This window comes from Vespa mandarinia, chromosome 9, assembly GCF_050613455.1.
Source record: "Vespa mandarinia isolate Hongniang chromosome 9, ASM5061345v1, whole genome shotgun sequence".
Classification (NCBI taxonomy): Eukaryota; Metazoa; Arthropoda; class Insecta; order Hymenoptera; family Vespidae; genus Vespa; species Vespa mandarinia.
The window spans coordinates 6,253,442-6,325,530 of NC_140818.1; the positions used below are offsets into that span (position 1 = coordinate 6,253,442).

General features: G+C 34.5%; 1 long non-coding RNA gene across 2 annotated transcripts; it reads right to left on the reverse strand.

The window, feature by feature from the left end:
• Positions 1-21,137: 21,137 nt before the first annotated feature.
• Positions 21,138-33,183, reverse strand: LOC118443270 (uncharacterized). Of its 2 annotated transcripts, none has more exons than XR_004838627.2 (3): positions 32,875-33,183; positions 32,368-32,502; positions 21,138-22,266 (listed from the first exon to the last, which is right to left on the reverse strand). It is a non-coding gene; the product is annotated as an uncharacterized LOC118443270 (long non-coding RNA). The 2 variants fall into 2 exon arrangements; XR_014982623.1 differs by having other exon boundaries at positions 32,861-33,183.
• Between the last annotated feature and the right edge of the window lie 38,906 nt (positions 33,184-72,089).

The window sequence follows — 72,089 nt, forward strand, 5'->3', positions numbered from 1 at the left end:
TGACTCGAAAAGAGAGAAATAGTGAGAGACAAAGAGTAAGAAAGAGAGAGAGAAAGAGAGAGAGAGAGAGAGAGAGAGAGAAAGAAAGAGAGTAGAAAATCTTTGTCTTCTCGTTGTATTCTTATCGTTTTTTATACTCTTCTCGATGATCCTCAAGAGGTCTATTTCCGAGTTTTTTTTATCTTCTTGATTCTTTTCCTTTCTCTCTCTCTCTCTCTCTCTCTCTCTCTTTTCGTTTCACAGTGTGTTCTCTTAAGGTCCACCAATTCACTGACCGAACGAGAAAGTCGACGATTCGACTGCAGGAAAGGTTTGGAATTATCCGCTTTCCAACGAATAGCCAGTTTTCCAAGGTACGATTATACTCGAGCTATGCCCGGATATCCTGGCGATGTCGGAACACTGCTACTGGCCATTCTCTTTCTTTCTCTTTCCCTCTTTTCTCTCTCTCTCTCTCTCTCTTTCTTTCTCTCTATCTCTCTATCTGTCTCCCTCTCTCTCTCTCTTCCTTTCTCTATTCCTCTTTCCTCGTCTTTTCTCTTTCCTCCTTTTCATGAACATTACTACGCAGTGCATCCTCGGCTTTTCACTGGCTCGAGTCGAGGAAATTGTTTCGTTTCTGGAGGTTGTGAACGCATCTAACCATGGATGATAATCCAAAATTTCGCTCCTTTGCTCTCATAATAAGAGGAAGAAAGGAAGAGACAGAGAGAGAGAGAGAGAGAGAGAGAGAGAGAAAATAACAGAACAGAGGGTGAATGTATAAGCTGTTAACTTTCTGTATATCCTACATATTCTAGTGCATCTACATAATCTACATATATCTTACTTATGTACACATATGTATTACCAAAGCTCAAGAAACATTTGTACATTTGTACTATTGAAAACAGAAACAACATATGCCACGATAGTTTAGTTACGTATATAATGAACTTTGATTGAAAGCTGGAAGAAAGAGAGAGAAATAGAGAGAGAGAGAGAGAGAGAGAGAGAGTGAGAGAGAGAGAGAGAGAGAGAAATCATTCATATTGTTGCAATTTGTTAAATTCCTTATCTCTCGCTTTTCCTTGCCTGTTCAAGCTGAATTAAGTTTCAACTTCAGAAATCCATGGTAAATCAGAATTAATTTCCAATTAAGGATAAACTAGCTGATAAAATTTTTTAGTTTGACAATGAGTAAGAATATGTAATTGTTTGAACGTTTATTATACAATGATTATTATTTTTTACCAAACATTCAATATAGATTTAAATGTATATCGGATAATCGAATTGATCGAAGACTTGAATCGAATGCGGCTATATCAAATATTTATATCAAATATTTATACTTTAAAACAACGAATAATATTACTGATTGCATATTACTTATTTAATACGTATACCGAAATATTTAATGGATTTAAACTTTAACATTTAAGAGTATTATATTACATTGTCGTGACAACGTATCATAAATATTTTACAAAGAAATAGTTTACGAAGAAATAAATATGAAGTGTGAATGTATCCGATTAATAAATGATTTAATTACGTTAAAATATAAAACGAAATCGTTATTATATTAATGGCATTGATTTGTTTATTCAATAATCGTTATTTTATATCAGTGAAATGGTCATTTCGTGTAATATTTCGTATAATATCCTCTTACGTTCGTTCAAGGAAGAGTAACCTTGTAAATCCTTAAGGGTTCGGGCTCTCTTCGCAAGTCCTTTTTACGAGCCTGCGACGACCCAGTTTTTTTTCTCTTTTATTATTGAATAATTCGATTTCCCATAGATCAAACTTACAAGTCCGAAATTTTCGTTGGCGTGCTATTTTTGGAAAAGAATCATCGAGTTTTCATGAATGAAAAAATATAAAGTAAAAAATCTCAAATTTGTTCTCTAATAGAAATATCGTAATATATTACAATACAATCATAATCTTCCTCTATAATAGTAACTTCGGTCATGCATCTGTATTTTTTCAATCTTATTTCATCTTTTGATAACAATATTAATTCTCAGTTTATATCCGAAAGTTAATGTTTCCTAAATATAACTTATACTTAAAGGTATAGTTATTAGTTAGTATAAGTTATAGCGTAAGGTTTATATTATATAGTTTTCTTTTCTTTTCTTTTCTTTTTCTTTTTTTCTTTTTTTTTAAACACGGAAAAAGTTGAGTTACGAAGATAGATTACTCGAAAAGTGTTTATTAATTGTACAAATTTTATATTTTTTATTTCTAGTTAAGTAGTTATTACGAAATAGTACAAAATATACATTGAAAAGTAAAATAATTTATACTGATTTGTCTGTAAGTCAGAAATATTCTATGATTGAAATTAAGATGAAAATAAAGAATAATAATATTACATTGGTGAAAGATTTTTTTTTTTTGAAAAAAATCCATTTGCAAATTATAATAGTTCAGTATGTAATTTTCCAATCTTGTGATATTGTTTAATTACAATGTTGATCTACATGCATGGAATAATATCATTAAATTACAATCTCTTACTCATAAACAATTTTCGTCATCAAAGTGTTACGATGAATTTCTATATGCATGTTACAAAATTGGATATATTAATGAGAAATTAAATAAATTTAAATATCTAGTAGATTTCATTTCTTTTTTTTTTTTTTTTTTTTTTTTTTGAAAAATATATTTTTTACCTTTAAAATGAAATCTTTTTCATAAAAATTGATCGAGAATTACGTCTGGATTCGTTGCCGGTTTAAATCTTAAATAAAATCTTGAGTGATGAACAGCCTTGAAACATTACAAAAGAAATTTAACGCTTCATCGTTAGAAGATTACTATTAAACGAAAAACGATAGTATTCGTTTAATAGTAAAAAAAAAAAAGATAGTATTAAACGAATCACTATTACGAACCAGTGATTCGATCTCACGAAGTGGAATACTGACGTTTCTCTACCCGCTCCCCGTCATCTTTTATTACCTAACTAGCCCACTATCGAACAGATGATGAGAGAAACGAATAGACCGACGAAGCGGTGAAACAAAGGGTACCTTTATTTGACGTGATAGGGGTCGTGAATCCTTTATAACAAGATAAAGCAAATTGTAAGGTGAAAGGACCATAGTTGTTCGTTGACGAGTTCCTAAATGGGATTCCGTGGTGTAAAAAACTTTTACCTTGAAAAGCTTGTTGTTTGTTGTTCTTGTTCTTTTTATTTAATGGTTTATTGAAAACTAATACAAAAAAAAAAAAAAAAAAAAAAAGCATGAAATTTGAAAATCATTCAAACGCACGGATATCTTTGTAAAAATGAATAATCGTGAATATATAGACTGTAAAAAAAAATTGTTTTCATGATTTATCCATTTCTCAATAAAAGTTTGATCGATTTTAAAGATACTTCAAAAATTTATATAAAGTATGAAATGAAATTATAATAATCAATAATCTACAAAATGCACATATTTATTTGTTATTATATGAATGAATTGTTATTATGAAAAGAATGAAAAGAAACAACAGACAACATTATTGTTTCTCATTGTACATTGAATATCAAATTTTCTATATATTCTGTCGCACTTATGCGACAAATCACACGGAAAAGTTTATGATGCTTGTTAGTTTCAGTATAATATTTCCTTAAAAGTGATATAGAGATCCACCAAGCGGTTTTAGTCTGTCTCTTACTTTCTCTCTTTTTTTTTTTCTAGTCCCCTTTACAACGATAGCCTCGTATACTACAGTAGTTGATAATATCTGGTAAGCCATTACTTCCGTTTTCCGGACAGACTTTGTAGCTTATCTTAAACCAGGAAGGCGGACGAGAAACCATTCGTGAGATTTAAAGTAAACTGCATCGAGCTATGAACTAATATTCTTTCTCTAGACCGTTCTCCTTCTTCACCTCTTCCTCCTCCTCCTCCTCCTCCTCCTCCTCCTCCTCCTTCTCTTTCTCCTCCTTCTTCTTTACTTCTCTTTACTTCCAACTAATTCACTTCTGTTCCTTCTTCACCTTCAACCATTTCTATTTCATTATCGAATGTTGTTACGACATCTGTGTTCCTAAATAAATCATCCATCATTCGCAAAGCCAACATTATTATATTTCTCGTTGGTAGACATTTCCAGGCAGAGCAGATGTGGATGGAAGATTAGAAAAGGGTGAAAGCATGGTCGCTTAATAAGCAAGAGTGAAGTACCGTACAGCTTTAATGGTTAGTTAACAGAGATGGAGATATCAGTACGTTTGCCTTTCCTGTGAGTTGAACCTAGAAAGGGAAGTTATAGAAACTCGCGGACGAGTACGAAGAGACGAGAAAGTGTTTGCTTAATGTCTTTCTCCATCTTTATTCCATCTGCAAAGGGACGCGTATTTAACTTCAGATCTCGAATTATGATTCGACGATAGAAAGGAACGCGAATTTAACCGAGGAAAAAAAACGACAGATAAGAAAGTTTCGAATGGTGGTAAAAGGTCGGAGTGTGAAAAAGATCACGAATCTCTGAGCTCTTTCAAAAGCGTATTTGCGAAACCCTTGTCGTGCGAGTCAGCCATGTTAGTTTTTCAAGAACCGGTATCGATTCTAAAACTTATTCCGAGAAAGTCCAATATCGTGCGATCAAACACATTGTCGAGATTTTCTAAAGGCATTCGCTTCGATAAATCTGAATGATCTTAGATTCATGAATGTGTCTTTTTCATACATCACAAACTTTGACATTGTCTTTTAGACAAATGCATCTTATAATTTATTATTTAACATTTATATTTATTCTTTTTAAATTACAAATTTATGAATGTCTTCTTTTGATGATTGGAAAATTTTGGATTTATTGAAAGAACAAGTATAAAGAAATGTCACTCTAAATGTTATGTAACTCGTTAGTTTAGTAGCCAAGCAGAAGTTAATCTTACCATGTTTTACGTAGATTTACAGTGACTCTACTCGGTCAACCGAGTACTTTCCAAACCGCGAAATTCCAAACTTAATCCATTTTCAGTTTGCACAGTGCTTTATGCCATCACCGACAGTCGGCAATTCTCCGACGGTTAGCAACTTCATAACCCTATTCTCAAATAATTAGAATCCATTAAAACAATCGCGTGACATTTAAACTGGCGCTAGCTCCATGTCAATTTAATTAGGTACTTTTGACGTTTTACATAAAAAAAAAAAAGAAAACAAAATAATAAAAAGAAAAAAAAGAAATCTTCGTTACTCAACAACAAATCGAATTTCTACTTTGAATTATCTCAAGTTTCATTGCTTTCAGTCTATTAATGGATTATTTATTTTTGTAGAAATGTAAAAGTAAAGAAAACGAAAGAAATGATATAGGTATCATTAGTCATAAAGTAAATATTAATGTGTAGAAATAATTGATAAGTTACGTTATCATTTTCCTTTCTTTTCTTTTTATTACGAAATTTGATGAAGAACTAAATCATCGTTAGGATATTTCTCGAATATCCTAGAAAATCGTAGAAAATGTTGAATTGCAAGAACTGAAATGTACGAAGTAAGTTAAACCTTGTGGTCCAATTTTCAATAATACCATTTAAATTGGTATAGGTTAGCGCGTACTATATATGTTATATAGGATTTCCGAATAGGACACGTCTCTACGTCGGCGAATGAAACTGCGGCCGATCCAAAACTTCGCTCGGAGTTACACGGTTGGTCGTTAATCATGGATCTTAATTGGTTCGCAGGCACCTACATAGAGCCGAACGAACAATTTAGAATCCGCCCCATTGATTTATCAAATAAATTGTCGCGCGGCTTCCGAGATCACTAAACGGATATCCTTTTCCCTTTATGTGCGTACCACTTTTAAGAACTTTTTACTCTTGGAAAAAGAAATGTTCGATATTTATAAATTTCTCATTCAATTGAAATAAAATCATTTTATTTCATTAGAATAAACCAAGTCCTATTTCACTAAGGGATTATCAATAGGGTCATTGATCAGTGATTCATCTATATAGAAAAACGTTATAAAAGATGCTCCTGCGGATATTTTCCAGGAATGATATCTTGGAAAAAAGGTCGTGCGAGCGACGTAGGTGAATAAAAAGAAGATGTGCGAGCGTTTTGAAAAGGATGATATCAGTGGAGAAACTGTAGGATGAGGAAAAGAAGAAGAGGAGAAGAAGGAGGAGGAGGAGGAAGAGTAAGAGTAAGAGTAAGAGTAGGAAGAAGGCAATGGCGTTGGAGCAGGACAGACGATTCAAGCGAATCGCAACCGCTTATGAAAAACGAGGCATTTGAACGTCGGTGGAGGTCTTTCGGAAAAAGATGGATATCAGTGAATCTATTTGCAGCTCTCGTGAGTCTTGGAGTGTCTCATTAAAATGCTAGCTTCATTTTCTTTCAAACGAGCCCATACAAACGTGGCTCACTCTAGCTTCCTCGCACGGGATTTCCACTTCATTCACATTCTCTTTTCTCTCTTCCTTCTAGTTGGACATCGACATTTTCTCTTTCTATCCCTTTATCTCTTTCTCTTTCTCTCTCCTTGGACTCGAGTTGAATCTCAGAATGACTTTGGTCGCTCGTGGTCGACGCTGCGCTCGACAATCTTCAACAGAAATGGAAAATATAAAACGGAGCAAATGGTAGAAAGAGAGATGGCAAATATGACAAGCTCTTTCCACCGATTAGGTGAACAGGAATAGTGTGGACCGGACAAACCAAGTGACAAAGAAACGTGGCACATTGAATCGTCCGGTTTGCTTGAGATTAGTCATTCCATGAATAACCAGACGAGAACGAAGAGTCTTTCCTAAAGTCCACCATTATGGTCGGAGGAGAAGAGTTTGTGGTACGGTAAGATACGTAGCGAAACGAAAAAAGGAAAGTGGCTTCGAGTCAAACCAAGTACGCTAAAGCAATCGAGTGAGTTTCTACAGGGGAAAAAAAAAACAAAACAAAAACTGGAATAAAAAGAAAAGAAAAGAGAACGAATTTATAACGATGATTTCTATCTCTACATAGTATTACATTTGGTATATAACAAATAAAAAAGAAAGACTTTAGCGGTACGCAAAAGGGAGGATTCGAGTTGGAAGATCGGTTTTAAAAATTATGAATCCCATCTGAAATCTACTTAGCGATCTTTCGCGTCTTGCCCTTTTCATCGTAATTAGTACCAGAAAAGAACGTAGTTGCTTTCGGTCCGTGCTAACTCGGCATTGCCATACACACATAGAAACATTTAAGCAGGCAATATAACGCAGTGCACCGAGTCTGAATAATATTTCGAGCATTTATCTTTGTAAAGTTTATATATTCGTAAATTGCTTATGGTACCTCCCACTTGCGCGCAGAGCACGGCAGGCCTTCCATGCATTATGCATTTATAACTTGCATGCTCAGTATTTCTTTTTTCTTTATTTTAAAACGAAATGGTTCTCTCGTATTTTACACGCCGTCTTCTTTTGCTCTCGCAAAGCGACTACCTTCTCACTCTTTCCCATAATGGCGTTCTCTTTTCATAATGAAATGCAGTGAGAAATAATTTAACCTAGAAAAAAGTTAAATAAAAATAGAAAAATTCTTAACTTTTCAAAGATTTAAGTCAAACAAAACTGTTAAAATGAAAATAAATCCGTTTAGATATTGTGCGTATATGTTATTTTACATTTGGCATGCTTGATGAAAAAGAAAGAAACAAAACAAAAAAAATATAGAAACATTTTGATAGATAAAAACGCATGCTCGTATATTATTATTATTATCATCCCACCTTTCTTTTTTATAGTTTAATAAAGATCAGTGTTATCGCCGGTAAGGTAACAATACGATGTCCTTATATGGCAGTAGCGATAACGCCGAAAAGGTCGCTCACGAAGTACTTTTTAACCTCAACTCCAGATACTCGCCAGGTGAATTTACTTTCCGAGAGACTCAAATCGTCGCTCCCGTGGGCCCGAGATAGTTCTGAAAGCTCCTTCGCAACGAGTAGCTCGATTTTGCCACAGGTGAATGTGTTAGAGCTAGTTTCACATCCGTTGAACTCACTTCGAAAGTGTACAGACTCGATAAAAATATTCCCTTATCGCTTCGACTAACTTGTGCTGTGTCTTATGTATCACATATACTTTCTCATGGTCAATTGTAAAAATCAATTGTAAAAAAAGTAAGTATAAGTAAATTGTCTAGCAATGAATAAATAAAAATCTTTGAACGGTTTATCCTTCGACAAAGGATCTAGTAAAACGTTTCCATCCTTTTTCTGATAATCTCGAAACGGGCTTAATCTTCAAACGGAATAGTATACAAAGGATTCCACACGTTTTTGATCGTCCTGGATGACTATTTGCCAAACCGGAAAGTTGTCGACGATTGAGGAGAAGAAAGTAAGAAAAGAGGAAGGAGAAAGAGGAAGGAGAAAGAGGAAGGAGAAAGAGGAAGGGAAAAAGGAAGAAAGAAAGAAGGAGGAAGAATCTAAGACTCGTGAAGAGGGGCCCGTTATAGGAATACTTACTTCCGGCGTGTTGACACTGCAGCCAGTTGACCCGGTTGGTTCAAAGGGAAACAAGCAACCCTGATCGCCGCTCCTGATAGTGGCAATAGAGTCTAGATTACTTCAGGGGTGCTCACGAGACTTTTATCTTCGCGAAGAATGTTGCCTTCGCAGGAAACGAAGTCCTCAAAGTATCACATAGCTGATTCCTAGTCGGAAGCACCTCTGAGCAAGGTCCACCACCAGCCAACGTCAGAGTTGAGCACATAATTTGAAATGCATGTTCCTAGACGAGTCTAAAATGATATAGTCTCCTTGTTCGTTTGATCTACCTCCCCTTCGCTCGCTTCAACTCGACCTCAGAACTTTTACCCTTCGAATATTCCTTTCCACTATGGCGTAACTTACAACATCTTTGCAATGCGAAGAACATTAAAGAAGGTGAGTTTTCGAAGTTTCCCATCATTCCAAGTATACCGACTGTATTTAAAGCGAAAAACTAGAAAATTACGATGGTTCTCGGAAAACCGCCAGGGTTATTTCAACGAGAAAGGACACTTTGGAGAAAGGATCAGTATCTTTATTTCTTTATAAAAAGTGACGGTTCCGTTTTAATTAGAAAAAGTCCTTATAACTCTACGTAAGCGTGGAACTTTTTTACAATTGGTTCTCTTTACTTTTCCTCAAATATCTCTCTTAAATTCGTCCAGCTAGAAATATATATATATATATATATATATATATATATCGGACAAATGAACAAATTTCAATCTTATTGAAATTTGTAATATTGTCACGTTAATATTTACTTACAACTTCAATATGAAAATAAAAAAATTCACTCAGTTCTATTATCTACCGAATATTTCCATTTCTTCAGACAACGCGTATTTGAATCTCTTTTGAGTGAAAGAGGAACATCGAAGTCCTTCCATTCGTTTTATCTCTATGCTACCATAAGGTCGAATTCGCGAAAGGAACTGTCCATTTACCAAACGATGCCACTCGAGAGACGAATCGTTTCTCAAGTGACATATATAGGGCTTGGTACACAGTTTCTTCGAACAATCGAAAGGTCTGCCTTGTTTGAGAAGTAACTACATACATACATGAGAGAGAATGGTATGTTCTCGATAGCTCGAGGAGAAACTCGGTCGTGCGTCCGAAGAAGAGGGGAGGGGAAGGATAGTGGGGAGGGGAGTGGGGAGAGGGGAGAGGGGAAGGGAATAGAAGGGGAATAAAGATAGGAGAGAAAATCGTTTTGCTTGCCCCTTATTCGGTCTGGCATAAATCTTTGGTTGAGCTTGGACTTTCGTACGGTTATGAGGTTTCGCGAACGATGATGTATCGCGTTCGAATGTTGGTATGGATCGGTCCGATAAAGATGTAATTGGTGCCTTGAGTCCAGTGCCTGTTCGGCACGACGCAGGTATACCAAACGATCCATCATTTTCTTCAGATCGATATATTATATTCCGTCCCTTTTCGTCGTTCGTCCGATTATCTTTCCTTTCCTTCGTCAATGCCTTTTATTTTATAAGGTATACCTATCCCTCTTTACTTAGCTCCTTCTCATTCTCTCTATCTATCGCTTTTTCTACTTCTTTCCCAACGGTAATTGAAAAACTTCAGGGATTACTGCGATTCCCTTAGCTACCATCCCTTCTCCATTGCTTCTCAAATCATCTTTGACCGGGTTCGACTTGACGACTCGCTTCGTTATCCTTCCTATTTCTTTCGTAAAGAAGAAAGATGATCGATCGATTGCAAGAAGGGTAATTCGTTTCTCGTGTTTCCTTTCTTATATATCGTTATTCCTTTTATATTAAACTAAACGTTGCCGTTCTACCTTACCTTTTTAAGTTGTAATCGCGCGTAATTAACTCTTAGCGAATAACAAGAAAGTTTGGAATATACATAGTAGATGTTATCTCGTGTATATATGTTATCAAGAAAGGACTGGAATTTTGAAATTCGGTTGTATCGTTTACGTATCACTCGACTCCGAAAGCTATCTGCTTGGAAAAGCAAAATGAGAGAAATCGTACCTTTCACAATGGCCGTTTATCCAGACAATGAATAGATCAGTATGGAATAGGTACTGTTTAATCGAAACACCGTCACAATGATGCTATGTTTTCGAATTTCGTCTTCGTCCAAAGAGAAAGAGAGAAAGAGAGAGAGAGAGAGAGAGAGAGAGAGAGAGAGAGAGAATCGTTAAGTTGTGGGAACAACTTGCTAGATTTCAACATATTGACCTCGCTCTGTGAAAACATGATACAATGGAACAGACATATTGGTAAGCATGTACGAACGAGAAAGAGAGGAGAGAGAGAGAGAGAGAGTGAGACTAGATAGACGCGAATAAGAGACAAAGACGAGGATTTTAGGAGAGGATTTCAGAGTTTCGAGGTATGTAACAATGGCCTCGTGGCTCTCTTGCCTCTCTTCTACATTGTCACATCTCCGTGGATTAGGTAGAAAATGTCTACTCAACTATTCCTCCTTAATAAATAGTTTCCTCCTTCTTCGTATAATTTCAGCGGATCCTACGCTTACTCTTAGAAGAATCCGTGGCTCTTAGCCGAACGTAAACCGGCTTCGCAAAAGCTTCGCCGAAGTCGTTCTTCGTGGCTTACACGTTTTACTGTTACCAACTCGTTTTCTTTCCAGGTCGCGCCTTTCGAAGAAAGTGTAGCAGTCTCGCTCGAACGAGTTGCCCGAAAAGAGAACTGAATTGCAGCGGGGGTAACACTGGGTGGCTAATAAATTGTGGTTTTATGCACAGAAGCGAATGAAACGTTGAAAGAAAAGGAGAGAAAGAGAATGAAAAAGAGAGAGAGAGAGAGAGAGAACAGCGCGACTCGGGAAATGACGACGGTACTTCCTTATTGCTCGGTGTAATACGACGTAATGCATACGAGAAGGATGTCTGGCTCGGTTGAGAATAAGGAAATTAGGATCTTTTTCTACCGGATATTATTATCATCACCAGCAACAGTACGAGCATTGATGTCGTAACGGTAGATAAGAAATTTTAATTTAATGCTGGTGTTCGTCACGCCGTCAACCTTTTATGCAATTATATAATAATAACAATAAGTCTCTTCTTACTTTTCTTCTCGATTCTTCGTTCTTATTAAATTTACGTTATTATGTTAATGTCGTTGTGAATATTTTTGATCACATTGAAAAAATTAATTCGAGCTTATACCAATTGTAACTATCCTTTGACACTCGATAATTATCAGTTACTTTGAGTTTTGAAAAAAGTAATGTATTATTTAAATATGCTAAGCTTTTTATCTTTTGTCTCGAAATCAGTTATTTCAGTAGTACGAACAAAATTAAATTAGTTCTTTTTTCTTTCGATTTTCTTTCGTTCTCTTTCCTTTCGTTCTCTTTCCTTTCGTTCTCTTTCCTTTCATTCTCATTCCTTTCGTTTTCTTTCCTTTCGATTTCACAATGACATAGGTTATCAAAAATTGAGAGTCTTGCACGTATGCACGGGAGGGAAAGAGAGAAAAAGAGAGAGAGAGAGAGAGAGAGAGAGAGAGAGAGAGGGAAAGAGAGAAAGCTTTGCGTCTTCGAAAAACATTGCTTCTTCTGCAAGAAAATCGTGCCACGTTGGTACTTGCTCGAACTATAAATTTTTAGTAAGGATGCTCGGTACATCATCCAATATCCAGAGCTTGAGGTTGCAAGCTCAGAGATTGCGAAATGCCGTTTGCTAGCTGATTAATGGACCGTGCTTATGTACCATAGACCTTCATCCACTTGAACGTCGAGGATCGTCCACTCGAATCGTTCCTTCTTTCGGATATTTTCGTTATGTGCGTTCTCACCCGTAAACTCTCTCTCTCTCTCTCTCTCTCTCTCTCTCTTTTTCTCTGTCTTTCTCTTTCTATTTTCGTTTGTTTATCTCATTTATTAAAAGTTGCACGTTATACAAGTAAATCATTTAGTTTGTCTATGTGACTATTAAACTTAATATTGGCCATGAATAAGACGAATCTAAATTATGAAACACATTTTCTGATATCTTTCAAACAATTTCTGATATTTATTTTATATAATTATGTAATTGGTAAAGATGAAGTTTCGATTTCTAACAATATCTATCACATTGTAAATTATAATAGCTGATATTACTACTTCAAAAAGATTATTATTATGAGAAAAGAAAAGAATCGATGTGTGTATATGCATATCCAAGATTTAATACTAATAATATTGTAGAAGAAGGCTCCATTGCGGCGTAAATAACGAGGATTACTGCTGCGATTATTAAGTTCGGCCGAAGGAAGAAGAATCGTGGTCTAGGAATGCCATGGTCGAAACCGTACGAGATATTCGCGGTATTACCAGTAGGATTACACGCGTGGCTGAAACGGTGAGAGAGATATTTAATCTCGAGTTAATCCGTCCTCGCCTCACGATTGGCTTAAAACCCGTGGTGTTATCAGTAGCCACGGATTTACCCGAGCATTTGATAGTACCGACCGGGCTCGGATGAAGAGATTGCATACTTGTGCGAACGAATATACCTACCTACACTTGTGCAAATTTAAAAAGCTTTCACGTAGAAAATCATCTCCAGAGAGAAAGAGAGAGAGAGAGAGAGAGAGAGAGAGAGAGAGAGAGAGGGAGAGAGAGTGGGAGGGTGGAAGGGAGGGAAGAAAGGGAGAGAAGTAAACGGTCTGATCAGCATTCTCCTACCTTTTATATGACTCTACATAAACGTTATATGATTTTTTTTTTTTTTTTTTACACTAAATTATAATAGAATTATAATATCGGAATAAAAATTTTGTAACTACTCACTTACATAAAATCATAGGAAATTACAGTACCGAACGTTATCAGTAATAACTTAGAATTTTTCTGTTCGTTAATTTGATAGAGAATAATTTTAGAATTCAAATATCGCTCGTGGACAATTCTTTAACAATAAATATTTCCAACTTCCTTTCAAGATAACGAATCTAACGATATTAATGATACGTTTTCTTATCTTTAGCCTTTTTAACTTCTCGCGTTGAGTGCGCTCATTAGTATTCGGCAATAAAAGAAAGAAAGAAAGAAAGAAAGAATGAGAATAAAAGGAAGAATAAATAGAAATCGAAGCGTATAAGAATTTAAGTAAAGTCGCCGATTTCCACGGCAAACGATGCTAATAAAATTAACGTTAAATTAATGAGGAGAGAAGATTCTTGAGATGATACGCTCTTCGTTACGTATAAGAAGAAAAAAGATAGGGAACAAATCGAACGTAAAAGGAAATAAATGAAAGGAGAGAAAGAGGAGCAAAAAGTTTTCAGAAAGAGAGAGAGAGATAGAGAGAGAGAGAGAGAGAGAGAGAATTCAAAATATTGTACAGTCTTTAACCGTAAATAAACGATGAAGGAAGCCCTTTGTTTCTTCCATGCTTGTTATTAAGCCAAGGACGAATAGGTAGATACTTTCAAGGCTCTAATCGGCATCGTCGTCAACGAATCTTTCGAACACAATGCTTCTTACAAGACCAGCCGGATATTGCGCCGTCCTAAACGTACGAACGAAACAACAACGAATTCGTTTGTTTTCGTTCATTCCTTCCTTCGCTGAAGAAGAGTCTACGTCGATCGTCCTCCGCAATTTTACCGAATAGGATGAATGGAGATGAAATATAAAGGAAATATAGAAGAGGAAATATAAGGAATACTCGATACCAAACTATAATATTCTTCGATGCAGATGCTTCCTCGAAATGTTTCATTAATCGACGCTCTCTCTCTCTCTCTTCCTCTCTCTCTAATAAGTTTTTTATTATATCGAAAACATTATTTCTTCGTTCTCGTCGACATTGAGGTAGTAAGTTAAAGAAATATTGGTTACTACTTTGAAGACTCGTCGGAAAAGTAAACAAAAAAAAAAAGAACAAGATTCATGTCTATGAATAATGTTTGAAAAAAGCGATTGAAAATTTATAAAATTGGAAGATTACTCGAAGAGGATGAGAATAAAATTCGAATTGGGAATATACGACGATGGTAATAAAACAAATGAGATGTCGTAGTTTGCTCGGGAAGAATAGAAGAAAGAGATATTTCGAAAACGGTAAGGTAATTGGAGCGTTTTAAAACTCATCACCATCATTCTGGACTGCTCGTCCATTGCGGTCGTGGCTTGTTCGTTTTAGTCCGAGCGGCCGCACTAATGAACGACTCTGAGCCCTGGTTAAACTCGTTTTAAATACCTGATAGCCATGGCTTTTCCCTGGGGTGTAGTCAAAACAACAATGTTAACGCCCCGAAGGAACATTTTCCTACGAAACGATAAAAAGGTTCTGGTTATTAGGACGCGATCATGCACTTTACTTAACGATTTCTATCGTTTCTCTGAGTAAACTCAGGTTAGACGCAATGGACATAATTTTATTTTTATTTTTCTACCTAATGATATCATTTCTTTCTAAGAGAAAAGAAAAGAAAATGAACCAAGTAGAAGATACTGTAAAAGAAAATTGATAAGAATGTAACAATTCTTTGATTTCTTTAACAGTTTTAACTGTAACTCGAATAAAATTTAATCTTACACTATAATATCTATATTATTTTTTCAACGAACAAATGATAATACAACTTCGGTAGATTTGCGAGATCTGCCTTATATTTTCGTATACGTTTAACCATGGTGTATATAGAATGCGACGGTCCAATGGCCGAGCATGAACCACTACCCCGCCAATTTTAATTCCAATTTTGGGCATAAATCTGTCGGAGCGTTTACAGCCATGGAATCATAAAATTCCGTTGGAAGAGTGCCGTCATAAATTTAATATGAAACTTCCATAAAGCATAAACATAAACCAACTGGATGGGGAGACTGGAGGAGAAAGAAGGGAATAGGTAGTAGGATGAGTAGGTTATAGGGCTGGCTGAGGCGACAAGTGACAACAACAGGCTGGAGAGAGGGTAGATGGTTTGCTAGCTAGCCAGCTAGCTCGGGGGATTCCGGTTGGAGGGTTCAGTGCCGTTGAAAAGTTGCTCTCAAAATTAAAATTCGAGCAATTCTATATTAAATATTGCGCGACTACCTTTCATACAGTTTTTCCAATACGGCAAACGATTTTCTCGATCCGTTCATATAGGCACATCATCGCTCGCTCAGCCTTTGAGCGTTTACCGTTCCTCGATCGACCTTCATTTTATCGATATCCAACGTTACTTTATAAACGGGAACATTAAAATTACTTATTGCCAAATCTTCACTCTCTTTTACTCTTTTTTTTTTTTTTTCTTTTTTTCTTTCTTACCGCATACCACATATCCCAAAAATTAAAATATGTTCATGACAACGTAATAACGCACATTATTTGTCTAAAAAGTTTCATATGAATTTTCGATTTACAACGATATTCATAATTCATATTCATAAACGTAAATCACGATATTAATGCGCAATTAGCTTTAACATATGTTAACGTCCGACATTTTAATGTTAAATTTTGGTTAATCTCATTTGAATCTTCAACAACGAAATATTGCGTTATAACGTAATATTGTAACTGTTCCATATGATGATGTTTAATATCACTTCAGTCAATCTGTAAACTAAATATTCGATACGAGAGAAATTTTTTCAATCATAAATTAATGAGCTTTTGCGATATTAACTATGTATAAAAGTTCATGCATGTGTATACGTGTAGCGTGTCGGTAACGATTTTAATGATTTTTCGATTATATTACAAATTTGTAGAATTTTTAATTGGGAAACAATTTTATTTCATTTGAGTAATATGGAAAAATATTTAGCTCCCTTTATTTTCTTTATTTACAGAGTACCGTAAATTTTACGTCGTCGTTAACAATAATCTGTGATTTATGAAACACGGCTCGTTGAGAAACAGTGCTTGAGAACGATATAATAATTTCTATCCTTGAGATTTACTTTTCCTAGCAAAACCAAGAAAACGAATTGATGAAGGAAAAAGAGAAAGAGAGAGAAAGAGAAAGAGAGTGAGAGAGTGTGTGAGAGAGAGAGAGAGAAATATCGTACGTTGACGTATTTTATCCCTTTTCTGTTACCACAAAGGATTTAACAAGCTTCGAAGATTGTCCTCTCGTTGTAATTTACAGAAAGCAGTGTGCATAGACGTATACATACGTTTCTTCGAGCTTGGTCATTGTTACTGTTCCTTCTTTGTAAACGTAAGACCATCTCTCAAAGTAGTCGTAATTTCGTCTGGCATCCCTTCCTCCGTCCATTTCGCTTCCTTTACCGACCTTAGTGAAAACCTCGTTTTTCTTCATTTGAAAAGAAGAAAAAGAAGAAGAGAACGAAAGAAAAGTGAAAAGAAAATCCAAAATGTTAGTCGAATTCTCGTTGTTACCGAGGAAGATCCGTTTTCTTCTCCTGTGAAAATCCGTGTGTCGATGTCGACTCAAAAGAAGGAAACATGGCGATGAAAGTAAGTACTGGAAAAAGATTTAAAGAAAGAGAGAGAAAGAGAAAAAGAGAGAGAGAGAGAGAGAGAGACAGAGAGAGAGAATATACATACACGCAGACGCGTTTATGCACGTGTCACTGACGGAGACGAGACAAAATGAAATGAAAAGAAATGGATGGATACGAGTGGTCACATGACACTTTTCCACGATATAATTTTTCTATTACGTTGACTATCCTATTACATATATGTACGTTATCTTTTCGGATTTTATCACTGAATCTGCCATCGTCATGACTGTACAAATCTTATATTCTCTTATTCTAAACTCTCTCGTATCTCTCAGATTTTATTATTTCAAATGTTAATGGTAATATTTATAACGCAAAAGAATCTTTAGAATTTAAAGCGAATATATATATTTTCATATGAGATTAATGAAAGTATCAATAGACAGATCAAATCAGTACGAATGTATTTTCTTTCTCTCTCTCTCTCTCTCTCTCTCTCCCCTCTTTCTCTAATTATGAAAATTTTAATCAATCGAAAAAAAATTATATATATATATATATATATATATATATATATATATATATATGATTTTTATATACTTTATATATGCATATATCTATAAAATATTAAATATATATGATATATAACAATATTATATATTAGATGTATATCTATAACGTTAATTAAATTTATTGATCAAACTGATAAAGAATAAATGCAGTCATTTCGCTAATAACTTTTCGTTCGATTTTCTCGAAGTAGATCGACCTCGTGTACTTCGTTAAATCGTCTTTCTCGTTGATCGTTAATTATTTGGTGGAAGTGAGAAAAGAGGAACATAGGAGGGAGAAAGGAGGACAGTTTTACGAGCCCAAGACCGCAGGGGATTTTCACCTTCACGATAACATTAAATTGGAATTAGTAGGACGATATGTAATTTCGATTTTCCTTAAATTGTCACGAGTTCGTTATAAAGTTCGTAAATAAAGTTTTAACCTGTCAACTATCTCATTTCCAGACTTGGGCTTTTCTTTTTTTTTTTTTTCTTTTTTTTCTTCTTATTGTTTACTTCTAATATGAGTTTAATTATAAATGATAACGATAATGGTACCGATAAAAATTTTTTTCCGACGTAGAAATTCAATAAATTATCTTTATTTTAGAGTAAATTTATCTTTCTGAATAAAAAAGTTAAAGATCGTATAAATGCTTGACACAATACTTATTAATTGCAAACGGACGTACGTGTGTACTATTTAACGACAGTATGTGCGTGTGAATATATGCGTAATGAGGTACCAAATGCGACGCTAATTATTACTGGTTAATAATTGCAATTATCCATCGACCGACAGCATTTTCATTGTAACGCTGGCATTATCGTGGCCAATAAAACGGAAGTACATAGGCCATGTTCAGTGTTCGAAAATTGGTATGAATAGATAATATGTACATTTATCGCTCGATTTCGTGCATTTCTTACAAAGGAATTAACTCTCTACTATTCACATTATTTTTTTTTTTCTTTTCTGTTTCCCGACGTTTTTATAACGCAAAGAGAAAGATGAGAGTTTTTTTTAACGAGCTTCTCGGATCAAACGATGGCGCATCTGCACGGAAAATTATCCGGTATAGTGACAACAGTGTGCAGGATCAAGGGAAAAGCCTGTAGTGACACTCTAATTAATTGGCGCCTGTCGGCCATAATTAATGAGACTTGTTGAGGCGAGCAGACAACGACGATGAGGAAATGGATGGAACAAGGAAGAGAAAGGAAAGTAACAAGGAAAGAAGGAGAAGGGAAAGGGTGTTAAAGTTCTCGAACGTGCAGAGTGATTCTGAAGAAAGTTATTTACACGCATGCCTCGAAGGATGGCAAGCATATTGACAAGCATAACTATGAGGGAGATGTTGCTCATCGTTCAACGATAACAAAAAGTTAACAGTGATCGATTAATTGGTTCGATGCTCCTAATGATGACATACTCCTAAGACATCTTTAGTATCCTCGGATATATTTTTATTCAAGAAAATATATATTTAAATAAATGATAACTAGGCTAATGAATATCTAATTTAATAGATTATTTTGATAAATTATTTTAAACGAAGATTATTACGTTTAAACAAAGCGTTAACATATGAAAATATTTCTTATAGACTTTATTTGGAATCTGTTATAGTAGATTTTTAAGAAGAAAAAAGAATAGCGTTCGATTCTTACTTTCGTACATTGTATATTGATACGTAAAGATTTTTGATGGCGAATTCAAACTTCAATCGATCGTTACATAGAAATCGGAGGGAGGAAGAGAATAACGCGTATGCAAATAACATAGGGAGGACATGGTGTACCTATTCGAATAAACTGCTTCGTGTCCTAGATAATTTGTCACTGCAAAATCCGCGGGGATTATTTGCCAAGCTAATAATGCGGGTCTACAGTCCCGGTTCGGCGTGCAAACGATAAAATCAGCGAAAATGCGCTCGACACGAATAATTGCGCGTGCAAGTAGTTGTGCTCGCATCTTTTCTCTTGTATAATTATTAATGAATATGAGAAGGATTATACGGATGTGTTGTTTAATCGTACGTATCTATTAATAGTTTATACCTGGCTTCTATGTAATTACAGATTAGTCGATATGTGATAACGAAAGATAGCTTTCGAAATATGATTGAACTCGTTAATCATGGAAACGACAAATATTGTATATTTAATATATATTTAAAATATCTTTTTAGCATAAAAATCAATCAGTAGGATCTTATAATTTCTGTTTTTTTTTCTTTTTCTTTTTATTAATATAATTTATCCTATGCAGATGTAATTTGTGAAAATATTTTTCAATATTATTGAAATATATAACCATTAGCTACGATATTACTTTTATAACATAATTTAGATTTAGATGGATCAAAATTAATATCGATTGCCCGAGTCTCGATATGTGGTGATGAGGTATGCTTGCGGAAAGCCACGGACTGAGATTACATATTAATTAGCAACGTTTAACGAACGTTCCTTTGAAATGATTAAACTGGTACGAAGATCTATTGATGGATATCGATAACACATACTAATTAATTTCATGCCTAATAGTATTTTAATGAATATAATCTTCCGCATTTAACGCCTTAATTTATATTTCGTAGAACCCTAAAGTTATATATATGCATATATATATATATATATTTATTCCGATTTCGGGATATACATATATATATATATATATATATATATATATATATATATATACGGAGTAGCTTGTCGTAAGCATATGATTATCTTGCACCATTTTAGATCTATGCATACTTACTGAAGAAGATTGTTCCAAAATGATAACGTCTGTGTAACGAAATATCTACGAAGAATGAATAAGGGAAAATTATATTACGCTATATCTTACGGAGAAGCCATAAAGAAAAATATATTTAGATATTCATTCTGACATTTGCTCTAGCATAAGTCGTTCCTAACGTACACAGGATCCAACGACATAGACTCAGTATTAGCTATTACTACATTTCAAGTCATTTATATGCCTCATTCAATATTTGTTCAAGGTGATTGAGTACGATGAGACGTATAATCCAATACACTAAAAAAAAAAAAAGAGGAAAAAGAAAAAAAAACAAAAAGAAAGAAAAAGATATCGCGAGAGGGATCGAATAGTAGGTATTCAAGCTATCGAGGCTATCTTGAAAACGACTTCGTTTTCACTCATACTCCCAACCTTTTCACAGTTTCATTTTACTCTCACGAACACGTAGACACGTTAACCTCATTTTTAAAGTCGTCCTCTGGAATACAGGATAGAGGACACGTTCGCCTTCCCTCTCGTTTTCCATACAGATTAAGATTATCCACACGAACTCTTCGTGGAGTAGAGGAAGACGGGGTAAAGCGGATGTGTTAAGGTTTGGCAAGAAAAAAAGAAAAAAAAAAAAACGAAAACAAAGTTAATATCAAGATCAGAAAGCTTTTTCATATCAATAATCTTTTTAATTTAATCAATTTTTAAATAACTTTTAAATTACTTTATCGAATGAAATAAATATTACAGAACGTTTCATAATTAATTGCAAATACGTAAAGTTATTTTCTCATTCGTTATAAGTAATAGTTGTTGTTTTTTTTTTCTTCTTCTTCTTTTCTATAATCAAATTAATAAATTTTTACTCGAGAACGTAATAATCATCGATTTATTTTTGTACATTTATACAGTTTAACACTAGACTCATGATATTAACGATAGTTATTCACTTGACCTTTTTGAGAAACTATCTCTCTTCAGTTTTGTTTGTTCTTATCGTAAAGTCGTCTCTTTGAAGTATCCCCAAGTACTCGTACATATACGATAATATCAAGTGGCTTAGAGTAAAAGAAGGGAAGTGTAAAGAAAAAAAACAGAAAGAGGTTGCGATCGATGTGAATTAAAAGAGATCGACCCGACCTGATTCCTCTTTTCTATTTTCTTCTACAATTCATTTGATTATGGAAGCGAATCGATTCTTTGTTAATAAAGATAGGCATGTCGTTCAATCGTTTCACGTTCATCCATCGTTTGTTATAATCAAATTATTATCGAGTAGATTCGTAAAAGATAAAAGTAAAAGGTATGATCATAGAATATGTTCGTTAATAATGATTTTTTGAAAGATCGAAATTGGAAAGTACTCGTCGATCAAACGTAAGAGGACTTGGATTTGAAAGAGAATTCCTTAAATTGATGACAAGCATTGTGATTTGGGACAATGTCTCTTACTAATTATTAATCATAGATAATTTTTTCGGTTAAATAACCAATGCTCTTTGTATCCAAATAATAAGTACTCTCGCTTCATATAATTTCAATCCTTTCAAATCTATCCATCAAACGTGCAATTCGTTATATGATTTTTTTTTTTCACATTAATGGAACAAGCGAAAAAAGATAATCGAGAGAACGCATAATTATTGATGATACATGAAACGATAGGATTTAAAGTGCTATCATAGTTATCATCGGATGGTAGTTTGGAGAGAAATGATTCTCTTATTGTATCTTCCGAAAAAGTCTTTTCACTCGCAGCTTAATGCTTTTATTAGAGCTTTAATGCTCAGAAAAGGAAGATGGAACGAACGGAAGAAGAAAAGGATGTAATGGTTGAGTGACGCATCGTAGACTCGCTTTCTATTATGAAGCACTTCGCCTAATCTCCGCTTAATATCGTCGTCAGACAAGATGACTATGGACTTCCCTTTGTCGTTCTCGCGTCTTCCTTCTCGTAAGTGCTCCCTTGCTGCGTCCACGACGGTTTGTCGTGTCGGTAGAATACGTTCGTCCCTTCGACCTCCCTCCTCATTAATTACGCTTCCCTACCACCTACGAAATAAACGCATTCCTCTCATTAATTTCGTCCAAGGCGATTAATCTCCCCCGCCACTATTTTCACCTACTCCGCACTTTTATTTTAACGATTAAATTGTTTATCCTCAGTGTTTCCCAATGGTTTTGCTAAGTAAAAAATAATCTTTCCTTTCTCGTTACAATCTAATTTTATAATGTTATATTCTTTTATTATATTTTTTTAATGTTATATTTTTTTTCTAATCGTATCGTCGAAAGACAAAGATTAGTTTAAATCAGTTGTAACAACAATGAGATTTAGTGTAAAAAATTTCATAACGATTCTATGGATATATTTATCTTGAAAACGATTGTATGAGGGATGTGTGCAAATTAGAAAAATAAAAAAAAAAAACAAAAAGAAAAAAAAGAAAGAAAGAAAAAAGAAACGATTTTAAAAAAACTTTAAGAAATTTTAAAAAAACTTTAAAGATTCCAAAACAAATAGAGAATTTGAGAAACACTGAATTAAAGGGTGTCGAGAAAGAGACAGTGAAGTAGGTGGATAAAGAAAAAAGGACGATTCTTAGAAGCGATGGAAGGGAAATAAATGGATATGTTTCTTTTGGACAGCACGGACACCCGTTAGCAACGTGAGAATTCGGTTTCCAACCTTCCATTTGCCTACGGTGAAAATTGCACGAGGACACTCGATCGTAATGTCTCCATCGCTCTTGAGATCTTAATGCATACTCTCAATGCGTTCACTCCGCCTTTCAGAATTATGTTTCAATGCGGTACATAATGCTTTCACGAGCATAATATCTGCCGCATTTCACAGGTATAATCGTATCTACGCTAGAACATTATTCCGATAGGACACATCGATGTTCATGATGTTCGAATTGCAATGTACCGAATCAGTTTTGAATCTATTAAGATCAAAAATAGATAAGTATTTTCAATATTCGAAGAAAATTCGAAGGAAATTCGAAGAAAATTCTTCAACTTTAAAGAAACAAAAATAACCTCGATATTTAAAATGCATAATCATATTGAATATTAAAATTTTTATTTAATTTAATAAGAACATTTATATTAGAAAAATCAATAAATGTAATTTTGGATACGTTAATATCGGCTATAGTAAATATCGATCTTCCTTTTCCCTTAAGTTCTCTCATCGTAGAAGTTATTCGGTTTCAAAGTCGTGAATATTTGCATCTGAGTCTGACAGTATCGCATATATCTTGAGGGAAAAATCGTCGAAATAAATAACAATAACGCTTCTCTATCCAGGCTTTTTCCTTTCTAACTATCGAGACTTGAGCCGAGAAGGGGCGTATAGTAAAGTTTAAGAAGTTTTCTCGTGCCAAAGAAATTGGTGGCAACTCTTACGTTATGTATACTTGTACACATAAGGTGAAATATAGACGTCGAGAAACGCGTGGGAACGTGCCGAAGTAAGAGAGAAAGAAAAAGGGATGCAAAATGAGAGAAGGAGAATTTGCGAATCGGTTATAGACGAGCGTAAGGGGACTGTCGGTCGCAGCCATAACCTGGTGACTGAGTGACTTCCTGAAAAAGAAAGGCCTTCTTTCTTTCTTCCATACCTTTCTCTTCTTTCGACGAATAAACCAGCGTAGTGTGTCGTGCCAGGCAGGAAAGGTACGGCGCACCCCGTATTTGTCACTCGGTGCTAAGGGGTTGTCGGCTTGTCGCCACATAATTCTCTCAGCACCCCATACCGCACTCTCATACCTTAACTTATCCTTCTGACCCTCTCTGGCACGTCCTCTTCAAGTTCTACTTTTCCTCCCTCCCTTCCTCCCTCTCTCTCTCTCTCTCTCTTTCTCACTTTCAACTAGAATTTATATACCGATTTGGAATATTTCGTGAAACATAATTTGTATCGTTTTATATCTCTGATAGATAATATAAATCCAATCAATTGACAATTATTTGTTTGAACATTTTTATGGACGTTGAATTTTAATGATACACGATTCATAACGTGACCGCAAAAATTTTGTGAAAAATATCTTTTCCTTCAAATGGAAAAGATTTTCGATTCGTTTCGCTTTCAGTTCACTGATTGAACAGACTCAAGGTTACAATTTTATGAAAAATCGAAAAGGAAATCGGTTAGAGATTTTCTCGTGAATGTAGAGATCTTCGGAAAATCGCAACTGCGAAATTCGATAGTAGAAGCTTTAAAGTAGACTTGAAATTTTCATTTTGTCCCGTCATATCCTATTCCCATCTTCGGTCGATTCATCGAAATGCATGGGTAACGATTTTTCGATTTCATTTAGAACAGGACATATATCTATTACTTGTTTTATATCTTTTACTTTATAAATGTTTATAAAAAAGTCGATGCTCTCTTTCTATCTTTGAAAGGAAAGTATATTTATGAAAATACGGTCCCTTCAAGAATACGCCGATTATGTTTGAAGATCTTTGGGATCTTTGAAGTTGATGTTCTATCCAAAAGTTTCAGCTTATCTCTGTAAGCTATCGTCTTTTAACTCTTATACCCATTTCCAACTTGAATTCTCTTAAACTTTTTTACTGTATTACCTATATATAAAATTGTAAGGAACTAAAGGTAAGTATAGTAGTTTCAATTCGGATGGACCTGAAATATTATTTCTTTCGAGAGCGTTGAATTTTAAATGGGATCGCATAAATTAGAAATAATATACCTAGAATATAAATATATGAAATTTGTAGGATATTATTTATTTTATCATTTGTCAAAATGACATCTTTTATAAATCTTTTTAAAATTTTTGACTAAATATATTCCACCAAGAGAACCAACATAGGATAGTAAAATATTTTCTTATAAATCATTAAAAAGATATAAATGTTCTCTCGAGTCAGTCATTCGGACTTATGGATTCGATTAGGAAAAGCGTAAGAGTGAGATAAAATGAGGTCGATAAAAGAAAGAAACGAATGAGAAAACGGAAGTAGAAACTAAAGATCGAAGTTAGAGAGAAGGAAGTATGTGCTATAAAAAAGCAAGGATAAGATGAGAAAAAGAAATAGAAAGAAAAAGAGAGAGAGATAAAGATGGTTAAGGGTGGAAAGGCGTGTGTAGGTATAGGGAGGTCAGAGCCAAGATACCTTGAGATTACGAGAGATGAAAGTTTCATAAAACACACTGCTCACGACTCGTTCGTGGACTTTCAGCAGTCGGTCGTGGCTCACGAGGAATTTAAAAGTGGAGGGTGAACATGGATACGTACATAGGCAAGCGTGCGGATATTAAAGGAGTTCAGAGGAAGGAGTGGCAGGTGGTATAAGGTCAGACGTATCATCCTTTCTCTCTCTCTCTCTTTCTTTCTTCCTTTCTCTCTCTTTCTTTTAATTATTGACCTTTTTACATTTTAAAGATAAAGAACAATTTTTTATTATAATTTAATGATAAGAAGTAAACATTTTTATATATTTAAGTTTTCTTAAATAATGCATACTCTAATTCTTTTAGTTTTTGTATAAGATCATTATATATATATATATATATATATATATATATATATATATATATATTTAACAAAACTTTAAGTATGTTAACGGTTAAGATGCGGCCAGTCCCGAAGCGAAGAAAAGTGGTAAGTTGATTTTCCAGTATTGGGTGTATCCACTAGAACTCGGCACCTCTGAGTCCGATGGAAATCGTTATGTCGATTTATATATCAGTGGTAGGGAAGCAAAAGGAAGACGAGATACAGCTTCAAGTATGTATGTTCCCATCGATCTCAAGAGACCTTCGTACACTTGGAAACGCTCGCGTCTTCTTGCGGAATTCTCTACTGACGTACTCGACCGATCGTAGATTTACCGAAGCGTGGACAGGATGATTTCACCGATTGATCTACATCTTTTTTGAATCGAAAATCTTATCTATCTATCTCCTTTCGAATGGTAGATTCCATGAGAGATTCACGGAATATTGTGTCTTTTGCGTACATAGCAAATGTATCTGGTATAGGATCTTTTTCGATTATAATAGAACAAACTGATTTGACTATATCGGTAGGATTGATTTTTGGGTGAATACGATTTTTATAAGGTCGATTAAAATTTTTATCGTTACATCGTATCGTAATATTCGCGCGATTGATAAAGTAATCTTTTAATTTTATTAAAAAGCAAGATTCTAAAGAAAAAAGTTAATTAACGAAACAATCAAAGGACTTTCGATAATTATTAAAGGATTGACAGAGCGCGTATCGTCGATGATGTCGATCAATTTTTCTTTTCTCAAAATAAATAAAAAAAATTATTCGTAAAAGAGATACTACGTGTAGAATAAATAATATGAGAAATTCGATGAGAGCTCGTAGAAAGTCTATAATCGTAAAATTCTAAAATCTTGAATCGCATTCATTATTCGAATGAGCTTACGAACACGCAGATCGAAGTTTAAGAACTAGCGAAATACGTCCTGTCTCATCCGATAGAAAATTCTCCGTGTAACTGAACCTCTCGAAGATTCTTTAAATAAATAAAGAAGAGTATACTTGGTAAGTATTTTGCGCGTCTTTTAAATCTTTCCACTTCGCTCGAGTGTATTCATGAATATTTCGAGAATTCTGAGGTGCGAGCCATGTTACGAACGGACAGACCTTTAGAGTCGACTACTTTTTACTTTGCTTTAATCTATCGATCGATACGTCACATTCACGGACTGTAAAACTTTTTCCGATTGGCCGACTAATCGAAGTCGCCCGTTGGCGACGATATCCGAAAGCCCGAGATATTACTGATTTTCTTTCTAGATACGACCGTATCGTTTTCTTTTTATCTTACGCTCACCGAATAATACGATATAATATCTGAATAACGGGAGAACTGGAAAGAGAGATTGTCTTTCCTTTTAGATATTCCTAACGTAAATTTACACTATAGATTATCTTTCAGCCATCATTCGCGAATCGAATCGGAATTTCTTTTTAAGAAATACAGATTTTTATATGAATTTTTCGCATCAACGATCTATATAATACTTTAGAAAAATAATAAGTAAACAAAAAATATCATAATCATATATTTGAAATTAAATAAAAGAACTAATGGTAAATTATAATATTTCAGATGAGACTATTAATTATCAAGTAACATCGATTGCTCGACATAATCTCTTATGTCATTCCGGAAGACTCTTCAAGATACTCGATCTCCGTTGATATCGAGGGTAAGAAATGTCACAAGATGAATATACAAGAAAGGGATTCCGACGCAATGATGGTTCTTTTTTTGTTCAGGAATGATGGATGTTCATCTTAATTAATAAGAGAAGACCTATTTGGTTGTCATCTTCTAATACTAACGACGAAGGTTACGAATATCTTTCTAACGCTTTGATATTATTCATGGTAATTAATAAAATCAAAAAAAAAAGAAATTGATACTAATTTTTTGTAAATTTACATCAGGTTCAAATTTACTGAGTAGTTTTACGCGATATATATCCATTAATATATATATATATATATATATATATATATATATATATATATATATATATATATATGTATGCATATTTTTCTCCTTTCTGGCAAACATCGAAGAAGAAAAGAAAAACAGGAACAAAGAGAAAACAAAAAGAAGAGTTACCATAACGATAGAAAACGCGAAGTCGGTGGACGGAATGATGTATGCCGCAAACGAGGTTTCTTTTTCCACGATGGAAAAAAGTAGTGCAGAGTATCGGAAGGAGGCGTTCGAGTGGAAGTTCTTTCTACAAATAGACAATGACGTCAGTGTGATCTTTCTTTTGTCATTGGTCTCGTAGTTTCATATCGTGACGAATGCGCGCACGCGCACCAAAGGACATAATTTTTTTCATTTCGCACCAGTAATCACGAACTGCCACTAATCCAACCGACGTCGATTCATTATCTTCTCTTTCGGTATCATTTTCATGCTCAAAAAGAGCATGAAAAACGTGCTTTCTTTTTTCGAGAAACAGAGAAGAGAATCCTCATATCTCTTAGGTTCCTTTCGATTTCCATTTTTACGCTATGATTACGTCGTTGAATAGATCAACGATCTTAATGATTTACGTTGCTTTATTTATCTTCCGAGTAATGGGGAGAAAAGGTGAAAGCCTCATTTTTCTTATTCCATAGGACTGTATTACGAGGGAACGATAAGTATATTATTAATAAATAATCGATATCATTTTTCATTCCAATAATTTAATCATTCAGAAAGTCAAGATCAAATTTATTAGCGGAAAATTGTACTCTGATAATTCTCAAATAAAAGATGATAAAACATTTTGGTCATTTAAAGCGAATTTCAGAAGCCGGCAGACGGTGGAACGGCACGCGATAACCGGAAGTAGCCGATAAAACGAGTCGCGAACTAGTATATGGCTAATTTTCTTTGGGCATAGATTAAATCGCTTTGGAAGAGAGAAAGAAAAAGAAAGATAGAATATGAGTAAAACGAAAAGAAGAATCTCGTGAAGGTGGTTCTCCTCGACCGGTAAGATACACGGAAGAAGAGTTTGCGGTCTTGAGAAGAGAGCCTAAAGACGAGTCGAAGAAGTTGCTTGAAGAAGGACGTGTCGAGAGTGAGTCGAAAAGATAGAAAGAGGGACCGCTATATTATCTTTCTCCTTTTCTCTTCGCTACTCGCTACTTTGCATTTCGTTGTTATTCAGAAATAGTCGCAAACCGTAGCGTACCTACGTCTACGTTCTCTTCTCCCATCAAACCCCACTCTTCGTACCCGTACCATCTCTTTCCAACTGTTTCGTCATCCCTCCTCACCGGTACCGTTCTCTCACCCAACGAGATGTTTTATTAATGAAAATGAAGGAGCTTCTTATATCTTCCAGCACCCATCTTCGCTCCTTCCATCTCTGTCCTTTCCTCATCGCTTCTTTTCAACGTTGTTCTTTCTTTCGCCCACCACTGTTTCCATTTTCCCTGACATTCTCACTAACCATGCCGTCCTATATCTCTTTCTTTCTTCCTCTCTCTCTCTCTCTCTCTCTCTCTCTCTATCTCTCTCTTTCTCATTCTCTCACTCTCTTTCTCTACTTCGTTCTTTGTATCCGTCCTGCAACGGCTACCCTACTGCCATCTTCCCTCTATATCCCCCCTCGTCGCTACCAGCCTTGCCTAGGGGTGGTAATATTACTTTTCGTATACCGGACCGACCCCCGGGGAATGCGACAACGAGCTCTGTGCGAAATTAATTCAGGCTCCTCTCCCGTATCATGCATGCCTCGGTAGGTCGACTTTCAGAATTCGCGGAAAAGGACCGAAAAGTCCTTGATATCAAAATAGAAGTAATAATCTCGCACTGAGCGTTATCCATCCTTCCTCCCTCCTCTCTCTAACATTTTGGTCAACGTTTACGGCACTTTGATCTCCGAACTTCGTTAATCCGTCCAGATAAAACTTTTTAACCGAGCACAGCTAATTTCGTTTCATTTCGATTGTTCACGATCTCTCTCTCTCTCTCTCTCTCTCTTTCTTTTTCTCTATCTATCTATCTATCTTTCTCTTTTGTGAATCAGAAATCTGATGCGTTCGAGATGGTACTAGCATGGTACGAGCATCAGGGGAATAGAACAATGGTTTTGTGCTGTTCTGATCTCGATAGACTTACTCATCCCTTGATATCATTTTTTAACGAGATGTTGAATTTCCCGATCATTCTTTCAGCCTTACATATTTTCTCCTTCTTTTTTTTTTTTTCTTTTTTTTTTTTTTGATCAGTACTATCTCTATCGAAAAAAACTATCTTTAATTTAATTTTTCATTTACAATGCGACAATCTTATTTTCTTTGTTTCTCGTGGTGTCACTTTGAATGATCGTAAATCTGTAAAATTTGTTCACGTTTAAAACGTTAAATTAAAACGTTCTCTCTTTTCATGATAAATAAATGATTTATTTTCTATCGTTATCTTATATCCCCTTTACAATTATTTTAAATTAAATTTTGAAAATCGTTCAATTAATAATGCTACTTGAGATAGAGATATAGACGTACAATTAAAGATTCGAATAAATGGTTGAAAATAATATATATGTATGTGAGTGTGTGTCACCTATCCGTAATTAACAAGGATAAATATATATATATATATATATATATATATATATATATATATATCGCAAGCACGTTCAACGATACTATCGAGGTAGAGCCGTCATTAATTCCAACGACATCGTCGACGAGTTTTCCAAAAAGCCTTGTTTTAGTTATGACGCAAAAGCTCGTTGCTCGTCGGTGGTATCGAGCTTAGCTAGGTTGAATATCGGGGCCGACGCGTTTGCGGTCTACTAGAATATTCATTTATACGGAATATACGCAACAATATATTATTCTAACGGAAAAGCGAAACATGGGGTCCATTGAGACATCGTTGCAGGTACAAATGGGTCGACGTCGCGACGAAGAAAATTTCTCTTTACCCTTTTTCATCTCTTTCTTACTCCCTTTGGGAGCTGACTCTTCTTAGGATCCTGGCTACAATATGTTCTATATTTTTCTTTTTCCTTTTTTTTTTTTTTTTTTTTCTTTTTTTTCTTTTTTTTTTTTTTTTTATCTTGTCTTATGTGATATAACACGCGAATGAAAAGAAAATGAAACGAACGTTAAGAAAAGAATCTAAAAACAGAACGAAACATTTTCGATGTTAAAAACGTTAAAATCGCGGTAAATGAACAAGCACGGATAAATAGTAACGATTCAAGAAATATCATAACTTAGATAAACTTATCTCAACTTATAGGGAATATTAGACTGCATTAAATTTTCAATAGATTATGAAATAATATCACACGCCAAAGTAAGAAAAGTGATTCATTTGTAAGAGACTTTCAGAAAGTCAATTCTCGTAGAATATTCTTGTTGGTTCGCGAAAATATTGAAATAATGGTTGTCTTTATAATAACATACAGTGACTTCAGTTTACCATGTTCTTAAAAATTTTTTATATTATAAATATTTGAACCGCGGCACTTTTAGAAAGAAACATATTCAATTGTACGGCGAAAAAAATTGGAGAAATGCTGATCTAGACAAATATTAAAGACGTCGTTAATTCATTGTATTAATCATGATATATTCAATAAATATCAAATACGGTTCGTATGCCATCGAAACTTTTATTTTATATATTTTTATCGACGATATTATTCTACTATCGAAAGTTGAAATAAATTGTAATCTGCTGTTTGATTATAAACTATTTATCGTAAGCTCTTTCGAGTAATTTATTATAAAATGAAGAAATAAGAAAATAGAAAAGTAACATATGTACTTATTGCTTTTCTTGTTACATCAATAAATGATAATTTGTCACATAGTAAAATGACTGAATCAAATCATCAAGCAGGAAGACATCGAGGATATAATTGAAGTGGCATGATAATGAACGTCGTGTTTATCGGATCCGTTTTTCGTGAATGAAAAGGTTTCGTGTAGCGAAATAACGCGTGCGCCGGGTAGCAGTAATTACATTGGTCGAAGAGCAAACGCACAGACCGCAATGTTTTGCAGAGAGTTAATTACGGAAACAGAGTCTATTATCCTGGCACAATGTCAACTCATAGTACTAGCGTCTGCTGACTGCACGGTTAATACCTAAATTTAATTTCCACCGCAGTGGCTTCAATTTCCGAATACCACCCACCATACAACTTCATCCCTTCGTGATATACGAAATTTTATTGATCATAAACATCAATTGTCTTGCACGTTATCCACGATTTTCTATGACCCGTTTCCGTCGTATGATAATCTTCGCCAACAATTTCGCATTAATCATGCAAAAGAATTAGAATTTAAATGCTTTATATTATTATATCTAGTCCGTAGTCCTGCGACGTCAATTAAAATTTTACGAGTCAAATAATTTCTTCTCTTTTACAGTTAAATAATATAACAAATGAAAAGCCTTAACTCGGTATATTAAGCTATAATCTCAATTCTTGAAATCATAAAAGAATTTCTTAGGAAATAAATGAATCTACTTCTCGGATGAAAAGGCAAAGTGTAAAAAGATAAAAGTGTTTTCTCACTCAGTACTTTCCTTTCTGTTTCTTCTTAAGCAATAAGAACTTGTACGAGTTTGTCGAAATGTCTTCTAGCATACCTAAATCCAAGCATCCTTGTCCTTTTCCTTGTCGTCGTCGTCGTCGTCATCATCATCATTATTATCCTTATATCTTTTCATCTTGACGTGTTGTTTCACGGCAGATTCAAATAATTTCGCATGATGCGTCATGTACTGAAAGACGAACAAGTTCGTGGAAAGTTCAAATGGAGAACCTCTTAACATTGTATTTGTTCTTTGGTACAAGAAATGGACGACGAGAAAAATAGAAAGTTTAAGGAAAAAATGAAGAAAAAATGGAGAGAGAGAGAGAAAGAGAGAGAAAGAGAGAGAGAGAGACCTGAGAGAATATAAGAGAATAGGAAAGACAAGAATGAGATCACAGAGACGTGTAAATGAGTGAGAAAGATAAAGGAGAAAGAGAGAGAGAGAGAGAGAGAGAGAGAGAGAGAGAGAGAGAGAGAGAGAGAGAGAGATGGAAGGTGGACTTTGGATGGGTGGATGGTTCCATCTACTCGTCGTGTACATTCACCCCTTTCGTTTCACCTCTGGCGTTCTCCATCTGCCATCGTTCTAGCGAGTTGAGCGAGGCAACTGCTTATGGCGTCATAAGCAAACTCGCGAAACGTCCGCCACTACCTACGTCGTAGTCGTCGTTGTCGGAGTCGTTGTCGTTGTTGTCGTCGAGCGTGTGAGAATGTCTGCGAGAAGAGCTTCTACGAGGCAGCAACAGCAGCTTCAGAGTTGGATGGTAACATCCTTCACTCGTACTACAGACGGCCGCGCACTCGTCCAGCCGTGCACAGCCGGATGAAGACCTTTAACGTGTCTCAGGCTCGACGCCTTCAACGAATTTTCCCGGCTCGTGTGCGCTCGCTCGTGCGTGAAAAGCGCGTTCGTTTCTCTCCGACTTCTCCTCTTCCTCTCTCCCTTTCTGTTTGTGTATGTGTGTGTGTGTGTGTGTATATATTTATCTCTCTCTCTCTCTCTTCCTCTCTCTTTTTCTCTCTGCCTTTTCCCTCTTCCTCTTTTCCTACAATTCGTATATACCTACGTTTATTCCTGTAAGCTCACTAGGCAGCACGCGGCAAAACTGTCTGCTGCAAGTCATATGATTTTAAGGCAAGAATCTCGCGAGGCAACACAACCACGAAAGATGACGGTGAATTTTACTCGAGTGCATGCTCCCGGCTACGAAACTTTCTACCACTGAGCTCGCGCGCGCGCGTGAGAGAGAGAGAGAGAGAGAGAGGGAGAGAGAGAGAGAGATTACGGGAATGCGATTCTTGAAGAACATGAAACGTGCTCTCCGTATTTTCTATGAATTTAAAAAGTTTAAGTTAATGGGTAAAACTTTTTTCTACTTTGTAGAAATGCTCTCAAAGAGACATATTTTTACATGATTTTTATACAAATTTTTATATAATTTTTCTTTTATATTTCGAAGAACTTAATGAAGTTCAAATATTTAAAGCATTTTCCAATATTCCTACGATTCATTCCAGCGATTCGGTTTTGAATTAATTAAATGGTATTAAGCGTATCTTCGTATTCTAAAGAGAGATACGTACTATATCTTTCTTAGAAAATTTGCAGACAAGGATTGCGAAGACGTTCTTACAAAAGAACAGATATCTTCGCGCAATAGGTGATGTGACGTACAGTCTTTCAAAAAATTTCTTTTCTTACCATATCGAAAGTTTAGAATTATAATATCACAAATAATAGATAGACAATATATAATCAATTATTTTACTTATTATTTGTTCAAACTAAAAAAATTCCCTGATGATCGTACAATTAATTAAAATAACATTTTATTGAATTTACAGTATTATTCGTTAAATGTAATAATATTATTACATTAGCGATAAAGACAATAATTCAGTAAACAGGAAAGGTTTAAAAAGTGATTTTTCTTGTAATTTACCAAATGTTTCTCGCGAAGGACGAAGACCATTTAACATAATTCGTAACAGTGACTGTACACCAAAAGTTCCATGGCGCAAGTTCTGGCTTCGCGCGAGGGGCGAGAGCATATTGCACAGCTGCAAAGTACCGCATTTTCCAAATCCCACGGGTCGAAAGCCGCAAAATTCCCTCTGACGAAGCGGCGAAGAAGAATGTGCGGCTGTACCGGTAGCTCGTTTTGAATTTTTCAAAGTGGCCGATAAATACGTGCGAAAATCTCGAGATTATGAGAAAAATGTTACAAATATAAAAATGAATATTGCAGATATGCATGCAAGTAATGTATATCCGGAAAAGATATGTCGTTTCCCATATATTTCGTCGAAACAAGTTAGTTGCGGTGAAAAGAGAGGAAGAGAGACAGAGAGAGAGACAGAGAGAGAGAGAGAGAGAGAGAGAGAGAGAACATTCTAATATAATATAATTACATAATAATTTTATTTAAGAATGATTAATTTAAGAGGCAGTAGATTTTCACTCTAATAAGTAAAGTAATTTCTTTTACTTTAAAAAAAATTTTCACCCATATTTGCTTCTCTAAAGAGAAACCTTTTCGAGTAATATTTCGAATTATTAAAGACATGAGACAGTTATCGTTAGTGCCTTCCTCTAATTTGAAATTCTTTCTTCAATTAAATCTTATTTCCTTTTTTTTCTTTTTTTTTTTAATTTCATGACTTTTTAACGGTTTGATCGTAACAATAGGGATTGAAGGATTAAAATGCAATAAGCGATGGCAAATATTATTATCAGACGTTATTATTATTGGTGCTTGTTAAATGAATGAACGAAATAAAGACGGATAAAAAGAAGTAAAGAATAGATGAGCAATTTTTTAAAAACGACAGGATTGAAAGGGATAATAGTAAATATAATAATGCGGGATCAAAGAGGGAAAGCATCGCGAATCGATAGAGGCGAAATCGCGTGAGCGAGGGTGCAATGCGGCAATGGCTCGAACCCTCCCGACTTTTCTCGAGTCCTTTCGCGTCCTCTTGCTTGCCTCTATCCTCTTATTCGCGTCACACGCGGACTCGACGATTCGTCTTACGTGACGCTAAATCTTTTTCTCCTTCCCTTCTCACTTACTTTCCTTTTACACGTTTCTTTATCTTAGATGTTTTCTACAAACTTTTTTCTTTTACTCGTTTCTACTTTTCTTTTAAAACTCATCAAAGATAAGAGAGGAGAAACGTTCTAACGAAGCACACGAATTATAGTTGGTTCTATTTGCGATTAAAAGATTTAAAAGAAATTGTTAAGAACAAATTTTTTTAAATTGTAAGAATGAAATTTCGTTTAACTGTCAGTTGATGTTAAATAAGAAAACACCTTACAAGATATTCAAATATTTAAATGGAAAACGAAGAGGAATTGCTGACGTTATTGGATAGGAATTATTTAAACCGTGTGAATCGCTTGACTAGAAAATTATGTTTTCCTTCTTGCTCATCAATATGTCATAAACTCAATGGAAATTTCGTGTTCGAAGTGAAATACACGAAATGCAGGAATATTGTAATGAGATTGTAATTGAAATCTCTCGATCGTTGATAGAAATTAGCGCGTGTATTTAATTACTGAAACTATATGTACGACTAGGATTTGTATAAATCACTAAGTTTAACATGGCTACTTAATAAGTACGGTTCTAGTATCGACATGGTGATAACTTTCATAATTCATAAATGACGTTTATATCATATTAATAAAAACGATATCAACGATGTTACGATTTTGCACCGAGTAAAATAAATATCACGTCGATTTTTTTTAAATATCCTTACTGAATGAAACGAGTTTTATTTTAAATATTTTTCAAAATTTTAATTTGCTTTGTAAGTTATACCGATTTGAATTTTCTATAAGAGAAATTTAATTTTATTCCGATGAAACATTTTATGCAAATACAAATTACATAAATCTTCGAAAATGCTAGAGAAATTCCTTCGGGATAACGAAGGATTGTTCTTGACGTCATGTCCGAAGGGGAGGTGATCGTAGCGCGGATGCTTCGTCGCAGGTCCGTCATTTGTGGGCGCCATTGAAACTTGGGATCGTAAAGTCGAACGGTCGAACTTGGTGTCGACCATGGGATCTAAACTATAAGCACCAGCAACGTTTTGGGATCAACTTCAGTGCTGTATAAAATAGCGTAATGCCCCGGGCACGTCGATCGAAATCAGGTGCAGCCAATTTGGCTAAAATCCAAAAGCCGTGACATGTAAATCCAGTTTGGATGCATCAAACGTTGTCAGTAGCATTTTGGAGATCGAACGACACACAAATTTGACACGAGCGTACCATGATAGTTATATTTCACTTCATTTTTGTCTATGTAATATAAGAGAAAATGTATGATTCAGTGCATGGATTTTGCACTAACTGTCACCCGTGAACAATACTCGATTTTACAGAATCCATTTGGAATATTCATGATGCATATCAGGATGAAAAGTTCACAAAATCAGGAGAGACAAGTTCAATTTTTCGCTTTTACTGGACTTTATAGAAGTATGTTGAACGTAATGGAGTATATCCGAATCGGTATGATTACCGAGAAATTTTATTAAAAGAGGGAAAAGTCAGAGGAAAAGGGAACAGAAAAAGGAATTTTGTTCTTCAATATATTTATCTATTGAAGCAGAGGAAAGAGCGTATTCTTGGCTGACAGAAATTAATAAATCACGATGGATACACGATGATTGGATTCATATTGAAAGTATCGAGAAAGGAACGGAACGATTTATGTTGAAATATAATTTATTTATTTTTATTTTCTTCATCATCGTACTTTTTATGTGCGATGCGACCAGTGATATCGAGTTTTTATCGAGATTAATTGATGTTAGCCGATATTTGAGTGCCTACTATTTTATTCGACTATATCACGAAAAATCTGTTAGTTAGAAAGTCTCTGAAAAAAAGTTACATATAACTCGGTACATTGAATGAACATATCGCTCACTTCAGTCAATATTCAAAAACTATCCTCTTTTTGAAGTAGTAGAATTCTTTTTAATGGTTAGCTTTTGGTAGAGTACAGCACTCCGGTTTTAATATGTAGGTATGTATCTATATAAGCACGATGTATGTATACCGTATGTACATCAAGTACATATCAAACACAAAACGTATTTGTGGGATACATATATATATATATATATATATATATATATATATATATATATATAAAATACAAAATAATCCACAACAGAGATCGAGTTTATTTAATCCACTAATAAAATAATCTTTCAATTCGTTTGTTTGTAAAAATATTGACATTGTAAAAAAGAATAGAGTAAAATGAATTTTCTACTAAAATTTGTAACATTTCTTTGAAGTTTCGATAAAAATTATTTTACTTGTTATTATTATATTTCGTGTCTTTCTATTTCGTTGTAATGTTACACTTGAATCACGTTAGTAATGTGATAAACGTTGCTAGAAAATTTGTTAGAAAGGAAAAGGATTGTGAATCATCTCAAATGGACCGCAAGGAGGACGTACAATGCACGTACGAATGTTTTTCGAGTGGACTTTGAATGGCTTCGACCCTCATCTCGAAGAAACGACTCGCACGGATGCACGACAATTTCGCTAAAATTTGCACCAGTAAGTGGACGCGGTTAGGCTGGACGCGTTAGAGGTCTTTCTACTCTTCTCTACCTCTTTCTCTCTCTCTTTCTCTCTTTCACCCCTATTTCCATTTCCTCTTTTCTACTTGTTACATCGGCCACTTTATTTTATTGCCGGGCACTCTTCTTACTACGTAACAAGAGAAGCCCGATATAGCTTCCTTTGTCCCTTCAGTGCACGCAAACGAAGGCGGTGCGAACGATTAGTACAGTGCTGTTGAAATGGTTATTATTCTTTACCGCACACCATTTCTCTTCACTCGAGAATTTCAAATATAGTAGTCCGTCTGTAAGTGCACTTTATTCGTCGGTTATTTAAAGAGCGATTTTTCGATATTTTCTTTTTCATTTATTATTCTCATTGTCATTATATGAATTCAAATGTAATTATTGTAACAAAGTATAATAAAAATATCTCTCGTTAAATACATCAACTTGAATAAGCAAAATAATAGATAATCAAAAATAAATTGAATCGGATGCATTTTAATGTTCGTTTCGTTTACGCGAAGCAGTTAAATACCTAATTAAAATTCGCATCGTATCGCTAATTATTAATTAAATTTCTCGATTCACATTCAATACAGAAAATAGGATTCATTTGAGACGTTAACGTTACGATTAGATCGTATGATATCAAGGCAGATGCCCAAAATAGTCGGTATCTTCTCTGTGGATTTTGAAAATTATATCGGCATGAGATCATGATGGCTTTCGAGTGGCTAATAACAATAACAAGTTTGGCGATGCTTCCGGACTATGAGGAAGGTAGTTTGCGTTGTTGCTGGTTCACAGATAAGCCAGATTTATGCTCAAAACGGAGTTCTCCAGATTACGATCGATATCCCGATATTCGCAATTATTGCACCACAACGTGGGGATTCATGAAAAAGTAAAATACGGCTTGCACTGTTTTATTCTCGCCCATCCCACACTTCCTACATTTTTCTCTCTCTCTCTCTCTCTCTCTCTCTCTCTCTTTCTTTTTTCTATCTTTATATCTTGTTTTTGTCGTTCTTTTTTATTTTATCGTTACGAACTATCGGCCAACTTTATAATATGAAAGTTCATCTGTAAACGGAAGATGTATTTTTCTTTTAATTATATTCAGAGAAAAATTATCTTATATGTATAATTATTGAAAAAGTAATATCGTACGTTATCAAAGTTAATTAATATGAAAGTTCAAAGATTTGATTTTTATGTCGTTTCATGCCGTAGTTTTTAATGAAATTATTTTTAGTAGATAAACTGCTTAAATACAATTTATATGGTATATTTAATAAACATCGATTTTACAGTATTGTAAATTTCTATATTATCATTCACAATGTGTTCTAAATATCTCAGATATTTTCGTTTATATTCTATTTTATCGAAATGAATAGGTCAACGTCGTATCACATCGTTTCGGTCGGTTTATATCGAGCTTCATAGCAAAGTAAAATCAACGATAAGGGTTATTGGAATATTTTTATTAATCGCTCTCATTTACCTTCGCAAATATTAGTTGAAAACGAGAATTGGATGGCATAAAATGCATAGGGATGTTTTTCAAATTCATCGAGAAATTTGCCTCTGAGCGATAATTTTGAAATTCTCGAAAACGCTTGATTCGCCAGACATTCGTCATTGCATTGCAAATTTAATGTCAATAATTCTCTCTGTGTTTTAGAGTAAGTACATACGTGAGTCGGAGAATGAACTGAATTTATATAGGTACATGATAATGGAGTATAGTACTTACACGCTGACGATCATTGTAAAGTTATAACGCAAACGTTATCGCCCAGCATACAGGCTCATTCGTTATTCCGAACTGATCCTGTCACATGGTGGGTGTGACGTTCGCCGATAGGAGTATCTTCATTCTCTGAATAACTTTAGCGGATAAGTAGGGTTTACGTGAAAATCCCCTTGCGTTTGCGTATAACTATACTAAAACCCCGAATTCTCGACGTTTTCATTAAATCATGTTATATTTATACACTGGTAAATCTAAGTATAATTTTTTATAAATCAGATATATATATATATATATTTTTTTTTTTTTTTGAAGAAGAATTTTTGAGACACAGAGATGTCTCTCGCATTTAAATATATAAAGAAAAGAAAAAAGTTCATTGGACTTTGTTTAGGAGGAAAAGATTTGCGTGTGATTGGCGTGGAAAACCGTATTACGATGCTTTCCAATCAAAAAGACAATCATCGACATGGGGAGATTGAAGTGGAGAAATGTAAAAGCAGAATGATTGCCGATTTCAAAGAAAGTTGGTAGAGTCGATATTATACAGATGCATATCTATATACATATATACATATGTATGTTCTTTTGTATTCCATTTATGTTGTTTCATCGTCCTATCACCTTATACTCCATCAAATAGCAACTCCGTTTGCCCTTGGAAACCCCGTACCATTAACGTTTCTATGTATCCTTTAACTTCAAAGAGAGATCTTTTCTTTTCATTCGTAGTCGATCGATTCAAGAAATTCGTTTGTTCATCGACGTACCGATGGTATTCCCATTTCTTCGTTATTCACTTTTATGAAAAATTTCTCTCGAGGAATCTCTTCTGGAAAGATACCCTAACTCAATTACGTTCTATCTATTGAAATGAAACAGCGAGAGAAATTGTGGACAGGAATCGGATAAACGCTGTATTTCTTTTCTAGACTAAAGTTTTAGGCGTAAAGGGAGAGTGAAAGAGAGAGAGAGAGAGAGAGAGAGAGAAAGAGAAAGAGGGATAAAAATGGATCGCGGATTGGAAGCTATACCCTCCGGAATAATGACAACTATAACGTTCAGCCGGGTAGATGCGAGAAGCTTTGCTCTGCTGGAAAAATTACTCCTTGATCTGAGCGGATTTTGTGAGACGTCGTTGCCAGTTCTTCGCGGATTTGTCGAGGATAAGAGGTTTTTCCGCGTTGTCTCTATGAGACTCTTTTCAGGCTGCGATGGACCTCGCTAATCGTTTCGTACGGATCGTTAAGACGAGAATTTAAAAAGAGAAATCGTTTCGGTATAATCCGGCTTTCACCATCGATAATCTCTCGCATAAATCGAGCTTATATCACGTTCAAAGTATTGTGTTTATTTGATATAATTATAATTTAACAATAAATCGGATTACAGTCTTGTTTATTGTACTCAAATACGTTATATTACAGATTCCATGTTATTGGTCACACATATCTTATTCGATCAACATACCGGTAGTTCGAAATATAATAGCGTACATTTCGTTTCTGCAATAAACTGAGTGATATAAAACATCTGAAAAAAGCAGACCCTTGAAAAATATAAAACGAGATTTACGACACCACAGAAAAAAGCTTTGCTACGTGTTTACGATCGACAACGTTTTGGTAATTCGATCAGCATCAGAACAATGAATTCTAAAGATCCGAGGACTCCTTGAAGTATTCAGTTATATTTTATAAATGTGAATATCTTTTTCAACACGAAACTTCAACTTTCTTTCTATTTTCTTTAGAGTTAAGAAAATGAGCAAGTTATTACTTGAAGTATCACGAAATGACGAAGAGGAATAATCGTATTGTACGATAGGATAGGAATTTTGCATACTTTTCTCATTAATTTTTAACAGTGGTTGCTTGTTAAGTGGTAGTATAGTTCGCGTGTCGGAAGGTACATTCTATTGGTTATAAGCAAGAGATATATGCTTATTATAATCGAGATAGTCACGTTAGAAAACCAAGTTTATTATCAAGATAAATAAGATCTCTATTACGTTTATAAAATAAAGTTTGAATTTCAGATATCGTTGATTTTTGCAAACTAATTCGAATTAGAACCAAATTGGTAATTTTGATATTACATTTTCTTCAATTACTAGATGTACTAGATAAATAATGAATAAAATCAAGCCAAGATTATAAATAATATATATATATATATATATATATATATATATATTACTATTGAACTTTAATATTTACTCGATGTTTATTAATTATATCTATTAACTTTACTCTGATGAAACACCATCAAATTTCTTATTCGACTATTCCAGTTTTGGCGACCAGCAAATCCCGAACCTAGTCTAACGTTGTAGCGATTTACCTTTTTTGCGGTTACGTCTCAGCAGGATGAATCTCATTTTGAAGAAGGGAAACGACGAAAACGAGGTCGAAATTGTAAAGTCAGCCGAGTACGACGAGCGAAGCTTCGTATGGCATGTACGAAGCTTAGAGGAAACGCAAGTCGTCTCACGGGACCAGCTTCCCAGGGTAGCCGCAGCGATATCAGCTAGACAGAAGAGAAAAGGAGAGTTAGACAGAGAGTAAGAGAGAGAGAAAGAGAGAGAGAGAGAGAGAGAGAAAGAAAGATTCTCTTTTTCCTTTGGGGCTGCTCTCTTCGACCAGACTTTCAACGATAGTTCCTTCGATATTCCCAGCCTGTCTCATTTACGATCAAGTTACGGGCTCGTTTCACGTTCGAACACTATTTTCCCGTCTTTCTTGTTTCTCGTTAGCACGACATTTCTTTCTGAACAGCTTTCGGGTTTGAATACTTCCTCAACGTTTGGATTTCGTAACTCGCTTTAATGTAAAAAAAATTCCATAAATCAAACGTTGGGCAACTGAGATCTCGCGGACCGCGCCCAGACTTGGCTGTTCTGTTAAAGTAAGAGAAGATAATCCTCCACTATTTGATACCGCCGTGACTCATGAGCTTCATAGCTTTTGTTTCTGTCTATTTATGGATAATCGGTTGAAGGGATGGCTAAGGAACTTAGATAATAGGTATACGGATTGATTGATGGTAAGAACTGTGTACCTCTCTAATGGCCGTAGAATTTGTACACGATTGGTATAAATTGTTATTATTATATTGAAATAGTTTTCTGTTTTTTTCTTTTTTTTTTTTTTCGTGAATCGATCGTTAATTGATTTAAAATTTATAGTATCGAAACTTCCAAAGTTCCATTTGTTTCAGTAATTGAATCTGTATTGAGTCGAGTCAAATATTTAATATCCTGTTATTAAGAATGAAAGAAATAGAAGAATGAAGTATGTCGAATTAATCGAACGGTCAGTAACATAGAAAGATGCGTATATTCTAATTCACGAAATTTTATTTATTTATTTTTGATTGAATCTTAAAATAAAGATAATAAAATTGTAAGTGTCATCAAAATGAAGAAAAATTTCAATAATATTTTGTTATTATTATTCGATAGATCTTGCATACCTTTTTTTGTTTCCTGATAAATTCTATTTGATAAAACATATGCTGCTTCGAGAAATTTGTAAAATATGTCACTGAATTGTATTTTGTAGATTATTCTGAAATCTGAGAGAACGATATGGTGGGAATTACATCAGTAATGATCACCTGCTTTATTAACAGCCATCTCTCGGCGTCCTCTGTTCACGGGTATATTAACTAGCGACCCCGCAACGAGGTTTACTGGCCTCTCATGTGGTATTTGTAGGTGTGCGTTCCAGTCCTCGGACTGACGGTCTCTCTCCCTCTCTTTCTCTCTCACCCTCTGTCTCTCTGTCTCTCTCTCTCTCTCACTTTCTCTTTCTCTGTCTATCTCGTTCTCCCTCGTGTACGTTTCCAAAACACGTTAGCACGCGGTTGAGTATGTTGCAGCATGTATCACGGACGAACGAGTCAACGCTTGCAAATAATTCAATTCAACGATGAGTTAACGAATTTTTCGAGTACCAACCATTACGTTCCTCTCGCCGAAAAGACTTACTACGTATTTAACTACATGTAATTACGTATACGTTGTACATTTTACGTTTACGATACAACAAGAATGATCCTAGTGATTTACAACATATAAAAATTATAATGCTTTTAACAAATTGCAATAACTATTTTATCTTTTTAATCGAAAATTATTATTAAAAATAGAAATTATAAAACGTTAACTTTTTTTTTTTCGATTATCAACGTGAAATCTATCATGAAATATTATAAGACAAAGTTGGGACAATTGGGTTTTATCGTTAAAACTTTAGAAATGATGATGTCACGGACGAAAAATTTGGACGATGTTGCGATCTTTCATCTTGTACGAATAAATGTTGCTGTTGAAAAAACATTCATCACATCTAAACCGTGAGGATGATGTGTACGCCTTTATTAAATACGGAAAGTCCAGGTGATGGATTTTTTTGACGCCTGGCTAACGTCATTTCGTCGGACTGCCTGACGTCATTAGCCGTTTTTCACTTCCCGCCAGAAACTCATTTCAGCTCTTGCACGCCGCTCGTTGATTTTGACATTTACGAGGCGGCTATCTCTCCCTCTTCCTCTCCCTTTTCCCTCTCCCTTTCCCTCTCTTTCTCTTCTCTTCCATGATCATCTTCCATTTTTAGGGTGTGCCCGTCCACGGTAGCATACATCCTACAACTCAGCAAAGTGGAAAACGAATTTTAGAAAATCGATTTCACAAATTTCCTTTAGTAGCAGATTCCTCTGGGAATCTCGATAAAAACATTTTCTCAATCAATTCCAAATACTATTTTACTCTTTAATTAACCATTATCTACTCTACTTTCCTATAAATGAATTCAAGTCCGCGTATGGTCAAGCGATTTAATTCGTAACGAGGGTGAGTTCTCTCTCTCTTTCTATATATATATATATATATATATATATATATATATATGATATAATCCCGTTATTACTTCGAACTTGTTCCTATAATATCTACTGCCACGTGTTTCTCTTGTTTGCGAGAAGTTCATAGGCGAATTAACCGATCACTATACACGTTTGAATTGTATAACAAGGAGTTTATCGTTACTCTGGTAATCCTAAGCTTATACAGAGATTATATAAATTTAGAGCTTAATTGAAATGTAACTCGAACGATTCACTTCGAAAAGAATTCAAAATGATCTCGTCATATTTGGATTTTTTTTTTTTTTTTTTTTTTTTTTTTTTTTTTTTTCAATAAACATAAAATAAAAAGAGAAATATTCGTAAAAATATTTTGTGATTTTTAAAGAAATCACGAAAATAATTTATTCAATATCTTATAAAATTGTTTTTATTCTTGCTTTATTTTCTCATGTTAGAACAAGTTGAAAACTTTTCACAATCTCCTTGGAAAAGCCTTGATAAACCTTTAAGAAAACCCCTTCACATTGTAGGGAAACACATTTACCAGGAGTGCAGAATTTCTTAGCAAGAATATGCTTCTTTCGTCGTTCGCTGTAAAATTTATTGCAACTTGTTCGGGAAAGTATTTTCGTTGAAATTTTGAGATTTCAAGCGTACTCTCGCGTATTCGAATTCAGGAGTTTCCTAACCCACAAAACTCTTACCTCGACCAGAGCCTCCCTCTAGATTCGTAGTTTCCCAACCGCTACGAACATCGATATTGTTGAAACTTTCTTGCGTTCTACGTCGTGTTATGGCTTATGTTTCTACATGCCACATACATACATACATACATAAATGCATGCATACGTCTACTTCTATATCTGTATGTATTTAATAAAATATTACTTTCTGCTTGTCAAGATTATAACAAATCTTCTCTGTAGAACGTCTCGAAATGTTTCTTTGATAAATATCGTATATAAAATTTTCATAGGAAATTAAATATATATATATATATATATATATATATATATATAAAATGAATCGAAGTATGTTATAAAATGTAAACGATAAAAAATTACGCTGATTATCTAATCAGTTTTCCAATGGAACAATTAATTTAGCGAAGATGATTTTTAATGTTTCACGGAATTAGTTCGAAGTCACAAATGAGTTTCGACGTTTCGATTAAGGCTGTTTATTATCCTTTGTTTTATATTGGTTCACGTCAATAATAATTAAAAGTGTAATTATTGGACGATTTTGAGTAACAAAATCTTATTTTAACGATGAAGTTTCAAGCGAGGATATGACTTTCTCGAATTTTTAAAAAGATTTTATTTTCTTTGAAAAAAAATCCTGTCAAAAAATAATATTTTTTCTATAATAGTTTATGGTTGAAAGTAAAGATTAAAAAAAAAAAAAAAAAAAAAAGATCGAAAAAGTCGTATCCAACGTTTAATCTTGCACGACTAAAGTCTTGCCTTATGTTTCTATTTATCGTTTTGCAAGTAGAACGAGGAAATTTACTTCGAAAGAAATTAATTGACCGCATGGAAAAGAAAAATCGATTAAATTTTTAACGTTGATATTCGAATTTGATCTTAATCATCAAGTGCTACGTCAATTTCCTTTTTTACTTTTGAACTTTCGAACAAGCTTTTCTTTCTGAATTGGTTATATTCGCGATCATTGTTTATTTACATTAATGTAATTTTAAAGCTTCGTGAAACGGGAACGTGTACGTGTTAAAACCTTAAAACCTAAGATACCGACGACGTTTGTTTTAACACGACTTTTCTCGGCTTAGGTGTTTCGCTACTTAATAACGAATAAATTATACAGTATTCGAGACTACAAAGGCATAATGATCGATTCAGTTTCCAACAGTATGTTGCGGAAGGAAGAAGTTGTTTGAACAAACTCTCGGATGTTCTCGGTATCCGTTTGTTCTCAAAATGAAAAGCTTTCGGCAAAAAATCGATTTCGCATAATTTAACGAAGTAGGCGTGATCAATGTAAAATATCTCATTAAAGTGTATCGCGAAGATAAAACATTATCTCCGATTCGTCAATTAAATTTTTGCAGTAATGAATTAATTAAATGGTATTAATAGGAAATAAATATGCAATTATCAAAAGTTAAAAAAAAAGAAAAAGGAAATATTTTATATAACTTATTATTAATCCATAGGATGTGAACAGATAGAAATATCTAATTATCATTCATAATTAATGTGGCATATTGAAAATAGTTCGAGCGGACCAAAATATAGTACAATAAAATTTAATTTGTCAAGCGATCAAGTAATGTATATTCAAGTGCGTCGAAGTAAGCGGAGTTAATTAAATGAAGGTTTAAATTTGAGAACGCTGTGAAATTTGCCGTTCCCGTTTCGGCAGAATGCATCCAACGGAGAGGTAAGCAGGGTGTGGCCACAGAGTTTGTCGGATGTTTAGGTATAATCAGGATAGATATGGCTAGGTGATAATGAGGGGTCACCACCCCGGCTCTGCCACGTGGGACCGAATGAAGACAAATAGCCCGGTCTCAACACATTTACCGGCCAGCTCGGCGTATGCGTCGGTGTTGATGGTCGTTGTAATATTCCCTGTAAACTCTCGACGTGTCTAGTTACGCACGTATGCCCGTGAAGTGGGTGAACGACAGCGCGTATAGTACATATATAGCTTACCTAGCTAGACAATACCGCTTTAAATTGTTCTACGATGAGCACCCTCTGTGTTTCTACGTTATTCCCTAATCGAAATCAATCGGCTGTATTCTCTCTCTCTCTCTCTCTCTCTCTTTCTCTCTCCTTCTCTTCTCTTCCACTTTATGATCCATTTTAATATAACCGTGTTCAGTTATTCACTATTAATATTGTAAGTTCTGAATTAGTGTTGAAATTTGAAATACATATCATAAGTAGGTTTTGCAATTTGTATTAATATCATAATCATTGCTTTATACAGGATCGATGTAAATTAAATTGATAAATCTATAGAAATATATAGAAAAGTCAATTAAACGATTTGAAATAAGAAATCAATTGTTCGAAAAATATAGGATGTTAATTGTGTTTATTTGAAATGTGTATATACTTCGTCTTTTAATTTTACTTGTAACACAATCATAATTATTCAACAAATTAATATATTAGAATTGTATATAAAAGTAAAAAAATTAACAAATTATTGCAAATTTTATTCGTAACGTGATCTATCGATTAAATCGAGCATTTATACGAGTCGAGTAGAAAGAAAGTAAGTAATCCGATTAAATGGTCGTCTTTAATTTCAGTTCACACATTAATCTACATTATTCTAAGTCATTGGTTAGGTAAGAAACTTGTAAATAAAGTTCCTTACGTTGTGGACTGAATTGAGATAAGATACGAATGCATTTCTACAGAAAGTATATAATTTTATTATCTCGGATTCTTTTCTGAACACTTTCACATTCTTTTGCTAAGAAACGAAATATTTCCATCGTGTGAATTACCATCTCAAAATATTTAAAATGATGTCTCTTATCAGTAAATGCAGTTTATCGGTTAAATTTAGATTCATCGTGTATATAAGTAGTTGGATCAGAAAAAAATGTGGTCCTTCGAGCGACTTATCTTTCAAACTAAGCCAACCGGGCCTTTCAGCCAAGCCTTCTCGCGAATAGTAGTTATATAATCTAGTAGTTATGTTATGAAAGAATCTCAATCCTACATAGACGAACTTTGTAAGTCTGATAGAGTTTCCGAGAATGAAGGTACGAGTATCTTTCTTCGATGATCCCGTTAGAAGGTAGGTCTTTCAAAAGTGTGACAAGGAGAGATTTTCTTTTACGAAGCTCACCACCGATTTCTCGAGAGAGGTGGTAGATGGTCACGGAAGAGAGTATACGTGGAGCTTACTCGGCTAAGCTTCGTAAAGCACCTTGATTACTAGTTCTCTATCCCTAACTCTCTAATAATAGGATTATACACCTTCGACCATTTTCTTTGGGCTCTTTCTCACTCGCTCTCTCTCTCTCTCTCTCTCTCTTCTCTACATTGCTTTTACCCTTCGCGATATCACGTTCATGGTAGTACGTTAACTTTATCTCAGTTGGATAATTTGCCGTTTCCAAAGGCACGTTCATCTTTGCAGAAGGCACTTTGATACAATGGCTAATATCGTTCCTTTTATCGTTTTCTGCTAGAGGCAATAAATTTTTTTTGTCAATTTAAGGCCTTTCCGATTTCATGAAAGCTTTATAGGACGTTGCAATATCTCTGTGACTCGTTATAAGGAATGGCTGAATCTTCGAGATACATACGCGATATTTTCCCTTTATCTTCTCATTGAAAATCTTTGAAGATAATACAGAAAAATGTTCCCTTTCAATGCTTCATTCTAATAATTTTTTGAAAGGGATTTTATATTAAATATGTCAATGGATTTGTCAGATTTTGTAGAAATTCATGTAATAACTAACGTAACTAACATTGTAAAAATTGAAATATTACAAGGTGATATAAGGAATATAATCAATTTTATACATATTGTACATAAATACATTTTTTAAATGTTATTTTAATTTGAACTTAAAAAATTTTTATGTAATTCAATGTAATTCCGCTATAACAGTCATTTTCTATTTTTCTCGTATAATATTAGAGATACGAAAGACATTACGAAATTTGTTTTTTCTTCGTTATATCACGTTCCTTGTGTGTGTTCTCCCGAAAATGAATAAACGACAAGAAGAATGCCGCGATGTACGAACTACCAGATGTTCTTTATTTTCCGAGCATTGTTGAATTTCGCGTTCTAAACGTAGAGAGTTTGTGATCGTACGATTTATTATTATCATTTATTTTTTTATTTTTTTTATTATTTTTTTTTTTTTTTTTTCGTTAATGTCCATTCTTACACTCCTCTTTCATCAACTTTTTTTTTCCTTTTCTTTTTCCAGTTTTCACAAAGAGGACTTGGTTAATTGTTCGTTCACAGAGTGAACAACACGCGTGTCAAATGCCGGATGTACCGATGGATTCGTTAGGCGAGCATTTAACGAAAACCGACATGGGAAATTCGAACCATTTTTTGTTTTCCTTTAGATAAAGCCGAGAATATCTTAGTATGGGTGCATGCGTTGTGAGTGCGTACGTAGAAACGAATTTATACGAAGAGTTCCATCGAATGCAATAGAATTCTAGAATTTACGTGCGATTTCGCGTGACGTTTCGTTTTTCGAGCATCTCCCTTTCTTCTTCGACGTACAATACAAATTTTCCCCTTGATTTTTGCTCCCCTCTAGTTTCTATTCCGTTTAGAGAGAGATTTCGTTCATTCATGTTTTATTTCCTTCTTTTTCTTTTTTTTTCTTTTTCTTTTTTTTTTTTTTTTTTTTTTTTTACTTTAATTTCGGTGCGGGCAAGAACTTCTTTTTTTTCTCTTCTTTCAGATCAGTCTGATTGACGAACATTCTTTCCTCTCGTAGAAAAAAGTTAATAGAAACGTGTTTATATTTTTGATTAATTAGATATTTTATCCGAAGGAGAAATAATTGAAATGTCAGCTTCGAATTGAATTTAATTTGAAACGATAGATCGAAAATTCATGTTCCATCGAAATTCAACTTCGATGTCGTAAAAGGATTTGTCGAATTTATTTTCCAAAGCGAGCAGTTAGAGAAGGAATTCGAAACGATGTCGGCGGAAGTTAGGTGAAAACGTGCACCGCCTCTCTACGCGGAGGTACTTGTGTAAACACACACGGCTGTTTTCATATCTCACTTTCCATTTGAACTATGCCCCGCCTATTCTGTTACCTTTTATGAAACTACTCGTGTATTTGCATTCGCACGAATGAAACGCGGAATAAGATAGTTTTTTTTACTAAAAGCGCAATTTTTTACTAAATGCACAAAGTGGTGTGAAACTACGTTTAACCATATATATACATATATATATATATATATATATGTTTGTGTATTTTTAAACCTACTTATAAATTGCTTTCGATCGAAAAAAGAGTTTTATAATTGGAACGTTGGAAAGTCAATATCCAACAACTAGTAATATCAATAATGAGAGGGAGAGAGAGAGAGAGAGAGGGAGAGAGAGAGTCATTAATAAAAATTATGAATAGAATAAATTTTGCAGTTTCATTTTACATGAAACGAATTTACCTCGAATAATTAAAATGTTGTAAGAAACAGGATAGTTAAAATTTCATTTATTTTACTTACGGAAGAAAATGCGAGAAAAAGAAATTATATAAATGAGATACTTTTAAAAAAAGAAATATTTCTTCGAATAATTCTTCAAATATCTCTGTTTCGCTTTAACACTGATATATACCTTTGATATTTGCGATATCGAATCTACACTGTACACACATCCTCAAGCAGTTTCCTCAAATTTAATCGACGCCATTATGCCAACAGTTAATCTTGTTGCATGGCGCAAGCGTCGGCCTCGTTTTCGAAACTGGTAATACGAATGGAAAATATTTCGAAGTTCTCAATTAGTAATTTTCTTTATTTCGATTTAGTAAAAAAAAAAGCACTAATTGAAAATGTATAAAATTAAATAAATAAATGCGAAAACATTTGATTCGATCAGTCTTCTTCCATTGTAAGTATCATTGTTAAATTCGTTTCAATCAAGTTTTTCTTAGTAACGAGTAAAAATTTAATTTAATGAAAATTATAATAGTATGCAGATAGTAACTACATACATAGCATCTAAAAATAATCATACAGAAAGTAATTTTTCTTTGGTGATCTTGAAGCGAAACACGATGCCGATGTTTATAGCTCATTTTAGTCGATGATGGTTACTCAAAACCTCTAACCACCAACGCCAAAGCATCATTCAAGCTTTCTCTCACGTCATAGAAGAGGAAGCTCTGTGAGTTTGAGTTACCGGAAAGCTCATTCGCTCCTGTCCGCAGGATCTCCTACGTCGTTAACCGCGTATTGTTATAAACAATGGGCTTGCCTGCCGCTTCGACGGTAAACTCGTTTAACTTGAAGCATGCGTGACGTTCAGACGAATACGTCACGGTACAAATCTGAACAGTTCGTTCAATGAAAAACGATTGTATATGAATTGTTTCTATTATTTTTTTTTAATTTTTTATTGTCATTTTTTCTTAAAATTTCTAAACCATAATCGTAAACCTTTACGATCCTCGATACTTTATCTTTTATCGTGTGAACGTTAACTGGAAAAGCTTTACCGTTCTTTTTCATCTCGATCGGTGTTTCTTAGTAGACTAACGAAAAGAAAAGGAATAAGAATACAACCAGCTTTCTTCTTCGATAGTACAAGGATCTACACGCTAGGAACTTTCCAAGATGCACAGCTGCAAGAAGTTTAGGCGAGTGGGTTGCATCACTCCTTTGGTACGTTCCCTTTCTACTCACCTTCTGACTTCTGTGTTTCTTGTATTTGAATTTCAATACCGACGGGACTTTCAGTTAGCTGTATCATGGAAGCTCTTTCGGACGTTTCCTCGCTATCGTATCTCCGATGTGCATTTGTGTTCGAAAGCTGGTACCGATCTGTGTAGCGGTTTTACACGATCGTAAACGTTCGAAAGTCTTCAAAACACTAAAGAAAAGAATATACGAACAAAAGAGAGAAAGAGAGAAAGAATACGTTCGGGAAGAGTTGAAATTTTATTTGCATTTATTTCACTTGAATAGTTTCTCATCTTTTTCGTGGTGGAATCAAAAAGAGGAAAAAAAAAGAATTCAACAACAAATTCAACTTTCTGTCCGTTTTGAACCGGTCATTCGTTGTTACTATCAAGATCGATAGAACGACAAGAATATCAAATCTGTCGGTACGAAATCTTGGAAAATATTGAAGAGAAAAGGTGGTGGAAATTTTTTGGTCGATCGGTATCCGAACATCGGCTGAATCAGCCAGAAAACTCTACTTCTTCTTTTATCTTTTTATGTTCTCTCTCTCTCTCTCTCTCTCTATCTGTCTACCTATCTCTATCTCTATCTCTATCTTCGTTTCTTTCCTTGAAACATTTATAATCGTATTTCATCATTTCTTTTTAATTGCAAAAAAGTGAACAAAGTAAAACATTATCCTACAATAAAAAGTGTTATCTTTAATTACCTGAAAGTAATAATACAGTTCCTTATTCTTATTCTTTCCTCTTATTTTTCTTAAAATACTGTGGAAAGTTGATTTATTCGAGTAAAACGAGTCGGTGAGTTTCCTGCCTGATAAAGAAACGACCGTACCGTGACATCAGAGCTTTTACGGCTTTCAGCTTTCATCGTACGTTTTACCGATCGAATACGGCTGAAACCTATGTAACGCATTTTGCGTATATTGGCTCTTTGAAAGAGAAAGAGAGAGTTTAAAAGTACTGTAGAGCTCGTCGAGTCGGTTAACGAGCTACAACGGCCACAGGACCGTCGTCGTCTCGACGTCCCACGTTGCTACTACTCTCCGACGACAACAGTGTGGCAAATTAAATTAAATCCGCCTACGGGGCACTGGCCGATCGATAGATTTTCATTTGGCGTGCAGCGAGCTTCCCGATTGAAGGTAGGGATGGAAGAGGGAAGAGGAGGGCTTGGTAATACGAGAACGGCCGATGAAAGGATAGCAGCAACCGTGAGAGAGTGGTGAAGAGGCTTTTGGAGAGGGTAGGAGATGAAAAAAAAAAAGGTAAAGGAAAAGAAAAAGAAAAAGAAAAGGAAAGAAAACGCAGAGAAAATATTCCCTTCGCGACCCATAGACCAACCTTCCTTACCCCTCTCTCTTTTACTCGAATCGTTTCCATCGATAGAAAAAGGTATTCGCAAGCCCTCTTCTCACTCTTCCATTCTATGTCACGTTTTTCTTTTTCTTCTCGACCAAAGAATATTTTCGCTTAATTTACCGATTTATGCGCCAATCACGCTATCCATCTTCGATTATTTTTCCGAGCGCCATTTCTCCTTCTTTTCTTGTTCAATGAAAGAAAATGGATATATGGATATATGAAGGACGATTAATAAGTGATATAGAATAATATTTCGTTTTTATCTTGGACCTTGTTGGATGTCCTCATCACTTGATCGAACTATTACCAATGTAATAGAAAAAGCACATTGATGATGATGAAAATGAGAAAAATGCAAGAGTTTATGAAAGCCATAACTACGGCGTCTAACACAAAGAACGATGAACGAGCGGTAAAAATAAGCAGCGCATCGTAGAAACTATGAGCGAAAGCTTTTACTTGATTGGATTTTATCAATAAACGAACGCCAGTGGATCGTCGATTTATTTCTTCCGTTTATCGATCGATCTATTGCCATGAGTGAACTTTACTCAATTACGAATCCTTCTATGGGAAGTTCTATTGAAGTTTGTACTTTCGTTCGATTTTTTCTTAGTTTATTGGAACAAAAGGTGAAATTATTTATAGTCAACTGTATTTCAAAAAAGAACAAAAAAAAACAAAAAAACAAAAAAAAAACAAAAAAAAAGGAACACTCAGGGATTGGAAATTTTTTTTGGAAATTTAAGAAAATAGAATGTATAAAAGTTCATATGTTTGACGATCCAAGCACGAGTTTCGTTCTTCGAATACCAAATAAAATCGGGAGATATGAACGCCCAGTTGAAATTTTCAAAGTAGAAAACGAATTCTTCTTTTCCACAAAGACATAATTTACTGGTGTCACAATGTATTCGTCGTGATAGAAAAGTGCATCGCAGGTAAAGGATCTTCGTCGTAGATTCGAGGGTGGGATTCGAACTTGGCACTCGAGTTCAGTGTTTGTACTTAGAAACTGAGTGTCGGCTGAAGTTCGACGCGCGAATTTTGGGTACTTCTCGAGGAGCTGCTCGAGTTGAAGACTAATAAAGGCGAGAAGCTTGTAGAGTAAGAAGGTAAACGCAGTTGAGATAAGGAGAGGCCGAGTAGTCGTAGAGACGTGCACAATGTGTATATCTCGGCCTAGTATTATATATATATACATATATTCAAACAGATGAGAACGGAGGTCGAAGTTCACGTAGTGAGAAAGTAATTAACTTCGCTTGCCGACAACGTTTAAAAGAGAAGGAAAGATGTTAGACACTCGTAGAATTTTCGAAACTTCGAAATATGCTTTTATTGGGTCCAAAAAAAAAAGTATCTTCATCGTCGTAGAATCCACATTCTTGAAAAAGATCTTTTAAATGTGAATAGTCAGAGCAGAGTATTTTTGTTGAACGTCTGGCTATGGAATCTCAAAGAAATCGTTTAGAAACTTCTTCGAAGAAGGAAAGGTTCGAATTGCGTCGAATAAATTTCAATGACCACGAAGATACTTTTCCCGTTCCGTGGATACTCGTTCCGTCTTCTTTGGGATATGCCAGGATTATTCAAATTTTGAAAGAGCCTGCGTCCCTTCGAGCCAAAGTGCCAAAAAGAAACGAGAAGTGGACCTTCGAGGACTAGAAAGATATAGAATAATGCAATTTCAGTATGCTTCGAAAAGATCGTCTAAGACAGTGATCTTTATCCGGATCGGAGATCTGGATGCTTTGCCGAGTTCTTACCAAGTCTTACCGAGCAGAAACGTTTCGCCCTTTAGTAAACCTTCTTGTTTGAATCCCAGTCTTCCGAAACACGCGTAGCGATCGAAAATTCAGCATTCTTCCTTTGAGAAACCTCCTTGATCGTGAGCTCTTTTTCTACGAATAAAGACTTTGTCAAGATAAAATCGAATGAAGTTTTATCATTGAGTAATAAGAACGTTTCAACTTAATTATTGATAATGTCGAATGTCGAATGGAACAATAAGTTAAAGTAATATATGAAGTCGAAAAAGCGGATAAGAGAAATTGAATGTGGAAATGAAAGGAGAAATAGGATGAGAAGAAAGGATGAGAGAGAGAGAGAGAGAGAAAGAAAAAGAGAGAAATATAAACTAACCGCTTTATTAAAAAAACATGTTCCAGGTTTCAGGAAATCAGAGAAGATTTCCTTTCCGTCGATAAATGATTCGAAACATCGTTAAGATAGAAACTAAATATAAACGTACTCATTGTTAAAGAAGTCTAAGATTAGTTTTATTTTCCTCTTAGGAATGATGATTATTCTTAAAAATTAACGGAATACGATAGCAGCGAATTTCAAGTAAATATTACAATAATATTGATTATATTATCTATTTATATCTATCTTTTTCGTATCGATAAATATAACAAATTTCTATAGTAAAGAAATTTCATTGAAATTCATTGTAATGATTTAAAATATTTAAGCTTTTAACGAGCTCTTTAATATTTCGAGAGTATTATTTTGATGGGGAAAAAAAAAAAAAAAAAAATTAAAAAAGTCCTGCTTGATTTGGAACATGTATGTTATGTTATTCCAGAGTAATTTCTTTTTAGACCGAGCAACGACGAGAACATGTACTTATTTGTTAGTTAGTAGTAGGATACTCGAGTTGTAAGCAGTTAGGATGGTTCCCAGTGCAATGTAACTGTCGTGAACCGTTGCCAAGCAGTCTGGACAAGCTGGTGCGTTTTGTAGGTCAGCACAGGTTTCACTGTGGGCTGCTTGACAGTTTCACAGAAGGGCCGATGGAGGGTGGAGTCGGAGAAGGAGAGGGTAAAACCGTTGGTGGTGGCGGTGGCAGTGGTAGCGATGCCTCTGAATCTAGAGGAGGGTCGAGAAACGGGTTGTACGTGTCGCGAACAATGGCCCAGAGAGTACACGGCAACCTGACGTCACTTCCTGCCTCGACGAAGCCACCCTAATTGTCTCTAACCGTAGTCCAGTGACGTTCCATGAGCCTGAGGCAACGCATTACGTTTCTTCGCTTTATATATTTAATTCGAGATTTTTCCTTCGACTTGTTGAAAGAACTAACGTTTAATTACATTTAGGACGAAGATTTAATAAGAAAAAAAGAATAATAGAAAAAAGAAATTTACAAAAGATGTGGTTAAACATATAGTTACCGTAGTCAACCTTTTAATGATTTTTTTCCTTTTAAAGAATCCTCGAAACAAAGCGCCTATTACGAAATATCTCTTTTCCCTTTCGAACGTCACTTTACTTCCAAATTTTCGAACTTTTTAAATAAGAAGAATTTGCATTAAAAAAAATTTGCATAAAAATCATCAGAAATTAATCGATATCGAAATAAAACAATTTGTTAAGTGAAAAATAATTAAATTTCTTTCTCTCTATTTAACTTCACGTTAATTTCAATTAAGTTAGTCTGTAAGTATCAACGAAGTATCGTGTAGGTTGATGACGACAATGGCATGTGATCCTAAACGAATTTTAGTGTCGTTTCCCTTGATAATATAGTATTCATGAGCCGATTATGAGACCATTGAGGGTTCTAAGCAGGGGAAGGATCGTCACTCGATGAGTTATTAACTTCCATAATCCAGTGTTGATCGTCGATACCGATGTGGGGATATCACAATCGGCTGAAGATACTTTTGCTTGTGTCGTTCCTAGATTAACATCGATGTTCAATTAACGGACCGTTATCACACGAGTTAATTACTTTACCGGATCATCGAGCTCATCTTCACGCTCACGTGCCATTAACGACATAATTTTGTTTCGCAGTGACGTTAATTTTCTTTTTTTTTTTTGCCCTTTCCTTTTCAATGAAAATCAATATGTTTATTCCTTCGTATTTCTAGCGTTAGCTTTTTCGGATCGATATCTATTCATTTCAAGTTCTTTAAGAATCATTATTAAAACTGAACAAATCAATGTATGTTAATTCTATGAGAGACTTATCAACATTTCCACACTATTAGTATTACTGATTTAGAGAAATCAAAACATTTGCTATGACTTAGTTCTCGTTATCGATCCTATACGATTCGCTATATTCTAATTGCAAGTTCCGTTGTCTAAGTTCCGTTGTCTAAGTTTCGGCAAATTGCAGGTTCCGTATAGATCCCATTTAGATCGTAAATCTTTTTAGCTTAAATTTTGAAATCTAATTATAGTTTATATAAATTATTACTTTTTATTGATTGATTTTAGTTTGAAAAAAGAAATTCTCTTGCATCCTGCGTATCGTTTTTTCTTTTTTATTTTTTTTTTCTTTCTTTTTTTCTTTTTGTTTTTTTTTCTACTGTATAACTATCGTTGACAATTCGAGTGCTTTCAGTAATCTTTTATATTCCGGTTTATTCCATACTGATACAACTACGAATTCGTTCGAATGTTAACAAAATGTATTCTATAAAAATATAAGAGCGACTAAATAGAAATTCTTTATAAACGAACGAAAATAGAGTTTATTAACGTTGTAATACCTTAAAGTTGTAACATAGCCTTAACGTCTTCTTATTTTCAATCGTATTCTACTACGGCAAACATAGGAAGAGCATGGCAAGGCAAGGCAAAGCAAGGGTCTCTCTCTCTCTCTCTCTCCCTCTCTCTCTTTCTTATCTTTTTACTCTCTCATTTTCTGAACAGCCCATCTAACCTTCTATGACTTTCCACGTCCATGTCCACGCTTTCGCAAAGAGGACGTTGCTTGCTCAATTTTCAAATGGAATGTCTAGTATACGAGAAAGGAAGAGGGCAAATTTTATAAAGTAGTCCTTTAGTTTTTCATAAATTACATATAACTTTATTTAATAAGAAACGATAGGAGCAAACAATAACATTTTAAATATTTCTCGTAAATGCATGATACAGATTTCATTTCGATAAATGCTAATTAACGTTGAAATTTAATAGACAATGCATTTTGGATAAATCGCTTTTAAAACTGCATTTAATAATCCGAACGATTATCGATCGGTACTAAAGATTTCTTCATTGAATTCGAACGTTATTCAACGATACCATCACGAAACTTTAATCCACGAATGGAGATTCTTTTGAATGTTGGATAGATGAGTAAGCACCTTAAGCCGTTCGCTAAGCCACGCGATATTGGCACCGATCTTGAAGCAATCGAGAAGCGAATAACAAATTCTTCTTCATCGATCGTCGATTAACAGCCGGGTCAACCTCGAATTCACGTAGCAGAGCTCGTATTGACACATGAGTCGATGTATAAACCATTTCACAAGGATGAATGGAACTGTTCAGGATTAGCCACGCTTCGATTCGCTTCTCTCAGTTCCTAAGCCTTATTTCCTCTATCTATCTATCTTTCTCTCTCTCTCTCTTTCTCTCCCTCTCTCTCTCTCTCTCTCTCTCTCTCTCTTCTTTCCTCTTACCTCAACGATGAGTATCTAACGTCGATCTCCTTTAGAATCTTACGTGTTTATTAAACCTCAGTTTGAAGGAGTAGCATTGGTTCTAAATACATGAGAATTCTGGTCTGTCAAGACGCGTCGAAGCGTTACTTAACTCTAAATCCTTTAATCCTTCGTCTTCGATATTATATCTTTGCCTTGAAAAGCTTTTTTTCATAAATATGAATATTAGTCTCCAAAATGAGTTCGTTCATATTGGAATATTCATCGGTGAAATTATTAAATCGTTATAATTAATATATTCTCACAAATTAAGATTAATTATACTTAGATATAAACAGGATGTTTCTAATTGATTTCGCAAAATTGAAATATTTTTAAGAGAGGGATTGAACCTATTAAAAAAAATTTTTGTTGTCAAATTTGTTTGGCATAAACGAACACATCATACAGCGTCAATATTTTGAAGATCAAGTGGTACGTTAAATTTCAAAGTCAAATTAATTTTTTTTTTTTAATTGTACTATATATATTTGTCTTTTCATAGTGAAATTGAAGTGAAATTTATTGGGACAAATTCAACGAGGTAACATATAAGATCATTTCTTATTGTAAAATGTTATAAATCATATTATAAATTTATGAGCTCCACTATTGCTGTTTGCTGGCTGTTAGGCTGCATCCTGTAAACAAAGGCCGAACTTTCTTATCTCCCTTTGTGCTTCTCAAATTACCGACCTAAGTAAACGAAGTTAATTTCGTAAGAAATTCGGTTTTGTGTCCCTATATATATGTATATATATATATATATTGCTGTTTATATGCGTGTTTATATGAGAAACCCTGTATATATGCGTGTTTCTGCTTTTCCGTCCACCCAAACATAATCTTTCTCTTATACACTTCCCGAAAATCGGCTATGCATTGTCCTTTCTATTGTAGAGTTGTATTAATCTGTAGAAATCTCCTCCCATGCCACTCGCTCAGTAGAGTATTCTCTCCAAAGAAAACTATTTTGGAATATATGCAAAATATAGGTTGTCCGCAAGACAATGACATCTTATTATTTGCAAAAATTTAAACGATCTAGTAATAAACTTTAATCAATTATTATAACCCAAGACGAGCTGCAAAAAAATATTTATGAACTTTTTGAAATATTTATGAAATTACGTGCTACTTCTTCCTGCATCATGTGATCCTGATACAAATCCACATTTGTGGGAATATTTTTCACTTTGTAAAAGGATTTGATATTTCGAACAGGAGATTATAACTTACCAGGAGGTGGCACGATATCGTGTGCCACTTCTTCCTGCATCATGTGATCCTGTTACAAATCCAGATTTGCGGGAAAATTTTTCACTTTGTTCAGAATTTGATATTTCGAAAAGGAGATTATAACTTACCAGGAGGTGTCGCGATATCGTGTGCCACCTCTTCCTGCGTCATGTGATCCTGATACAAATCCACATTTGTGGGAATATTTTTCACTTTGTAAAGGGTTTGAATTAAAGAAGCCAATTGTTTGGAAGCCAATTGATCATTATCAATATAATGATAGGATTTAATAGAGAACACATAGAATTTCTTTTTACGTTAAACATTTATTTTTATTTTCATTAATAATTTATACGAAATAAATAGTATTTAATAGTTATACAAATATTTGTAATATAATGTGTTCTATAATATAATACAATATAGTACATTGTAGTACAATATTTAGTCTTTTATACAAAGGACAAATTTCTTTTTTCTCTTTATTCTTTTTAAATTATTGATCTAAGTGAATTAAATTTATGTCGTATGAAATTCAGATGAATTTGCAATTGAAGTCTATCAGCTGACAATCAACGATATATTATTATACTTTTTAGGATCTGGCAAATTTATAATATAATTTTACAATAAGAAATGATCTCTTATGGTATTTCGTTGAATTTGTCGCAACAAATGTCATTATACTATGAAAAGACAAATATGTACTTCCATTAAAAAGAGATGAATTTAACTTTAAAATCACATTCACCATTTGACCAGCAAAAAGATTGGTACCGTATAATGTGTCGCTTCATGACAAACAGATCTGTAAAAAAAAAATGTTTATACGTTCAATCCTTCACGTTATATCTCAATTTTTCATGTTAAACAGGACAACCTGTGAATATATAGTGTTTATGTAATTCATACAATTTTTAACAATTTTTTTTTTGTGAAACGATATTACAGGAACAAGTTTACGTTGAATATAAAGTAGTAGTAAAGTATAATACTATGTGATTCATATGCAAAAATAATAAAATTCGTATATTCCATATACGATTAATAATTTTCCTTCTTATCTCTGAAATTCTTCTCGATCCCACAAACAATTAACTATAATTTGTAAGTCGATATCTCTTATAACATTTTATACAAATGGTTTGCAACGTATATGTGTGTGTGTGGGTATTCGTATACAAATAAATAAATGTATCATCCTGCTTGTTATCATGTCGAAAGCGCAAATCGAGGTTTTCGTCGTTTATTTTTTATCGTTTTCCCATAGTGTCGAGAAAAAAATCAAATATAAATAAGAACGTTAAATAAAAATTAAAATGCAAGATCTGGATGATCGAATGCAGTGTTTAAATAAATTCACTTCCATTCTATTTGGTTTTTGACGAGAGAGAAAGAATCGTTCGAAAAATTTGATTAAAATGTCACGTACGTACTTCTCGATAAAATTTTTGGATCGAGCTTTGCGCGCAATGAAAAATCTGTGGAATTTGATCCAACGCGATTTCTAGAACATGATCGAGGAAAATAGGAAAATTCTAACGAAGAGATTTCAAAGGGATTTCGAATTTATAATACGAAAAACTTCTATATTCTTCTCGGTTCTTTCATTGTAAAAAAGATCTCTCAGTTTTTTCCGTAAGATAATTGCATTAAAGAATTTAACTTCGTGGATGCGAATTCGAATGACTAACGAAAGAAAGATTTAAGTATATTTGATAATTGCAGATACATTAATAACGTTAAATAGCTACAAAATACATAATAAATTGACTATTAAGAGAGGAATGTTTCTCTTTCTTCTAAGGAAACTATTTTACTTAATAAGATAGAAACTTACGGGCTAATTATTGTCGGCGTTTATTCGCATGAAATTCGTTTTCATTAAATATGACAGATTGTGATTACTTTTATTCATACATTTAAGTTAATATCACGAGTGTAAGAAAAAGTAAAGAATATTATAATATAATATTATATTATATATAGTATTAGATATATCATCAATAGAAATTTAGAAATTTTAGGCTTTGTTTATGTCAAAGAAAATTTGTAATAACAATCGAACATCGATTTCTGATAAACCTCGTTTTGTGCGACAAAATGAATATTTGACCTCACATTTTATGTCATTCATTAAAACACTTATTAAGTCACCGTCTCTCATTTTGCCACGCGACAAACATTGAAGCTGTTTTAAACAGATCGTTGCAACAATTAACGAGATGGAAAACTTTCAGGATCGTTGTTTTGAGATACCATTAAATTCAATTAAGTCGAAAATTGTTTGAATATTTTGGTAAACAACAGAGACATTATAATGTTAAAATATTAATATTAAAATGAGTATATTAGAACTAACATTGGACAATGTAATAGAAAACAAAAATAAAACTTAGGAGCAAAAATAGTTATACCCGAAAATAAAAATACTAGATAAGAGTTTTCTTTCTCTCTCTCTCTCTCTCTCTCTCTCTCTTTCTCTCTATGCCATTCTCCCTTTCTCTCTCCTTCTTTTTCTCTTCCTTCTCTATCTCTCTCTCTCTCTCTCTCTCTCTCTCTCTCAAGTAGATCAGCACTCTCTCTTTTCTCGAAGCTTAAACAGAAGGGTCGCGAACCGTCTGCCGGATGGTATGCCAGTTATATGAGTCATTAGTCACTGTCTTCCGCAGAGGTGACTTACTTGGATTTAAAATTAATGGCGCGGCTTTTGCGATACTCGCGACGAAGATTTTTGCAGCACTTACGCTTCACGAACGTCCGAGTGCGCCTGAATGAAGGAAGAAGAAGAAGAAGAAGAAGAAATCGTGCCGTAGTCAGGAATGGAAGAGTAAAACTGCGCCCTCCCTAAAGAGTCAGGGGGAAAGAAGAAAAGAGAAAGAGAGAGAGAGAGAGAGAGAGAGAGAGAGAAAGAGAGAGTGGGGGTATTGTCTGAGTTTGCTGGCGTTATCCCCGTTTACGAGGGTTGGTCGGGAAGGAATAAAACCAGGGAAATTTTTATTAATAACCGGAGGGCCAACCAGAGCTCGTGACTGCTATCTCTTCCACGGTAAGAATGAAATTAACATGACGAAGATACCGAAGCATCTGAAAGTGTCACGAAGCGCATATATCTCCATAAACGATTCTATCACTTCTATCTCTTACTATCCCTTTTCCTAATCTCATCCTGTTCTTTATAACTTTTACGAATAAAGAATATTCGATTTTTATTAATGGCAAAATTTTGTAAATTTTAATGTCACTTTATAACATCGACATGTTTTTCTTATTAAACATTCATACGTATTTTATAATTAAACGAGCATCTCGTTGAATCGTTTAAAGGATAGTTTTTATTTGTACAATCTTTTTAACGCACGGCACAATTTATAGATCGAAATCTTTGAAAGATGAAAGAAGAACTTTCGACTTCGGGTGAGTTAGAGCTTTCGGTAATCTTTGCAAGAAAAGCTCGCATTGCTTGGGGGAGACGGGACGGAAGGAGGAGGAGGAGGAGGAGGGGGGGGGGGCAACAGCAAAGTTATCGTCATACGGTGAATATTCACGGAGAAAAGCTTCGCGCTCAAAGTTACCTAACATGAACGCCGACGCTAAATGCGATACTTCTTTTTTCCAGTATGACATTTAAAAAGTCTAAAGAACTTGATATCGTGCGGAGACACGTTCGCAGAATTACCGGACATTGGGAGCGGAACGAGGAGTAAAAAAAGAAAAGGCGCAGCTTCCACGTCTAACCATTTCATCACCGAGATTTACGATGCGGTATACTTTTCTCTTTTTTTATTCCAACGTACATTACTCTTTCGTTGTACTTTTTTTTCTTTCTTTTCTTTTCTTGTTTTTTTTTTTTTTTTTTTTTTTTCATCGTCTTAAAAATATCTAAATGTATCTGTAGACAAAATAGTTTTGTCATTACAATAAAAAGCATGGATCGAAAATAATCTAGAAATATACTGCGTAAATCTATATATATATAATTTTTATATCTAGATTGTGAATAATTAATGAAGGCTCCCTAAACTATTCGTCAAAATTGAAGTGAGTCTGATTAATTATATAAAAATTGTAACTCTTATCTTTCCAACGCCTCTTTCTTTTTCTTTCTTTCTTTCTTTCTTTCTTTCTTTCTTTCTTTCTTTCTTTATAAAATGCTTTAAACTATACCAGAAAGAAACTTTTTAAACTTTCGCTAATTATTCAGCCTCCTTACTTAGCAAGTAGTTATAGAAGTAGTCTTGTAAACTTACATTACTCGTTCCACTCTGAAAAGCTCTCTCTTGCTTCGGAAAAGATTCAAGCATGCTAGAAGAAATCTGTCGATATCAATGAACAAGAAAAAGGGAGATAGAGAGTGAGAGAGAAAAAGAGAGAGAGAGAGAGAGAGAGAGAGAGAGAGAGAGAAGGAGAAATTTTCTATAGCGAGTTATATGAAACCAAGAATCAAATTCGCAATATACGCAAGTCGAGAAAGATAGAAAGAGAGATGAAAAGAGGCAATTGACAGCTTTCCACTTGAACTCTTTCTCCGTTCTCTCAGTTCCAAACCACAGAGATCTCGACTTTTCTATAATTTATTCTTCTTCTTTCTTTTTCGTAGAACGTTCAACAGCCCCAGATTTACAGTTTTTTCATTGATTTCAATTTCGAAAATTCTTTCCTTGAAATTCTTTGCTATCTTGACCGAAATTAATAACATCGAATTAAGAATTTCGTAATAATTCGACATATAAATAGAGTAGATAAATAGATAATTCATGAAAATTTATCTAGTACTCCAAAAAATATATATATATAATAGTATACAAATACAGATAAGATTAATAGATCTTAGTCATACATAAAGGAAAAAAAAAAAAAAAAAAAAAGAAAAAAAGAAATATCATTCATATCTTATAGAGCATTAAACGGAAACATTGCCTGGTGTTATCTCAAGTTCTAAAACGTCACGAATTCTCAACATCAGCGTCTATAAATATGCCGCGATGAACAATTCGCGAAGCAACTTTATATTTAATCGCATGGCTCGTCCCTTCCGAATAACGTTGCCGATAACCCCTTGCCCTCTTGCCCTTCGCCCTTCCAAACCAGGCTCATACTACTAACCACTGGAACAACATGGAGAACTACGATAAGTCGTACGAACTACGTAATCCGTATTGGAGTTTCTTGAAACACCGACAATGTAACCGGTACACTCGTATTACATGAATTTATGCGTCGAACAATTTGTCGGTATTATCGAACTCACATGAATCTACCGATAATCGAAGAGTCCTACTGGGAATAGAAACTTATAGTTAAAAGCATTAAAGAGAAAAGTTTGAAAATTTTAAACAGATGAATATTAAATGATTTCTTTTTATTACTCTGTAAGTAAATGAAAAAAAGAAAAAAGAAAAAATAAGCATATAATAATAATATTTTTAATAATTCTTAAAAGGAATTTCATTGACGTGAAATCATCTATCTGGACAAAACGTTGCAATTTTGAAAAAGGATATGAGGTATCTAAGAGAGAAAAATAGGAAAGAGGTGGAACAGGGATAAAGAGACAATAATGAGAAGGGAATGAGAGATGGAAGGAGAGAGAAAGTTGCAAAAGGGAAGGATGAGAAAAATGGGTAAGCACAGAGCAATTTCCGCAATGTGAAAGTTTCTAGGGAGACAAACGATGCAGATATAGTTCGTAACGTAAAGATTTTCCGTTTCTTCCAGCTTTCGATTATTGTCAACCTTTGATATCGCCCTTCGTTATTCTCCGTTCACTTATTCAGAAAACTATTCAGTACTATTTCTTCTTTTTTTCTTTTTTTTTTAACGTTCCACAATAATAACATCCTACTTTAACAAGAGAGAAAAACGATCGATAAAATTCGCTGTACGATAAAGTAGGATTTTTTTTTTCTTTTTTTCTTTTTTTTTTTTTTTTTTTTTTTTTTTTACCAGAACGTTCGCGCCGACGAAAATAGTAAAGAGCGTTGTTTGCATTTAGCATTTAGCATGCATAAGTTTGTACGTATGTATGTGCGTACATCTATATTATCTTCATATCTTCATCGAGCATTGGTTCGTCGAGATACACAGCAACGATGAGACAATTATGAAGTGGTAGGTACGCGCCGCGTCGACGATTTGAATATTCAACGAAACGTGCTATTAGCTCCTTCTTGCTAGCGAAGCCTGACGATGCGAGTTAGAATGGCGACGAGTCACTCTTCGGACTATTCATCAAATTGACGTAGTTAAAGGTGTTACATCCTGGCATTTCAAGCAGTGAAAGAAAAAGAGAGAGAGAAAGAGAAAGAGAGAGAGAGAGAGAGAGAGAGAGAGAAAGAGAGAGATGGTACATGTGATCATACAATTAATTAGCAACATTGCAGTGACAGATTACTATTAACGCGTTGGAAGCTTGATACTGAAGACATATTAAGACATATTACCATCGTATAATTATAATAACCGATTATCAACTCGAGAACATTTAACTCCTGATTACTCATTTTATTTATCAGTATCTATTAGGATCAATATTGTTCCTTCGAATAAAGGTTAATTCTCTTCGTTCTATCATTCGTCGTGCGAGAGAATGATAGAACGATTCAAGCACCATCCTGCGAATCGTAGTTAAAAGCAAGAGCCATAAATCAGACTAGCGGAGTAGACGAGGATGGAGAAACAGATGTATCCTGCAAATAACCGACCGTATAGTTACACGTAAGGTAGAAGAAGTTGTGGAAAGGGGGGAAAGAGAGGAAGAGAGAGACAGAGAGAGAGAGAGAGAGAGAGAGAAAGAGAAAGAGAGAAAGAGAGAGAGAGAGAGAAAGAGAAAGAGAGAAAGAGAGAGAGAGAGAGACAGAGACAGAAAGAGACAAAGCAAACAGAGAGAAAGAGAAAGAGAAAGAGAGAGAGAGAGAGAGAGAGAGAGAGAGACAGAAGAGGCGGAGTAGGATATACAACTACATAACGAAGAGAGGGAGAAGAAATAAAGGCAGGACGATACGCAGGGGGTCGTAAAGCGGGTCGGCCCGCCGCAATGTTGTTACTCACTGCTTTCGAGCGTAGAATTAATTAAAATGCATATAAAATGACCCAACAGCGACCGTCGAGCAGCCTCGACTCGTTCCCCAAATTGAACCGAACTTATCTCCTTCTTTCTCCCTCTCTCTCTCTCTCTCTCTCTCTCTCTCCCTCATGTCTTTTATAGGATATCCTCTTTCTCATTCGCAAAGAGCCATATCGAATAGCCTCGGGAATGCAAATTTTCCGAAAAGCCAGGTTCAAACGCGATTACTTTCATCGCTAACAAAAGCAAGTAAGTAACATTTCAATGTTTCTAAGTAATAGCACGTTCTCATTTCGTATGAGAGTAGTGTACGCAGATGCAAACATCTCGGGAGTATCGCAATACGCGTCTTGATAAAATGTTATAATTCATCGTTCGATATAGTAAAAGGGGAAGATAAAGGAGGATAGACGGTGCATAGAGACAGTCCTAGTATAGTCTCTATGAAAGTGCACTCAACAGTACCGAGGCTCATGCATAATCATATATTTACAGTGCCATGCCGAAGACCCTTTCCTTCCCATTCGCTAGCTCTTCCACTAGCAATGCTATACTCACTCTCTTCTTCTGCTCTCACGTATCAACGAGCATACACGCACGAACGCATAAGAGAAAAGGAGAGAGAGAGAGAGAGAGAGAGAGAGAGAGAGAGAGAGAGAGAGACAGAGAGAGAAGGAGAGAGAAGGAGAGAGACAGAGAGAGAGAGAGAGAGAGAGAGACAGAGAGAGAGAGAGAGAGAGAAGCAGCATGTGCCGCCGTCTCCGACTGCTTTAATTAAATATTTGCATACAGAAGAACCTACATATGTATAGCTATATACGTATACATATGTATCTTTATACATATACATGTATGTATACATATATATATATATATATATATTTCTCACACGTTTACAGCGACACAAGAAAAGACGCATAGTCGTTCCTCGTATCCTCTCTCGCATTATACTTTTTCTCTTAAGTTATGTGCGGACGTATAATATAAAATACATATGTACTAAATTAAATGGTATAAACTTTTATACCTTCGAAACCAATACTAATTAAACTACTCCAAATTTATTTATATATATTACATTTTATTAAAAACTTGTTGATATATATCGTTCTTATACAAATAACTATATTGTTAAAAATAAAATAAAGATAGGGAATATCGAATATACGTTAATTTCATATGGATAAAAGTTTATATCTTTCGAGAGTTGGATGGTTGGATGTAGAGCTGTTAGGTGAGCTTGTAGCTTATGTTACCTCCCTTACGCCTGGATCCAAGGATCTTGTGAGATTAACCGCAAAATCGCGCTCCGTTGCTCACTACTAAGCATGGACATATAGACTACGTATCAACGTTGTATATGTATTTTCAGTATGCGTGTACATGGACCCTAAACAATGCATTCCTACTCGCGTGCACGACTGAATTACGGACGGTCGTTATACTTCATCATTTTCACCCCTTCCTCCATTCTATCTTTCCCCTATGATGTCCCCTCTATCTTTTTCTCTGTCTTCTCATATCTATCTCTCTTTCTCTTTTTTTTCCTTTCCAATCATTTTTTCTTATCAATTCATACAATATTTAACTGCACGAATTTGAACATGAACTTGAATTTAATCATTTAGTTGATAAAAATCGCATGTCCGTGTCGTTTAAATTAAATTATTTCAATTTAAATAACATCGCCGTATGGCGAAAGATTTTTGAATTAGATCTTTTCTTTCGTAATTGTCATATCCGTACACGTGTTCATTCAGAAATATTTCTCAATTTAAAATGTCAAAAGGGTATTAAATCTTTATCAATTTCTTATAACGTGAACAATAAAACAACACTTGTAAGATTTTCGTTCATTCTTCTATTATGCATCTTTTTCTTTTGTTTCTCTCTCTCTCTCTCTCTCTCTCTCTCTCTCTCTCTTTCTATTTCCTTACTCTTCTTTCTTTATGACACTCCACTTACTCTACTAACAATAATGTTTTTCACCAATTAAGATGCTTATCAGGAGGAGCACGGTTACCGCGAAATATTTGCCGCTTCCAAGCACGACTCTTTAAATCAGCTCGAAGTATCTCGCTGGTGGTAAGCAAACAGACGAAACCGGAGTAAAAATTGCTTCAACTGCTTCAATTAAGAAGAAACATTAAATCATTCTGATGAGATCTACATCAGTTTAGAAAGAAAATAAATTCGCGTGCGTTCATTGTCGCGTTCGCATTATAGTTACTTAAAAAAAAAAAAAAAAAAAGAAAAAAAAAATTCCGTCGAAAATTCAAAAGTACTATTGTAATCAATAAAAATCATTCAAACCGATTGTATATTTCCCAACTTATATAGCTGTTTAAAAAAAAAATCATCGACCATGGTCGTTCGAGGAAAAATCATAAAAGAGTTTCCAGTAAACGAAAAAAGAGAAAGAATGGCAAAGGAGGCGGCGAGCTTGCAAAGATGAAAAACAAAAAGAAAGAAGAGTAATATAATGGAAAAGAGAGCAAATAAGAGGAAAGATGAGGCAGAAGGGGAAGGAAAAGAGTAAGGAAGAATGTTTCTCCTATGGAAACTCGGTGAAGAGGATGAAAAGGGACAGAAAGAGAGTGAGTAGAGGTAGCCGAGAGAATCCTTGAAACGAGAATCGAGTTAGACCCTGGACTCCTGACGGGAAATGCCGCTTATACATGCGGCATAAACTAAAACTACCGGTGTCACCGGTGATACACCGTCGGTAGACGCTGGGCGAGGACGGTTTATTGTCCATTTGTATTCCACGTTCTGAGTTTTCTCCTTCTTCGTCTTTCTCTTCACTTCTTTCTCTCTCTCTCTCTCTCTCTCTCTCGCTCTCTATCTATCTATCTATCTATCTATCTTTCTTTAGTTTTTCTCTTTTTCTCTCATCTCTATATCTTTTTCTTTTTCTCTCTTTTTCTCTCTTTATCTATATCTCCTTTCTTCTTTACTGTATCTATCTCTTTCTTTCTCTCTGTTACTTTACCCTCCCGTTCTCGTTTTCGTATAAAGAGAAAAAGAATAGTATTGCCCGCCTTGTTTTTTCTCCATCCGGTGTATTTTTCTGTTTTAGACGTAGACCGAGTGCAGTCAACGAGATGGTGCGAGCTCTGCTTTTAGCGGCCTGTCCGAGGGCATCAGTATCTCTAAACGACCGACCGTCCCTCTCAAACCCTTTCATTGCTTAACGCCAGGTCCACTCTTCCTCTCAGTGCTTTTCGTGCTAGTGCGCGTTCCACTTCCGACTTTTAGAGCCGGTCGTTATGTAAAACACGACGCCCAACGGGTCTTTTGATTAATCTAGAAGAAGGAAGAAAAAAAGAAATAACTTCGTTAGAGACTTACTGGAAAGATAGAGTGAGTGAATGAGACAGAGGAAAAGAGAGAGAGAGAGAGAGAGAGAGAGAGAAAGATGAAAAGTCTCAGAATGAAAGAACGCGGCCTTGCGTTTACTCATTTTAGCTCGTATAAAAAAGATTGATGTAGCCTAGCTTGAAGGTTCGTTACACCTGTCAAACGAACCCGAGAAAAAACTCGACGATTCTTCTGACAGTTTTCGTCGTCGACCAAGCGAAAGACGTGTTGATTCGAGTGAAATTACAAAGATAATACTATTTAAACTTTTTCAGCTAATCACAATCAAAATGTTTTTTTAAACTAGTTGATACAAGTAACACTGTATATGTGTACTTTTTAATTATACTGCGACAATATATACCGTGAGAATAAAATTAATCCGAACATTTTATATTATTTCAAAATAATTGAATTATACGTTAATAAATAATAGTAGTATAATTGGAGATTGCAATTAGTAATATTATTTTGTTTTACTTACGTTTACGTTATATTAATTTCTTAAATGTTGATGACAATCGTAATTGAGAGAGTTCACGTGATCGACAGAACAAAGACAATTGTATCTTATGGCGATCAAAAGCAGTACACAAGATCGTATTTGTTTGCTTAAAGAGGATCAATTTGCTACTGCATTTCCACCACTTAGATGGGTTTGAACTGTAATGGAGGATGTAATTAATCCGGAACTTGGAGACTTCACGCTTGAATGGCAAATCTATTACGATGCAACTGAACGGTTAATTTTACAATTAGCACATATTCCTTTGTAGGAAGGAATTAGAATCGATGTTAATACTTGAAAAGAATGGATTTTGTCTTACGTTTATTCGATTCTTTTTTTTCCGATTCTTTATAATTCTTATATATGTCAAGATATTTCCGAAAATGATTAAACAGATTTCAGAATCATCCTGATTTCTATCAAATGATATTAACGTGGATACGTTGAAGTTTTGAGGATAAAGCGAAGAGTCATTCGTTGCGTCGATCGATACGTCGAAAATTACAACAGGTCAATATTACACGCTTAATTGTTGTTTGAATAATCGAACGCGAGTAGGATTCACGTTTAAACTGGATCCAGCTTTTCCTTCATCTCTCTCTCTCTCTCTCTCTCTCTCTTTCTCTCTGTCTCTTCCTCTCTCTGTCTCTCTCTTTTTCTCTCTAGCTGCATTAATTCGTACAAACGTTTAAACGCGTTTGTTCCTAATTATCTCCCGTCCCGATGTTATTCCTTTTGATGTGCTACTCTCGTGAATAGTATAACGTGGATTTCATCTAATTTAATAATTGTAATTCAAAAAAATTGTCATAAATCAAAAAGTTTGGAAACTTTTATTTAACTGTTTAAACTTGTCATGAAATAGGAAGTAGTTCAAATTTATTTAAATTGACATATTAAACCAATTAATGTTTCTTTTGTCGTTACAATTTCTAAATTTCCCTTATTCAAATTTTATTTAATAATTAATCCCCATGATTCATTTCGATATAGCATTAACGTATCACCAATCTTCAATCAGGATATATGTATATTAATAGATTTTTCCAATTAATACTCGCGATATTGCATATTTCGTTCGTGCTCGAGTAGAAAGTCATTAATCTCGCTAAGGGTATAGAAATATTTTATTTAAAAGGTATGAGAAAATTCAAGC